Below are 72,089 nucleotides of genomic sequence, written 5' to 3'. Positions count from 1 at the left end.
AGACCCCAACGCCCCTTATGACTTCTCGGCTTTTAGGAGCCAATTAGATAGGATTGAGATGGGGCAAGGGAGAGTTGAGGGTTTGGTTAGGGATTTGTACACTAGAGTAGGGTCTCTAGATAGAAGGGTAGGGTATGTGGAGAGGAACCTAGGGAGGGGTTTATACCCCATGTATGATGACTACGCCCGTCGGGGGGCTATTCCCCCCGATTCACTTGTCCCCGATTGGTTCTAATATCCGCAAGGTGGATATACGAACCCAAGTGTCTTTGGTACCTATGTCGACCGATCATCGGTCCATGGTTATGGGACCGATGTACCTTTTGGTGGGCTTGGGGGGAATGTGGACCCTAACTACTTTGCAGATGGTTCGGGTTATGGAGGTGGTGGCTCTAGCCATGGAGGAGCCGGTTCTAGCCACGGAGGGGGCTATTCGAGGATGGATGAGGATGAGGAGTAGGCTCCACTCCCAAGTCAATGAGGGCATTGCTTGATTTGGCATGGGGGGTGTTCTTTCGCTTGGTAATTCTCTTCCTTTTCTCGTTTTATTTGCTTTCTAGTATAGTTTTATTGCTTTCCTAGTGTAGTTTTTATTGCTTTCTTATATATGAAAAATACAAAAAAAATTGAAAAATAAAAAAATTCAAAAATACGTTCCAATGAATTATGAATCATGCTTCCCTGTGCCCCATACTTGAGAAAATTTGTTTTGATTCTTGGTTATTGATAATGAGCATTGTGGATTTGTTGGTCATGATTTGAAGTTTAATTGCTTGGATTCCTAAACATGAGTCAATCTTGCCAACTATTTGTGAATATAGTGCTTGACTAGTTGATTTGGTTAGGAAATGTGTGATAGTTCCATAATTCCTGGTATGTCAATGAATTTGAGTATTGATTTGTAACTATGAGTAGTGTTTCATGACTTATTATTATGCACATGAGGAGGACGAAGGCGTTCATTCTTTTAGGTGGCCTTCAGAATATTAGATACATTTGTTCCCTTCTTGTTACCCATGTTGTTGCTTATGCCCTTTTATTGATTATTTAGCCACATTACAAGCCTATATGAGCCCCATTGGTTACTAGTCCCAAGCTTGGATTGGGGGAGCTATTAGTTGGTGAGGTGAGGGAGTTGTGGTGTGCATATTATTTGCACAATGTGGGAATAAAAGAAGAGTTATTGTTCTTTGATTTTTGATTAGAAAATATTGATATTGTGTTTCAAAGTTGAATTTTCCAATATGAGTTAAAAAGGAAAAAAGAGCAAAAGAAAAAAAATTTAATGCTCAAATGTTCTATTTGAAGGTTGTTCAAAGAAAAAAAAAGAAAAAAATTCAAGAAAAAAAAAAAGAATGAGTTCAAAGTTTGTTTTTCACTCAAAGTTCTACATTATCATATTTTTACGAGTGATATTGTAAGTGTTGGGATTGTTTATGATGATTAGAGTTGTATTTGGTGATTTTTGTTAGAGTTGGTTGTGTTGGAGATGTAGGATCATCATTTATTTTGATCATGGGTTTATTAGGATTTGGCTCCCTTAATTGCATGGCTTTTCTCTCACATAATCCCAAATTTATCCTACCCTTTACCCTAGCCTTACATTACAAGCTTTAAAAACCTTCCGACCTTGTGCATAGAAGTTATGTAAATGTGAAAGTGTTGTTTATCAATGCAAGTTATGACTTGGCATATTTCGAGTCGACTAGTAGATTGAGCGTTCATTGTTCTTATACACACGAGAGTGTGAGTTAGGAGGGCATTGTTCAAATTAAAGGGGTTGGTTGGAGAGCGATCAAGTACATCTTTTACTCGCCACATAAATGAGAGTTGAGTGTGTGACCACTAGTCTTGAATTCTATATGCTCTTGTGGTTTGCTCTACTTGACAATTGTTGGGGAGGAAGGGTGATTAGATGAATAAGATTGATTGATGTTGAAGCATGTTCATTAGATTTGCCTTGAATCGTTGGTGCTTGATTTGATTATTGGGGTGAAGTATGTTTTATATGTTCATTGATGAGCTCTTTGCTTAGGGACAAGCAAAGGTTTGGCTTGGGGGAGTTTGATATGTCCATTTTATATAGTGTTTTACCCCCGTCCCTTGGTCGTTATTAGTAGTGTTTTTTGGCTCTTTCGGGCCACTTTTATTACTAATTTGTGTTTTCTAGTGTTTTCGTAGTTTTAGTTGTATTTTACAGGAAATTGCACTCTTGGAGCATTTTCCCGGGCTTTATGGATCAACTACGGAAGCTAGAAGGACACGGCCACTTTTGAAGCCCAGGATCGGTGAGAGCCGATGATTAAGGGCTCGGTAATTGGGATCCCGAGGTATTTGGACCAAGTATTCAAGACCCGAAGAGAAAATCCGGATTGGGCCGAGGAATCAAGCCCAATCGAAGTCCGAGCCTCAAAGTGAAGCAAGGGCCCGATCGGGCAACCTCTAGCACGATCGGGCGCGGCAAGGCATTGGTGCTGTGCGTGCTATAGCGCGCCCGATCGTGCGAGCGTCTAGCACGATCGGGTGATGCTGCGGAGAAGGAATGCGAAGAAAAAGGCGGGCCCGATCGGGCGGCCCTTCGCCCGATCGGGCGCGCGTTTTTTATATGACCTGATTAGTTTAGTTTTAATTTTTGTTTTAGAAAACGTTTAAGTACGATTTTGTACGGAATTTAAGATTACCTTCTTTCTTAGACTTTCTCTCTCTACTTAGAATATTTCTCTCTCTTAAATTCTCTCTCAACTTTTGTCCTTAATTATTTCCATTAATTCCAGTTTTCTTTTGGTAACAATTTCTTCTCTTTTAATTTCAGCTATTTTACTTACTTCTTTGACTATGCTTTTAATTAGTTATTTGATTAGTTTAGTTAGGATGATGCGTGAGTAGTTTCATTCTAGGGTTTATGGGGATCCATAATTAATATGAAGGGATAATTTGTTATTATTGATTATTGATATTGCATGATAATTTCTTATTGAATTGTTTTAATTCTTTGCAATTAGATTATGAATCGAGCAGATGTAATTTGATTGTGAATGTTTAACAATATTGAATTGATGAATCGAGCAGATGTTAATTTAATATTAAAGGCTATTTTCAATAGGAACTTAGATCTAGTAAATTGCGAGAGCCTGTTAGATCTATGTTGATTAATAAATTGCGAGAGCCTGTTAATCATGTTATTTGTGCATTGTTAATTATTAATTACTTCGTTTTATCCCGGAATATTAATTATTGGTGAACCTGTGACCCTAGGCTTCCTTATTATTTTTTCTTTTCTCCCTAAACTTATTCTTCGTAGTATAGAATTTATTCCCAAAAATATTGGTTACTTAGATAATTTAGATTATAATAAATAATTAGGAGTAAAAAGACTTGTTTCCTTGTGGAGTTCGACCCTACTTCCCTATCTACATTAGTTAGAGGATTTAGGTATTACTTTTGATTAGGGGATACGACTTTACCCTGTCACTGGCTCCAAATGACAGCTTTGTCGCCAGGCGACAGAGTGCAGCGTGTGGAAACAAAGCAAAATCTTGGCGCCACCGACGTTGCAACGACGACATGGCTCTAAGCCACTCAGGATGGTTATATCGACCTCGTACAGCAATTTTAGGTTCCTTGGTACGCCAGTTAGCCCATATAAGCAATTTGACATGATTTAGTAATCGGCTTGATTACAATCACATTAAGTGATTGACCTGATGAATGATCGTCTCACTTGGCTTAAAGCGCCTAAACATTGGCTCACTACAAAAGCACCGACATAATGGTTCATAATACAAAGGCACCGACATAATGGTTCAATACAGCAAAGGCACCGACATATTGGTTCACAATTCGGAGGCACCGACATACTGGTTCAAAAGTTGCAAAGCGCCTTCACAGTGGCATAGCAAAAGCAAAGGATCGACAGGCGTTGGTCATCGGTAATACTCTTCAGGGTATTGTCGCAACAAATAAGGATAGTTTCAGGCGAAGCAATCTTCGATCGTGTTCCCTGGCTTGCGGAAGATGGTCACAAAGCGCTAGAAGGTCGTTTCAGGCGAAGCAATCTTCGATGGGGTTCTCTAGCTTGTAGAAGTCACGGCGGAATTGGAGGCAGTTACAGGTGTAGGAGTCTTCAGGCGGTATTCTCTAGCTTGCGGAAGATCGTCAAAACAAAGAGAATGATGGCGTTCCCTAGCTTGTGGAAGGTTGTCAACAACAGCAATGCAACAACAACAAATCGGTTAGCTTCAGAGATGTGTGCTCGACGGTGCAAGATTGCAGGTATCGGCGTTACAAGAATGATTTGGGATCGCAGAACGTTCTGAATCATTCTCCGTCCCTATCGATACTTTGACTTTTATTTTCGAAACTTGCGTTTCTCCAAACTCAGTCAAAGTGGGGGCTTCTGTAAACACCCATTTGTGTCTCCCCAAAACCAAACCCAGTGATGAGTACCTTTCACGTCAAATCATAATATAATGAAGTGAAAGTGTGGAAAGTCTAGTGTTGCGGTTAGTTTTTATTTCTTTCTCTTTGTTTTTGAAAACCTATTTTAAGAAAATAGCCAAACTAGTTTATTTTGGTCCATGGCAAGGGTCCAATAATGGTGTAATTGGTTCGGGTTCGAAAAGAGTTTTCCAGCAATATATTATAAGCCCAATTCCGATGAATAATGAGGAAGTTATGGCCAAATTACTAAACTGGGCCCGATTTGATCTTTATATGCGGCCCAATGATCTAGAGGAGGACCTATTATGATTTATCATTCCTAATGTGATTAGGATTGATTATAGTCTTCTAGAATCTTCTAGAAGATTCTTTTGAATCCTAATTTAATTAGCATTGATAAATTGACTTTAATTGACTTTTAAGAGTTTTATTTAGAATAAAAGAAGTGTTTTTAAGGAAAATACAATTTTGCCCTCTCGTACGCTTAAATTTTATCAAAATAAGAAAACGCGTGGAAAATTAATTGCAGCGCCATACGACAGCTCTGTCGCCTGGCGATAGACCTGGCGTCTGGCGACAGGATCTGTTGTTTGGCGACAGACGCGTGTTTCACGCTGCAGTCGTGTTTTATTCTTTTCAAAACTCTAATTTGTTTTTTATCGTATCCGGCTGATTTTCTCTATAAATAGCCTCCTAAAACCTCCGTTTTCAATCATCAATTCTCAATTCTTCCCTACCAACTCTCATCAAGAAATTCTTGATTACTCTCTCTCTCTCTCTCTTTTCTAAACTAGCTTTTCTCATACACCATACCGCATTCACAAGATCTAGACACACCTAGCCAAGTTTGAAGTTGCCTTCGCCCTAGACGTGAAAGGTTTTAATTTCTAAGGGTTTGGTCCAAAATCTCTATTTCAATTATTTAATTTAATTGTTTGTTTATATTTTCTTTGAAGTTACTAACGCGTGTATTTTGTTATTAGAAAGAGGTACGAGGCATCCAAGTAAGTGCTTTAATTGTTTACATTGTTATTATGATATAGAAATTATGTCTAGTGACAGGGTAAAGTCGTATCCTCTAATCAAAAGTAAATACCTAAATCCTCTAACTAAAGTAGATAGGGAAGTAGGGTCGAACTCCATAGGGAAACAGGTCTTTTTAAATCTAATTAATTATTATAATCTAAATTATCTAAGTAACCAATAATTTTAGGTATGAATTCTATACTACGAAGAATAAGTTTAGGGAGAAAAGAAACAATAATAAGGAAGCCTAGGGTCACAGGTTCACCAATAATTAATATTCCGGGATAGAACGAAGTAATTAATAATTAACAATGCACAGATAACATGATTAACAGGCTCTCGCAATTTATTAATCAACATAGATCTAACAGGCTCTCGCAATTTACTAGACCTAAGTTCCTATTAAAAATAGCCTTTAACATTAAATTAACATCTGCTCGATTCATCAATTCAATATTGCTAAACATTCACAATCAAATTACATCTGCTCGATTCATAATCTAATTGCAAAGAATTAAAACAATTCAATAGGAAATTATCATGCAATATCAAATATCAATAATAACAAACTATCCCTTCATATTAATTATGGATCCCCATAAACCCTAGAATGGAACTACTCACTAATCATCATAACTAAGCCAATCAAGTAAATAATTAAAAGCATAATCAAGAAAGCAATTAAAATAGCTGAAATTAAAAGGGAAGAAATTGTACCAAAAATAAATCTGGAATTAAAGGAAGTATTAAGAACAAAAGTTTAGAGAGAATTTAAGAGAGAGAAAATACTAAGTAGAGAGAGAAAGTCTTAGAAAGAAGGTAAGCTAATAATTCCGTACATAATCGTATTTAAACCTTTCCTAAAACAAGAATTAAAACTAAACTAATCAGCTACTAAGAAAACACGCGCCCGATCGGGCGAAGGGTCGCCCGATCGGACCCGCCTTTTTACTATGCCCTTGCTTGGTATGCTGCGCCCGATCGAGCCTACGCTCACCCGATCGGACGCGCTTCCTCCTGAGGCCTGCTTTTGCATGCACTCGCCCGATCGGGCCCGACTTCTTCTCTGAGGCTTGGATTTCGATTGGGCTCGATTCCTCGGCCCAATCTGGATTTCCTCATCGGGTCTTGATTAATTGATCCAATAGCCCCGGTATCACATACCGAGCCCTTAATCACCGGCTCTCACCGATCCTGGGCTTCAAGAGTGGTCGTGTCCTTCTAGCTTCCGTAGTCGATCCATAAAGCCCGGGAAAATGCTCCAAGAGTGCAATTTCCTGTAAAATACAACTAGAACTACGAAAACACTAGAACACACAAATTAGTAATAAAAGTGGCCCGAAAGAGCCAAAAACACTACTAATAACGACCAAGGGACGGGGATAAAACACTATATAAAATGGACATATCATCTAGGTTGCTATTATGAATCCTAGTCTCATGTTAGAGTGTTTTGATCTTCCTAATATCATGTTTAGGGTAAAGGTTATAATATCAAATAAATCAATTATGATTTCTATGATGCCTTTTATTTTCTTTCCTAATATTCTTGTTAGTGTCATGTTAGGGTTAAAGCTTTGATATTTATTGTGTAGTGACATGCTAGGGTTTGTTATTAATCTTGTTAGTATCATGCCTAGGATCTTGCTATTATTATGCTTTAACATGATTTTTATGGTTATTATCATGATTATAATGATTTTTGTTATAATTATTATTATGTTGCTTTATTATATTATTGTTATTGCTTGATCACGCCTTTTATGCATGTTTAAAGGAAATTGGTACTTGTAATCACGCTTAATAAGATAATTAATAATCTTGTTTAGGGTAATATGATTATAATTCAAGTGATCGCCAATAATAGATTTATTTGTGCATTAATATTCAACCAACATAATTAGGGTAAACCTATTGATTGCATATTAGTCAGAAAGCGCACATGAATACGAGAAGAATAAAGTAGAGGCCTATTATTAGGGCAGGTTCAATCTCTTTATTTTAGGTTGGATTTGTACCTTCATCCCCAAACTTCCAGTTTTGGTTACATACCTATTGGAGTTAACGATCTCCTGGATCGTTAAGGGGTGTAACCTTCGCCTTGTGAACGGTTTACAAGTTCTTAAAACTTGTTGGCGACTCTTTTGCTCTATCTTCCTTCCCTTTGGACGCCACCGTACTTTAGTGTATGATCACAGTAGGGTTCAAGTTTGGGGTAATGCTTGAAATATTCCCTACAATACTAAATCCTTTTCAATTCTCTCAATTCCTTTCTTCTCAAATGGAGGTCTTGAAAAAAATATATATATATTTGAAGCCAAATTGCTGAGTTCAGTATTGCAACTCGTCACTTTTTGCTTCTTGCTTTTGGTTTCTTACTTAATCATGTTGGTTGATTTACTTCCAATTCATTATATAAAAAAAAATTACCTTTGACTTTTGTGTTACAGAAGCTAAATGGTCATCTTCCATATTTTATCACTCAACTTATTATCAACTAGTGTTCTTGTGGGGTGATTAGATTATGGGTGGTAACATGTTGATCTTACGCTTCTTACGCCTAACTTCTCAATTAGTTGTATAATTATCTAACTTAGGCCATTTATTTGTTTATTTGTAGACGAAGGTCGTATAGGTGATTACTCGGGGAACTACTAACCTTTATTCACGCGTTCGAGAGGTAATTTTTAATGGCCATCATCTTTAGAATCCCGTTAGGAAATTGTTTTGAAATATTGTGTGCCAAATACGTGCTTATGTAATTATATGTGATGAGTGTGTTATCGTATGATATATTATGGAATCATATTATACACCGATTTCTATTTTGTGTACTAGTATATGTATTTTCGAAAAAAAAAATGATTCTTTGACATCGTATGAGTTTTTAAAATAAATAAATCTTTGGGAATTAGATGATTGATTATATGTGATTGATGATCTCATGTAGGATGATTATGGACTAATAATACTGAAATTGAAGTATTGTTACTTGGGAATAAATTTTGATTTGTGCAATACTTGTATACAGTGTAATCAGATGATTTTATCTAATAAAATGTACAGTGAAATTTAATCTAAGAAGGGAAATGAAACCCGAAAGGGTGAAGAACAGGTTACCCACTAGTACTTATGGTTGGTACTAGTTGGTTTAAATTATTGAATATTGATGTTAGTGTTCCTCCTAATCACTAGGTATTAGTGAGGGGTGTGCACACTAGGGACATTCTGTTTTATCTTATGGCCATTTGGGGTTACGCGCGACCCTCTGTAAAGTAGGTAGTGACAGGGACTAGTCCTGGCTTACTGGCGTTCTCTTTCCCTTTCTTAGCTAAAGTAATAAAGTGTTATGTGACAATTTGAATTTGGTTGAGTATTATAATGTCTATGAGACTATATTATGTGTAAAATGTTTTCGAACTAAAATTATTTATTTTCGGGATGGAGTTGGAATTACTTAGTTTATCTGATTTTGGGAGTTCTCTCTCTTTTCTTGTTTCTGATTTATTTTGCAGGTTGGTAAGAGGGTACTCGGTTACGTGTGAGGAGACGTTAGAATAATCACGTAGCTAAGACAATTTAGTTTATTTTCGAATTTAATTATTCCTTTTAACTATTGTTTTTTTTTAAATAATTTGCAATTTTGATGTAATGACTATTTCATTTTTGTCACCACTTAGACCACTTAGTTTATTAAATAGTATTTCGTTTTGTTTTGCATTTATTTTCTACGGACAATAAGTGTAGCAGTAACACTCCCAGGGTTCGATGGTTGGATTTTGAAAGTTAAAGGTTACTCTTATTGTTTCAAGGAAAATTTGATTTAAATAATCCAACATTTGACGTATTTATTTTTAATAATCCAACCTTTAAATTATTCAACAATAATCCAAGCTTTGGGGGTGTTTTATTTTATTAGGACAAAATGACCTTTTACCTGTTCTTCAGGTAACTTTTTTTTTTCTTTCAATTTTTTAACAAAAAAAAAGGATTAAAAAAAAAAATTCCCAAATCCCAACCACCAAGCTTCCTCCTCCTTTCCCTTAGCTTCACCTTCACCTTCACCTTCACCGTCCCCTTCCCCCACCACCCCCATCCCTTGCCGCCGATCTACCTCCCCTCACACCAATTCAAGTGCTCATGAATTACTTTCTTTAAAATCTGCCATTGATTGATTACTTCCATAAAAATTCCCAATATAACCCAAATTTCTTCTCTCCCACAATAACCAACCTTCAAATCAAAATTCCCAAGATCTAATTTTTCAGAAAACCAACAAAAATCATTCCTTGGTTTTGGCTAATCAAGATAACAACTTTGACTTTCCAATTGAAAATAAACAACCCCAATTACAAATTAGAAACATAAACACATCAATCCTGGCAGATTTCTGCAAATCCTTGTCTCAGAAGAACAAAAAACACCCAAAACCTAAATTATCATATACGCGTGGACAGGGTGGCCGGAATTTCGAGAAGGGATGGGAAAGAAAAGTAACGTAGTTTGGAGGTGTTCGGGGAAGGAATGAGGAACAGAGGAAGGGGAAGTGGTAAGGGGAGGTTGGCCGGGAAGGGGCGTCCGGAAAGGGAAGTAGGGGCGGGGAGGGGAGCTCGCCGGAAATGGGAGCAGGCCTGAATTCATGGAGGGGTAAGCGGAAGAAGAAGAAAGGGAAAAAGAGTTTTTTTTTAAAATTAATTTTTTTTGGACAAATGAAAATGCAACACATGGCAGGTGACCTGCTGTTTTAGGTTATGTGACCTATTTAGCCTAATAAAATAAAACACCCCCCAAAGCTTGGATTGTTGTAGAATAATTAAAAGGTTGGATTATTAAAAATAAATATGTCAAAGGTTAGATTATTTAAATCAAATTTTCCTTGTTTTAAAAAGACTCGAATTTTGGGGGTGTTACAGATATCCCTCATTTTTGGGACACATTCAATCATTTATTACACTAACCTACATTCTCTCACATCAGAGAAAACACCTGATCTCGGAATTCGAGAAGATCTCACTTTACTTTCCGCACCTTTTTACATTCTCCAACATGTTCTTACTTGATCGTCGGAGGCGGAGCTCCAACCACCCGGAGCCTTCGTTATTTTGCAGGTACAGGCGTAGTCAGACCAGTCTTCGAGCCGTAACTCTCCCGAGGGACAAAAACACCCAAAACAGGGGTGTTACATTTTCTTTCAAGAGCATTGGAACACCATCAAAGAAGAGGTGATTAAGGGTTTTTAACACTTCTTTGCTACTGGAAGAATGTTATCAAAGAGAAATATGACTTTCATTACCCTAATCCCGAAGAAGAAACAACCAAAAAGGGTAAAGGACTTTAGACCGACAAGTCTATGCAACTCCTTATATAAGATCATCTCGAAATGCATGGTGAATAGGCTAAAAATAAATCCATTCTTTCGGATTTGATTGGTGATTTTCAGAATGCCTTTGTCCCGGGGAGGCTTATGGTGGATAACAGCTTTTGTAGCGCATGAGATTCTTTCTAGAGTCAAAAGCAAAAAGAAGGGAGGTAGGTTTGAAGGTATCTTGAAGATTGACCTTAACAAGGCCTATGATAGAGTGAGTTGGGAACTAATCAGAAGAATCCTTGTTAAAATGGATTTCCCGGGAAAATGGATAAATTGGATTTTCTAGTGTATCTCCTCAATTTCGTATGCTATCCTGCTTAATAGAGAGCTAGGTAATATTTTCAAACCAAAAGCAGGCTTAAGACAAGGAGACCCATTATCACCATATCTTTTTATATTTGTGATGGAGGTATTGTCCAGAAAATTGGTAGCTTTACAAGAAGCAGGGCATTTGCAGGGAATAAAAGTAGCAATAAGTGCGCCTCAAATCAACCATCTATTCTTTGCAGACGACGCACTCCTTTGTTTTAAAGCCACTCCTTCATCTTGTAGATTGGTTAAGAAAGTCTTGGATGACTTCTACTTGATCTCAGGTGAGGTGGTAAATGCACACAAATCTTCTATTATCTTTAGCCCAAATACCCCATCCCGGTTTGTTCGTTTGCTTAGACAACCCCTCAAGGTTAAGAGCTGCAAGGAGTTAGGCACCTACCTTGGTTGTCCTATGGATGTGGATGGTAGATCAAGTACCAAATTCCAGCATCTAGTTGAAAAAATAAGGACAAAAATTTCTTCATGGAAATTTAGCCACCTATCTCAATCTGGCAAAGCAGTACTAATTAATGGAGTCTTGGTGATGTTAGCACATCATTTCCTGTCTCTATACTGGTGCCCATAGATTATCACTCAGAAGATTAATGCTGCGATTTTGAAATTCTGGTGGTTTTCTTCTTCAGAATTTAGACCGATCTACTGGAGAAGCAAAGAAGTGCTCTTTTCTCACAAAAACACAGGAGGTATGGGATTGAAAGACATCTTTACAATCAATAAAAGGCTACTGATGAAGCAAAGCCAGAGATTATATACTAAACCAAACCTCCTAGCCAGTAAAGTTTTTAGAGTAAGATATGGTAAGGACCCTATCTCTGTTGGATTGTAAGGAAAGAAGCTACAAAAAGGGTCATGGGTAGCACGAAGTTTGATTAGAGCGGTTCAAGAGCATAAGGAAGGAATTGGGAAGAGGATTGGAAATGGTCAGTTTACAATGATTGATTAAGATATTTGGGCTAACAGAAGGAAGGTGCAAAGAAAGAACTCAATCGAATTCCAAAACATCTAGAGAGTCTCTGAGTTAACTCCTAACAGGAAATGGAAAGTAGGACTTATTTGGAAGATGTTCGAAGAAGAAGCAGCAAAGGACATCCTAGCAACACATATCACAGCAAGGAACCATGAGGACGAATTTGTCTGGAACAGAGACAAGAAAGGGATGTACAACTTTAAAACAGGTTATTGGTTCATAGAGAACAAAGGATCAGTCCAAATGGAGTCACAAAGAGAGAAGAAATTTTAGAAAGAGTTATGGAGGAGTGATTTTCACCCAAAGGGGAAAATCTTTATCTGGAAATTAACACAAAATATAACTCATACTAAGGACAACTTAGAGAAAAGGGGCATCAAGTTAAGAAAACAATGCCCCTTATGTTCTTCTCAAGATGAAAGCACAAACCACCTATTCAAATTTTGCGACATCGATCTCAAGAAGGATATGGGCAGCCTCCCCTCTTGGCATCAACACCTCTAACAACTATTTTGTTTATTGCAGGGATTGGGTGATAGACTGGTTCATTTACCTTTAAAAAGAGAGAACATGAAGATCATTCTCTTCTGCCCTAGTTCAATTCATAGCCACCTTATGGGCTATTTGGTTACATAGAAATGAGATCACTTTTAAAGTATTAACCCCAACTCAATTTTGGAGTTAGCACAGTCACACGTCTGAAGATGGATAGCAAAAGTGAAAAACAGATCTTCACAAAAGTAACGACATATCATGATCACAAGCACCAAAGGAAGATTCTAATCTGGAAGTCAGGGTTACTCGCTATCTGTTTGTGTGGATGCAGCTTGGAAGGAAAAGTACAACAGTGCCAAGGGAGAGTTGAAGGCAACTACTGCTTGGGTAGCAGAAGGGAACCAAGGTGCCCAGATGCAGGGAGCGTCTAGAATCTTCGCTCTGACACCAACCCAAGCAGAAGGAATAACAGTTTTGCAAGCAATACGACAAATCCAAGCACAGATAAAGAATATATATAGTTATCAAATTAGACTCTTATAAATCCGGATCAAGTGGAGGAGGAGCTTAGGCAGATCATCATAGACATAAAGGAAGCTGCGGAGATAAGGGACTGTGTGTTATGTATCAAAGTACAATGTCAACTAGTCCATAGAGCCCATGTAAGTGCAACAGAATGCAGGAAACATGGGTGAAAGTTATTTTGCTTGATGTATTTACCCATTGTTAAAAAAAAAAAAAAAAAATAAACGAATATTTGATATAATGGCCTTGTTTGGCAATTGGTTGTTGGTTGTCGGCTGATTTGATTGGCTAGTTTGACTGGTTGTTTGTATAGCAATTTCTAGCATACTCCTGGAGTACCATGTACACGGTACTCCAGGTTTTATAAAACTCATGTTATTTGGATGTTAACTCTTTGTTACTTCAAATTATATATATGTTATTTTTAAGTACATGTATGTTATTTCGCCATTTTTCTCATTCATGTTCCTCCCGCACTCATGGCAGGGTAAAGTCGTATCCCCTTAATCAAAAGTAATTCCTAAATCCTCTAACTAATGTAGATAGGGAAGCAGGGTCGAATCCACAGAGAAATGAGTCTTTCTATTCCTAATTAATTAATATAATCTAGATTATAAAGTAACCAAAATATAATAATCAGAGGAAACTAAACTACGAAGATTAAGAATAAGGAGAAAACAATGAATAAAAGGCCTAGGGTATAGGTTCACCAATAAATAATATTCCAGGGTAAAACATAATAATTAATCATCAATGCACAAATTAATCATCATAAAGGGCTTTCACTACGTATTACAACCACACAATTAATTTACCGGCATTAAATCTCATCTCTCGAATCTCGACTTAACCATTTATAAATTAACCTGCCTATTGAAACTAGACCTAAACATCAATTCTCATATGTCGAATCTCGAATCAATATTGTTAAACTCATGCATAAAAGATCTGCGCAAATCTAGTCACAAAGCATTAAAGCAATCAATAGGAAATTAATCTAGCATTGATAATCAACAACAATAAATTACCCCTTCATATTATTTATGGATCCCCACAAACCCTAGAAATAAAACTACTCACACATAATTAAATCTAAACAAATCAAAGTAATAAAACAAAACATGATCAAAGGAATAAAATAAATAACTAAGATTAAGAGAAGAGAAATCGTTACCAAATAAATCTGGAATTAAGAATAAAGTTGAGAACAAAGTATCAGAGAGAGAAACTCATCTAAAAGCTAAGTAGAGAGAGAAAATCTAATAAAGAATTAAGAAAAAGTAAAAGAAGTTATCTAAACTCGCTTAACAGAAAAGTATTTATAATAAGCAAGAATCCTAAACTAAAACAAACTTAAACGTCGATAATTAACTCCTAACAATAACACGCGCCCGATCGGGCGAGGCACCGCCCGATCAAGCGCGCCTTTTTCCTCTCAAGTATGAATCTCGCGCCCGGCCGGGCGCGAGTTCGGGGGCCAGCCTTGCTTCTAGGGATGTCAGTGGGGCGGGTCAAGTAGGAGACCCGCCCCATCCCCGCCCCAGTGGGGCGGGGATGGGTCTTGGTTTGGTGGGTGGTGGGGCGGGGATGGGGATGAAAACGATACCCGCCATGGGTGATGGGGCGGGGGTGGATTTTAAGTTGTACCCGCCCCACCCGCCCCACTTCGTACCCGCCCCATCCCCACCTCATACCCACATATACTTTTATATTATTTTATAAAAATAATTACGTGAAATAAATATTAATTATAATATTTTGTACTACACTTATGTTATAAACAAAAATGTGTGTAATATTAAGAATATTTTTTTTAATATTATAATCCGTATTAATTATGTAGGATTGTGTATTTGAGACACGGAAATTTGGTGGGTCTTGGGTGGGGATTAGGCGGGTATTTGGTGGGGATTAGGCGGGGATGGATATCCAAGTGGGGGGTGGGGCGGGGATGGTTTTGGAGTTGTACCCGCCGGGGCGGGGATGGGGATGAATATTAGACCCGCCGCGGGGATGGGGATGGGGATGGGGATGAAAATGATAGGTGGGGATGGGGATGGGAAGGCCAACATCCGCCCCGCCCCGCCCCATTGACATCCCTACTTGCTTCCCTCACCCGGCCGGGCGCGCCTTCGGGCGTCAGCCTCTTTGGCCGGGTGGCTCTCTCGGGCCACTATTTGGACTTCGATTGGGCTTCAATTCTTCGGGCCAATCTGGATTTCCTCTTCGGGTCTTGAATACTTGGTCCAAATGCCCCGGTATCACATATACCGAGCCCTTAATCACCGGTTCGATGACTCAAACCGGCCCTGGGCTATAGAATCTGGTCGTGCTTCTCCAATGCTCGTAATTACTCCATAATATCTCGGGAAAATGCTCCAAAAGTGCAAATCCCTGCAAAAGTCAACCAAATCTACGAAAACACTAGAAAACACCAATTAGTAATAAAAGTGGCTCCAGAGAGCCAAAAACACTACTAATCATGACCAAGGGACGAGGGTAAAATACTATATAAATTGGACATATCAACTCACTCTCTCTTCCTCTCAGTTACTCCAACTCAAAATCATACACTTTCTCTCTCCTTTCTTCTTCCAATTTTTTAGGTTTTCTAGGAATCAACCTCACTCTCACTCTCTTCCTCGCACTACTCCAACTCTAAATCTAACGCACTTTCTCTCTCCCCTTTTCTTCTTCTAATTCTATGTGTTTCTTAGAAATCAATTGATTTGAAGGTAATTTAAGGGTGTAAATGTGTTTATGTCTAGAAATTTAGTATCTTCTAAAGTGTTTGATTCTCTTCAAGATGCCTTAAAACTCAACACTACTAATGTTATTTGGATGTGAATTTATTATTAATTCAATTTATATATATATATATATGTTATTTTTAAATAATTACATGTTATTTAATGTAAATTAAAAGTAGCATGAGTTGGGGTTGAAGTAATAAATAAGTAAATAACATATTGTTGTAACAAAATAACACAACATTTAAACAAAATAACATAAAGTGTACGCAAAGTAACTCAAATATATTGTGTAAGTAGTACCATGATCCATAGTACTCCAGGAGTATATAATACTATTTGGTTTGTATTGGCATTTTTGTTGGCTGTTTGACTTTTTATTAGTTTAAAAACATGTTTGGTAAAATTGGCTTTTGGATGTTATTACTTATTAGTAACTTAGGTAGCCAAAAGCCAAAAGCTACTCCAAGTAGCTTTTTCATTTTGGGTTAAAAGGCAGCTTTTCAGCTGGCTGAAAAAACCATTTATCAAACACAAATTTTGAGTGTTTGACCAAATGAAAAAGCCAAAAGCCAATCAAAAGCCAACGAAAAATCATTTACCAAAGAAGCCTAATATGTCCGTAATGGATAAATATTGTCACAAAAAAAAAAAAAAAAAAAAAAAAAAAAAAATTGAACGTAGCCCTACCTGTTTTCCTCCTCTCTCTCTCAATTTCCCATTCTAGAGCTCTGAACGTTCTCCATTGAAGCGCACTCCACGTTCTCCATTGAGCCGCCTTCTAACATTTCTATCCTCCATTGAAGCAGCTTCTGAGGTAAGTTGTTCTTTCCTTTTGTAATTATCATATCAATTTCACAATCTAGGGTTAGTCCTTGATCTAATTTAATTTAATTGTCAGTATAGTAAATTTAGGGTTCGAATTTTGAACTTATTGTTCTAATCACTAAGGTTATGAAAGATTATAACATGTTGCTACAGAAGAAAATTATGAGCCTGGTTTCACAATTGAATCAAATATGCCTTTTCTCCAAAAGATTATGTGATTTTCGAGTATGATTTGATGATTGAATTAAATTTGTTTGCTAATGTGTTGCAGAACCCTTTAATTTTAGGATCGAACTATGAAATTGGACCCTTCTCCCTAAACTTGAGTTTGATGATTATCAAGCTAAAATACAACCACTCCAACTATGCAGCCACTTTTGTTTATAACCCTTTTATCGTAGGAGTCTAGGATGAAAAATGGGACTTTACTCCATGGGCGCTGGGCAGTTGCGCCTTCGTACTGCCTCGGGTAGTCGGGAATGGGCTTAGTTGTATAAATGAGCTTGTTTTGTCTCTTTCTTGTACTTACTTTTGTATTGAATACTCCTGAATCAGCGACATGAGCTCTTTTTCAATTACTCGAAAGAAAACTCCTTTCCAAAAGCATAGAGAAGAAAAGGAAGCAAAAAAGAAGGTACAAGTGTTTATCTGGCTTGAATGTTGATCGGTCTGCGTGGGAAGATAAATATTTATGTTGATTGGTGTTATATTTGCAGAGAGCAGAAGATGAAACAGCTCGTCTGTATGAGGAATTTCTGGAGTCATTTCAAGGAGAGGATGCTCCAGGGTCGAAGGCTTTTGTACGAGGAGGTTTAATCAATCCCAATGACAAAGTAAAAGCTGATTCTGAAGGTTAGGATTATGAGTCTAAGAAATATATTTACAATATATTTGGTATGGTTTTGCGCATTAGCAGTTGCATACTCTTCTTGTTTCATTTGTGTTATGGAGATGCTTTACACTATACTTTGGGTACATTAATAAAAATATGGGCCTTTTATTATTCACAAATGGCAGGTGGAAATTCCAAAGATGGTGTATCAGGTTCAAAGAAGGGGAGTAGGTAATTGAATGCATTTAGATTATACATTGATTAGACAATGTGAGTTAAAAACTATAATGTTGTAGTGTTGTACTATGGCGACATCTCTTAAATAGAATTAGATGTTAGAATAATTAGGTAACAGTTTCCCAGCTCGTTCATTGCATCAATGTACTGTATTTTTAGGCATCTTTTGTATAGCTGTATGGTTTATGTCTTATCCCATGCACTTTTTGTTCGGCAAATATATGGTAGCTCTATTTGTTTGACATGGACGGTTTACTTGAAACCAGCATGCTATGGCCTTGTTCTTTCACCTTGTAGAAATATGTTTGATGAGAAGTTTGGACAACGGCTAGTGGCCAATACATTATGATATGCTGAATTAAGGGTGACTAAGTTCATATTAGCTCAGTAAGGGCAACTGAGTTAATTCTAGATAAGTTCATATTACAGCCAACAAGTTTAGATAATATCCAACATGCCAAGAAAAATTAGATAAGGCCCGGTAGAATATCATGTGATAGAATGAAGCATAATAAAACTAATGACATAGCAGCGAAAGTCTTAAGAAAGTATCATGCTTCTATTGTAGGATTGTAGTTGTTTATCCAAGTAAGAGTAACCGTTTTTCATACAAAATTAAAAATTGAGACTCTAGTGCTGTTATCTTGTTAGCTTTTGTGGTCATCCATGTCTATTGTATGGCTCCTGATGGATGAGATAGAGTAATTGATGATGGTGTGCCACCTTTTTTTCTTTTTCTTTTTCTTTTTTGTTAAATATAAGTATAACTTTTAATTCCACTAGTCACATTAAGTAAGCAAAATAATTCATTGTTAGCTGTCTAATTATGTAGTAAATGTTTGTCGTCATAAGCAATAATCTAACTTAATCTTTCTGATACAAGTGGAAATTATGCAATAAGAAAAGTTTTTGATGCAACTGCATGATTTTATTTAGTGAATTGTAGAAGGGTATAATGTCTACTAAACTAAAAAAAATCCTTATATAGCTCTTGTAAAATGGTTAATTACAACATGTATAGCCAAATTGGTAAGTAGTAATAAGTGGTGGTAAGAGTGATGAACTTGTATGTGTATTTTCCATAAAAGTCTAGGGTTAATGTTGATAATATTGCAACTCTATTCCCGAGTATCACTCAAGCATTTGTTATTCTCTATATATTCCCTTATTCCCCGAATTTGGAGTGTCCTACTTTCATCTAATTCACAGGCAAGCATTATGTAGTGTTGAATGTTGAATCAGTGAGTCTTACTCATTACCATTTCTAGCTGTCGTATAATTAAGAATGAATTTTGTTTACCTTGAGGTAAAGAAGCATCACCGTAGACATTGTCATGGAACTTCCCTTGCAAAATTACATAGAAAATCATAACCATTACCACCATATATCACATACTACCAACTGGGCCATTAATAGTTCTAAATTACATAGAAAGACAATGCAATAGTTCAAACTCTCTTTTTTGGCTTCTAAATTATAACCAACTTAATGGGATGGAAAAAGTTAAATGTTTACCTCAAGGTAAGACAATGCGATAGTTAAAAATTCAGCGCTTTTGAGGAAACTTTATGTATAGGGGCTAAGTATTTTTCTTTAGTATTTCCTCTCTGTTTCTAATTCTCTTTTATTCTTACTTCATCTCCATTGTTTGTTGCTAGAGCCATTCTTTTTTGTTAAATTTGTAGGATAGATAAATGTATAGGCTAGAAATGTTTTATATTATGATGTTGTAGGTTATTGAAGTAGGTAAAGCCAAAATGAAGTATGCAGTAGTAAAATAATTTTCACACCTTATATGCTATAGGTTGGAAGGAAATTTAATTTATAGTATAGTGCTAATATACCCTTAATATATTTTAATGGAAAGAGAAGTGTTTCTATTGATAGGTCATTGTGACAAAGGTGATTTAATGAAGATATTTCTGAACAGGGGTTTTCTCTGGTTGTATTTACCACTCTTTGTCCTTTTATAATGTGCTTTTGTAAACAAGAATGTGTTGATAGGAAGTACTGCGTTGTCACTGATGTTATGAACCAATACTTATTCCTAAACTAAAGCACTTATGAATGATTATTACATTAATTTATGACTTCATTGAATACATCGTACATGAGTTACTAAAGTGTCAATTAGCTGAGTTGTCATTTGTTTTTCAACAAAACCTCCTTATACGAAGAAAAAGCATCCCAACGTCTTTGGCGAGAAGTAGATTCTTAGTGTGATGTTTATTGGAAAATTGCACAACTTTATATTTCATGTTTTCTTAGTTAATAGATTACTTTGTTTTCCGAGACTACCTATTTTCTCTTATCTTCTTGAAAGTGTTGCTTTTCAACACTGTTGGTGCTTTGCCAAGTGAAATCGATCTTCGCAATTGGCAGATATGTTCCATCATTCTTACCACCACCAATGGCACCTAAAGGCAGAGAATATGAGAGGGAGGTAGGAACATATCATGTAAATTTTTTTTTTTCCTGGTTTCCAGTTGATTAGAGTTCTAATTCTTAGGCTTTCATTGAAATATACAGGAACCTAGAGAGAAGTCAAAAGAAAAAGAGAAAGGAAGAATGAGAAATATTGACAACTTTATGGAGGAGCTAAAGCATGAGCAAGAGATGAGAGAGAAGAGAAATCAAGATCGTGATAAATGGCGTGATGGGGAACTTCCTACAGTAAGTGGATCTAATTTTGATATAGAATACCCTGAGACAAACTTGCTCTATTTTACTATTTCCTCTTGCAACAAGTGCGACTTAAATGTTGGAATGTTTTTGTGTTTGCCCCAATGCTTTTGCTATCTTGAGACATTAACTTTTATTGCTTCGTAAAAAACAAATAATCTAAATAGGAGCTGCTGATTAAGAAAGGATTTTAACATCTCTATTATTTATTAACATTAAAAATGTGGTGCTGATGCAGAAAGGATTATAATACCTTAATTATATGGTGCAAGATGATTCCACATATTGAGGTTGGAATGAGATCGGCTGGTTTATTTACTTTTGTAGAGACTCAGATACAGAGAGGAGGGAAAGGAAAAGTGAGAGATGGTAGGATAGCTTGTAATACTGTGCATGACTAATTGCTTTTTTGCGGTCTTCACCTTCCATCAATATGAAGGGAGCTAAAAAAAGGGACATAGATTAATTGCATCACAAAAGATAATATTAACTATTTGTTGCTGATGAGTTCTTGCTGATTCATCAATAATCATTCCTGACTTGGTTTGAATAAGAGGGGGGGGGGGTGACTGGAATTGGTCAATGTTGAGACATGTTTGTTTGGTAGAGCCATTCTTATGAAAATATCTGGTCGATACTTATTCTGTCTAGCACTTTTGGTTTCTTCTGTTGTTTTACTCTGACTTTTATTGTTTACCCTTTGTAAGCCTATTACCCGATTCGATGAGCTGCCTGATGAATTTGATGCTGGGAGGGGTTCTTTTGATGATGGTGATCCACAAACAACAAATCTCTATGTAGGAAATTTATCACCAAAGGTTAGTCTGAAATTGCTGTTAAAACCTTGTCCTCTGAACAATATTTCCATGCTTTTTCATTACAGAAAAAACTATATGAACAATCTTAAAGTTTCTAGATTTTGAACATTGCTGTTCTCCAAATATCATTGTATGAGATATTGATGAGACTGTCATTGCTTTACATGATTTAGGTTGACGAGAGTTTCCTTTTGCGAACCTTTGGGAGATTTGGACCTATTGCTAGCGTAAAAATTATGTGGCCTAGGACAGAAGAGGAACGAAGGCGCCAAAGGAATTGTGGGTTTGTTGCTTTTATGAATAGGAGTGAAGCACAGGCTGCTAAGGATGAAATGCAAGGTTTGTTACTTCATTATTTTCTCTCATGCAATATGAGGTTAAGTAACTCCTTGGTTGTTTATTACCATTCTAGTCCCCCCTCCTCCTCCCCTCTTGCCCTCTTTAGGTAATTCCAGGGTATGGAAGTGTGTACTATGATTTTGAAGCTTGACTGTCTCACTCTTGTGTAGTCAGTTTTAGATGTGCCTTCCCTTAGTGGTCCGACTCCTCTTCCTGAGTGGTGAGGAGGATAGAGCCAATTAATGCAAATCTAAGCATGGAATGTCTTCTGCAAAGGCTTGACTGAGGTGAGAAGGGAAACAGTGAGTCTTTGTATGGAAATCTATGGATGAGGTTGATAATGACCGGTTACCATATTTTGCCTTATCATCCAATTTTAAACCTGTTGGTTAAGCACAAGCTTATCTTTCACTTGTCATTGTTACATGACTTAAAGTCTTAAATCCATCGTACCTTTCTAAATACAAATACTTCAGCTGCATTATTCCTCTATCCTAAAAGCTGGTAATTTCATTTTAGTCTGAGCAACTCTTAATTGAAAATCTAAATAATGAGTCTGATATTGTTAAATCTGGCTGTGTTTGAATCTTAATACCAAGTATTTGTATTTTAAAATTTATTTATTCATCGTATTAAATTGAATAAATCGTCAATCTGGGCATAATCAAATGTGAGTGGTGATATTTACATCATTGGTTGCTTCATGTTTATTAGTCATAGTAGCTTTGGGAATCAAAAGGAGAGAGATTTTATGGAGGGAAGGAAAACTTAAAAAGAGAAGGCTCTTGAAGGGTTTATACGAAAAGTGGTTTTTCTAAAAGCTAAGCTGCATGCAAACATCCAATAACGAATGTCGTCATTCATGAAATATTCTAGAAACTGTATTATGTATGAAATGTCTGATATCTAATTTGGTGGGAGGCTTAACATCTTGGATTGAAACTCGAATAAAAACTCCAATGAAAAAAAGGTTATCACCAAATGTTTCCAATCTGGTGCTTCCGCTGAAATCTGTAGGTCTATTAGTGGAGCACTGATAGTTATATGGGGCTATGTGGTGGTGGCATTTTCTAGGAATTATTAGTTGTTTTATGCTATTACAATAGTTAGGGTAAGAGGATTAGAGTGGGATACTCTAGGAATCTTTCACCATAACATTAAATAGGAAGTAACTTTTGATTGAAACACATGATATAACGTCCAATGCGGGGTGATTCGGGGTCAGAACATATGATTTGGACTAGATGGCAGGTTTATGGAACACCCCTTTGTTGTTACAGATTATTTCAGTTCTGTAAATTGAATATCCTGTACGATACGGCCCAACCTAAGTGATGCGGCCTTGTTTTTGCACCATATTCCCCTCCCTTTGAGATTGGTGGTTATGTAATGTTTTGTTTAGGGGTTTGTTATTTTGCTTCCCTTAACTTATTCCATGCCTATTCCTGAAATTCATGCTTTGCAGTACCTACACCCCTCCCTATCACTGAAACCTTTCCTCTTAATACTGCATCAGATGTCTTCCCTTACAATAATTGATGTACGGGTTTTTAATTGACATGAAGCAAGCCCATGCTGAGAAGGCATTCGTAATTAGTGATCTTTCTACCATAAAATTAAGTTTTGGTTAGAGCTTTGCTGTTGTACAGTTTATACAGGGTTGATGGTGGGAATAATGAGCTTAATTGAATCCAATTGCCAGTTCTTTTTTCATTGTATGTGCTTTACTAATAGCACTATAGTGAAGCCGTGAAGGAAATGGATTCAGTGCTTATGAGTCAACTAAAATTAAACAGGTGGCCCTTTTTGGCTGTCTCTCAATCTGGGTAAAGTAAGAAACAATAAATAAAGGATTTGGTTTGACTAAACATGTACTTGATCGTGTAACATTAGTTCTTAGAATTGATATAACTGTACACACTTGGTGTGTAGAAAATGGAAGCTATCCATGAGATTTAAGTGTTTTTTGTGCCATATACATGTATTCATTTAGTTACCCTTGTGATTGTTATCTTTTGTTTCACTCTGTCTTTCTTAAACGTTATTTGAAGCTTTTGTAAATGTAAATAGAAGCTGAAATCTGTCTTATGCCAAATTTGTGTCTCAGGGGTGGTGGTTTATGAATATGAATTGAAGATTGGATGGGGTAAATCAGTTGCTCTCCCATCACAGGCATTACCTGCACCTCCGCCTGGCCATATGGCAATCAGAAGTAAAGAGGTTGATTAGCTTTTATGCTAATGTCTCAAGCAAAATGTTTATTCCACCTCCCCTCCCCCTCACCATAAGCTGTTAGAATTGTTTTTCTCAGAGGTTTCTTTTATTTGAATTATAGGGTGGCACCGTAATCTTGTCTGGTTCAGGCACCCCTGTGGCTCCTGTTTCAAATCAAAACTCTGAGCTGGTATGTTCTATTTTCGAGTTCTTGCTTAACTAATTGTTAATGTGAGAGAGAGGGTATGAAAAGGTGTGTGGGTGTAAGAAAAAAACAGATGATTTCTTTTAGATGAATTTGCTTTGAAGGCGATAATTTGTTGTAGTATTTCTTTTGAGAAACTGGAGCCTTAAGCTGGGTGTAGGAAAAATTTGGATAAAGTGAGAGAGGGTATGAAAAGGTGTGTGGGTTTTAAAAAAAAAGACGAATGATTTCTTTTAGATGAATTTGCTTTGAAGGCGATTATTTTGTTTTAGTATTTCTTTTGAGAAATTGGAGCTTTAAGTGTTCTTAATGCCTTTTCTTTTCTTTTCCTTTATTTTTTAATTATTACTACCTCTGTTTTTTATTAGTTGACACGTTTTGAATTTAGCACTATTCACACACCTTTCTTTGACCATGTTTTGTGATTTGTATGTGAAGAAAAATATAGTCAAGTGGGACCATGTTAGATTCGACACAATGTATAGTTTCAAAATATCAACTTTTTATAATTTTTGCTTATCAAGATATTAATAATTGAAATTGTGCATTGACAAACGTGACTAAAGAAACATGTCAACTAAAAAGAAACGGAGGAAGTACATTTTATTTCTTGTAAAAAACTTATAAGGAGAAAATCTTGTTTATATACAACTTCGGGTTTTGATCTTTTTTCAATCTTCAAAAATGGGTTTATTCCACACAGTTGGTAAATTTATTATTGTGATTATGATATACAATCTACTTTTTGCTACTTTCTTTGAAGAATTCAACTTAAAGGGGGCTTGAAAATGCTGTAATTGTTCTATTATTGTCTGACCCTTTGCTGCTTCCATCTTTAGGTCCTTACTCCTAATGTTCCAGATATAACAGTTGTGCCTCCTGAGGATAGGCATCTTCGCCATGTCATTGATACCATGGCTTTATATGTTTTAGATGGAGGGTGTGCTTTTGAGCAAGCAATAATGGAGCGTGGACGAGGGAATCCTCTTTTTAGTTTCTTGTTTGACCTTGGCTCAAAGGAACATATGTACTATGTTTGGAGGCTTTATTCATTTGCTCAGGTATGTTTTCTCATGTAATTCCATGAATTGGTTTGGTTGTAGGTATGCTTGTTTTGACTGTTTTATTTTCCGTATATTTCATGTAATGTTCTTTTGTAATATCAAAAGCTTCTGATCATATAAGCATGTCTATGCAATATCATTTTTAAGATGAGGAGACATCCATAGACTTTCGTGTCACCCTTTCTATTTACTGGCTCATGCATCCACTAGCTCACCCTTATGTTCTGCATTGTGGAAGAATCGACCAATCATTTATTAGGCTATTATGCTCTCATTCTGACAAATAGGGTGTTTGTTAATATTACCTCAGTTTCACATTTTTTGCAACTTTGAAGGGTGCGCGGACTTCTAGGCAAAATTTGTTTGCGAGTGTAAGATAGAGAGAGAAAAATTGGAATGCATGTGATGAGAAGAGAGATAGAGAGAAATAACAAACTAAAAAGGAAAGAAAACATTAGTTGCAAATAATATGTAGCATCCATTTTTTGGAAAAGTTGCAAAATATGTGAAACGGAGGTAGTATAAGAGATTGACATCATACCACACCTCTTACTATACTTCCTGTCACATGTTTCTACCTGTGTAAGATAAAGAGGAGGGTGTGCAGCTACATTGTTGGAAGACTTGAAACTGTTTAGGGGATATTTTTGCCTAATCCTTCTGCTCAGCAACATAAACTGGCTTCATGCTTTGAACAATAAAAAAAAAAAAAAACACATATAATAAAAATAAGGGAAATTCTACATGGTGGCCTCAAGGATTCAGTTATTCTACGTGGAAGACGAAGTTTTTTCCAACTCTCTTAAGTGGCCCCAAGGTTTTGAAGAATTATGCATAGTGCCCAATTTTTGATTTTTTGGCTAACTTTTTAAATTTTTGGTTAACCATATTGAATAAATTTAAAAAAAAAAAAAAAAAAAAAAAAAAAAAACCACCTGCCAAAGTGCCCAAACTCCACTGCCACCACCACCTCGCCAGCCGAATCCCTAACCCTACAACCAACCGTCGACAACTCCTTCTCCCTTCATCGGCCAGCCACACCCTTTCCTTTTCCCCTCTCCCGATTTGACCCCATCCCTCACCGGAACTGCAGAACGAACACCCAAACCCCCAACCCCAATCCAAACCTCAACGAATTTGGGGTAGTTTAGGCTATGGGGATCTGGGTTTGGGTTAAGGGTTTTAGTTTTGGGGTCGCTGGCTCGCGGTGGAGGAAGAGGAGGTCGAATCGGGAGAGGGTCGCCAGCTCGCGGTGGAGGAAGGGGATGTCGACTCGGGAGAGGGGCTTGAATCGGAGGAGGGGCTTGAATCGGGGGAGGGGCTCACGGTTGTGTGGTTGGCCGGGGAAGGGAAACGGAGTGGTTGGGGTTGGGCTGGTTAGTCGGTCGGCGAGAGGGGCGGCTGGGCCGTGGGGTTAGGGTTCCGGTGAGGTGGTGGTGGTTGGGTTGGTAATTGGGTTTTTTTTTTGGTTTTTAAAAATTTTATTGTTTATAAAATTATTTTTTAATAAAAAAAATCAAAGGCTAACCATTTTAATTGTAAAGGTTAGCCAAAAATAAAAAATTGGGCACTATGCATAATTCTTCAAAACCTTGGGGCCACTTAAGAGAGTTGGAAAAAACTTCGTCTTCCACGTAGAAAAACTGAATCCTTGAGGCCACCATGTAGAATTTCCCTAAAAATAACTTTAGTATATCTTACCCCAATGATTAACCAACCGTGAATTATGTTGGGGAAAAAAGAGGACATATAATCACAATAACTTTAGTATTTTACTAGTGGCATTATAACTGAATACTACCAGAGTTTTGTTTTATTCTTCACTTAGAATACTATGTTCAATTTTCAATTCTCTGCTCTTTAAACCTGCTTCGTTTTAGTGCGCTTTGTAGTTTTCAAAGTATTGGGTAAATGAATTTATATAATGTCAATTTAGGTAAACCTATTCTCTGATGGTCTTTTACTTGTTTCAGGGTGACACTCTCCAGAGATGGAGAACAGAGCCTTTCATCATGATAACTGGTAGTGGGAGGTAAAGTAGTCCCCTTTATTCATTGTTGTTGCATTAGCAGTTCTATATTTCCCTAGAACCTCTGGAAATTTCCTAATTTGCATATTGATATATGTATGTTTACACCATGTCTGGTTTCAGGTGGGTGCCACCTCCTCTTCCCACAGCAAAAAGCCCAGTTCCCGAGAAGGATTCTAGTGCAACATATGCAGCAGGAAGAAGCAGGGTACTTTTTAAAATGCTCTTGCTTCTGCTTTTGGATCATACACAATTACCCATACTTTTGCATTTTTAGGATTTTGCTCTACGTAAAAATCTATTAGCATCATCACTATGCCTTTAAGAAGGCTTTCTTCTTTGATGATAGATGTATGCATTCTTACTCACATATATTTGACCTCTCTTCTAATTTAGGGAACTTCTGCCTTTTATGTGCAGCGTATTGATCCTGAAAGGACACTTACAGACTCACAAAGGGATGAGTTTGAGGATATGCTGCGTGCTTTGACCCTAGAGAGAAGTCAAATCAAAGATGCTATGGGATTTTCCTTGGATAATGCTGATGCTGCTGGTGAGGTATGCTTTTTGTGTCGGTTTGATTATGTGGGTGAAGGTTAAAAAAATATTATGGATGTGGCTTTTAGGATTGTGGCCCTGTAAAGTAAAGTTCTAACCAAGTTTAAAGAGTGAATGAAGAGCATGGCTTGTGCTGAAATAATCTACTACCACCATCTCAAAAGTTCCAATTTTGATTGTTCCATCACTCCATGATATAGATAAGTTGCATTGAATTGTAGATATAGGTATATGTTAGGGGTGAATACTAGTAAATTATAATAAAAGAGTGCAGTATTTACTGGAAAAGAGTGCAGTATTTGCTGCTGGTGAGGTATGCATTTTGTGTCGGTTTGATTATGTGGGTGAAGGTTAAAAAAATATTATGTTAGTGGCTTTTAGGATGGTGGCCTTGTAAAGTAAAGTTCTAACCAAGTTTAAGGAGTGAATGAATAGCATGGCTTGTGCTGAAATATTCTGCTACCACCATCTCAAAAACTCCAAATTTGATTGTTCCATGATATAGATAAGTTGCATTGAATTGTAGATAAGGTGTATGTGGGGTGAATAACTAGTAAATTATAGTAAAAGAGTTTAGTATTTACTGGAAATGGGTGCATGCTTATGTACAGTAACACATATGTATTATACAGTATTAGTATTAATTTTTATGCACATGATGTGTGCTTACAATTTTATATAAGCATTTATAATCCTATAAAAAGTTATGTGGTCTTAAAATTGTTATCATTTACTCTATATATATATATATATATATACTCACTTTTCGTCTCAGTCTGGTCTTTTTTGTTCTACTCACTTTGTTTTATATTTTTTTTGGCTTACCCCTTTTACAATCTTACCCCTGTGATGTACCTGGTTGAGTCGATGTAATTAACAGTTAATTAAGACGAATTAAGAGGAATGCTTGAGTGCTTTGATTAATTTAGAAGGAAGGTTACAACTATAGGGAATAAATTAATGACTTGAGGTCATTAGTCTCTAATGTAGCTTGAGGCTACTACTCTCCAATGTTTTCTTACTTAATTTCTGGATACCCTTCCTAAGCATAATGCTACTAACTTATACTCAAGCTAAATTAACAAGACAAAGTTCCTACATGTGAACATTCATGTAAATAGCAAACAATAATAAAGCAAAGAAGAAACTTGCTGCTAGTTTTCCTTAAGCTCTTCTTAATCAGCTTTGTCCTCATCTTCTTTGTTGTGGTTGACCTCTCTTGTTGTCGCTATCATTCATGACCGTTGCTCCTCTTTTGTGATTTGGACCTTCTTGCATAGACTTTAATAGGCCGACCCGTACCCATACCCTCAAGTGGATGATCCATGACAATACTCGCCGCCTCAAGGAAGTCGAGAAACCTTTGCACAATGGTGCCGGCCTCCTCCCAAGTCGCTTCAAATTCCGGTAATCCCACCCATTTGACTAGCACTTCAACCAAGTATCCATCCCCATGCATCCTCCGTCGGGCGTCTAGTATCGCCTCGGGCTCGACCACAAGCTCTAATTCAGGAGTTAGCTATGGTGGGACCGTAGGATTAACCGGTGCTGACCCTATAGCCCGCTTTAATTGGGAAATATGGATGAATTCGACCATCCGATGGTAGGTCCAGCTTGTACGCAACTCGTCTTTAAAGCACCTTATACGACCCATAAAATCGAGCCCCCAATTTCTCATTTGGCTGCTTAGCTAACGACCGCTAACAATAAGGTTGCAGGAGAAACACCTCTTCCCTTTACTCAAAGTGTTCATCCCTTCTCTTCCTGTCGGCATATTCCTTCATCAATTGCTGGGCCTTGACCAAATTGACCCTTAATTCATCCAGCACGAAATCCCTCTCTTCAACCACTCTTCAAGCGTGTCTACAGGGGTATGACCTCGCCCGATTCGCCAAGTTTTGGGGGATCTCGACCATAGACCACCTTGAAAGGGGTGACCTTGGTGGATGTGTGAGGAGATGTGTTATAGGTGTATTCCGCCCATGGTAACCACCTAGCCCACGTCTTGGGCTGATGCGCGATGTAGCACCGGAGATAAGTCTTGACCCTTTGTTCACGATCTCGGTTTGCTCGTCCGATTGAGGGTGATAGGCCGTACTCCGCTTCAAATGGGACCCTTGCAAGGGAAACAACTCTCGTAAAAAATTACTCATGATTGTTGCGGTCGGAGACAATGGTGGATGGGAACCCATGGAGCCTAACTATCTCTCGAACAAAGCAATTCGTCACTTTGAGGGCGGTAAACGGGTGTTTTAAACCAATAAAATGGCTGTACTTGTAGAGCCTATCCACCACCACAAGCACGGTGTCAATCCCCTTCGAATTCGGCAGCCCCTCCATGAAATCCATGGAGATATCCTCCCAGACCGCTACCGGAATCGGTAGTGGTTGTAATAAGCCGAGAGGGCTCCGTTGCTTCGCCTTGTTCTGTTGACAAACCATACAACGCCGCACTTATTCAATTTCACGACGCATCCCCGCCCAAAACCAGTCTGCCGCCACCCGGAGGTAGGTTTTGACCTCTCTGTCATGTCCTTCGGTCAGACTGCCATGGTATTCTCAAAGCAGTGCTGGGATGAACTTGGAAGCCATAGGCAGTACTATTCTGTTCTTATACATCACCTTCTGACCTTCCAAGTAAAATTCGTGCAGGCCTTCCTTTCCTTCCTCAAGGCCCAATTTAATTTGGCCCAACCATTTGTCTTGGTTAATCTCCTTTTCCAGATCTTCCCGGTCCACCTTTTGTGAGTGGATCATTGCTTCAAATTGCACACTAGACTGATCCATCTGAGACAAAGCATCCGCCACCTGATTCGACGCCCCAGGTCGATATTGAATTTCAAAATCAAACCCAACTAACTTATGAAGCCACTTTTGGTACTCCCCTCCTACCTCCCTTTGTTGAGTGATAAATCGGAGGTTTTGTTGGTCGATTCTCACCACGAATCTTCGCCCCAACAAATAATGCTTCCACCTCACAATGGCTAGACATATAGCCATTAACTCTTTTTCATATATGTACTTGTCACGGGCCCTTAGTCCAAGCAACTTGCTATAGAACGCTATGGGTCGACCCTCTTGCATCATCACCGCCCCTACTCCAAACCCGGAAGCATCGGTTTCTACTACAAACTCCTTCCTAAAATCGGGCATAGCTAGAACGGGAGTCGTGGTCATGGCTCTCTTGAGAGCCTCAAAAGCCTTGGTTGCCTCTTCCGACCAACCGTAGCTATCCTTCTTGAGTTGTGAAGTGAGTGGCGCGGCTATTTGGGCATACCTAGTCATAAATTTCCTATAGTACCCCGTTAATCCAAGAAACCCTCTTAAGTTCCCTTAAATTTTTGGGCACCTCCCACCTTAAGATTGTTGTCACCTTATCACCATCCATGGCTACCCGTCCTCTTGAAATCACGTGGCCTAGATAAGCAACCTTTAATTTCCCGAATTCACACTTCTTTAAGTTGGCATACAACTCATGCTCGACCAACTTTTTTAGGACCATCTCCACATGTTGCTCGTGCTCTTCCTCACTCTTGCTATAGATGAGGATGTCATCAAAGAACACTAGCACAAACTTCCTCAAGTAGGGTTGGAAAACATCATTCATGAGCAATTGAAAAGTTGCCGGAGCATTAGTCAACCCAAAAGGCATTTTTAAGAACTCGTAATGTCCTTCATGGGTCCTTAATGCGGTTTTGTGAACATCTTCGAGTTTGACCTGAATTTGGTGATAACCCGATTTTAAATCGAGTTTAGAGAACACCATTGCTCTATGAAGCTCATCCAATAATTCATCAATTACCGGTATTGGATATTTATCCGGCACCGTTTCCTTGTTTAGGGCCCAATAATCGACGCTAAAACGCCATGACCCATCCTTCTTCACTAGTAACACAGGGCTACTAAAAGGACTCTTAGATGGTTAATAATCCCGGCCTCCATCATTTCTTTGATGAGCCTCTCGATTTCATCTTTTTAGGCTTGGGGATAGCGATAGGGCCTAATGCTTATGGGGTTGCTGCCTTGCTTGAGAACAATTCCATGCTCATAGCCTTGGTTTGGAGGAAGCCCATTACGCATGTTGAACACAGGCCCATACTTGCTAAGAAGCCCCAGGGAGTTCATTAGCTTCATCTTTCTCACTGAATTTGTCCATCTTGTTCACCTCCACCAAAACTCCACCTCTACTTTTACTGAGGGTCCTTATCATGGCTTTCAACGAAATTCGGCTACTTTCCAATGATGGATCTCCGACATGCGTAACCGGAACACCGGCAAGGTTGAATTTCATAATATGGGACTTCCAATTCGTGGTCACCGCTCTTAACTTCTCTAGCCATTGCACCCCGAGTATCACATCCGCGTTGCCTAACTCTAATGGTAAGAAGTCCTCGACTATGGTCACGCCACGGGTGAGCTTCAGTCGAACGCCGCGACATACCCCTTTTCCCCGTACTGTTTCTCCATTCCCCAAAGCCACATCAAACACGCCCCTTGCCTCCTTAATCACCTCGGTTTCTCGGTGGGATATAAAATTATGCGTGGCCCCTGGGTCCACCATCACCACCACCACCACCACCATCCTTTCCCGGATTTCCCCCTTGAGCTTCATGGTCTTAGGATTTGAGATTCCCACGACGAAACAAAGGGAAACCCCAATCGGGTCCTCTAATTCTTCTTCTTCCCCGCCGTCCTCTATCTCCACCGCCGTCTCCATATCTTCGGCCACTTGCAACGGTGGCCGATGCCCCACCTCTCGTCGCAGCGAAAGTCCTTTGGCTCGCCTCTCTTGATATTCAGCTTCAGGCAATCTTGTTTCTGATCTAGCCTTAGAAGTTTGGCTAGAATTGGGCCGGCCCAAATTGACGGACCCTTGTGATTGAGGGGGTTTGGGCCATGTTCTCACTGGACCCGCATTGCTAGGGAGTCCATAAGTTTGGATTAATCCCCTACTTTTGCTGCTTGCCCCACCCGAATTGGAAACGCCACTATTCGACCGGAATTTCCATGACCAGACTACCTTTTTTCCCCATTGATTCGGTTTCGTTCCTCTATCCGACCCGCCAACTATATGGCGTAATCTAGGGTGGCCGGATCCAGCAGTCGTGAGGCCATTTATAAATTGCCCCTTCATTAAGCTCTTAGGTACATCATCCAATGGGAAGGCAAGCTCAATACACTTCCTTCGGTACTCCTCCACCGCCAGCTCGTGCAATGTGCCGGCGTGAGTGGGTCGAAACTCCTTCAGCAACCTGCACCTCAGATTCGTCAGTGTGCGAAGGGGTGTCGTCTTTGCTCCCAATGGTACCATTGGAGTGCAGGGCCGTCCATGGCCACCACGGAGGCCGTCAACTTGTCCTCTTCGGCCACCTTGTAAAAATCGAAATACATCTTCGCGCGCATGACCCAATTATTTGGGTCCTTGCCTTCAAAAATCGGTATGTCAATTTTTTTGTGTTTCCATTTTACTCCGCCGCCTTCCTCCGGCCAACCACGTGGGTCTCTCCTCCTCCACTCCGGCATACCATACCCTCCTATCGGAGTTTACATCTCATTCTCGTTCTGATTTTGGATAGCTTCTACGGGCACTGGCTAAAACGGCGGAGGTGGTGCTCGTTTGGGTTGGACCGCCGCGGCGCGCATCTCCTCTTGGAACTTCTCTCGTTCCCTCGCTGCCACCGTCGCCTATAAATCCTGGTCGGTACGGAAACGGTCCAACCGACCTTCAATCCGCACCCTCCGCACCCTGTTCTCCTCATGTCTCTCTTCGAAGAGGGTCGTGAAGTTGTCGGTGATCGACTTCTGGGTGTCGGCTATTGCTTGGTTCACTGCCTCCGTGACTGCACGACCAATGGAGTTGCCTTGGTCAGTCAGTTTCTCCTCGATTGACTTCAACCGAGACTCATCTACCTGGACTCATCTACCTGCTTCTCATCTGCCGCATTGGACGTTGGGTTAGTGATTGTCCCCCCGCCATGACCGACCGCTCTGATACTAAGTTGTGATGTACCGGGTTGAGTCGATGTAATTAACAGTTAATTAAGAGGAATGCTTGAGTGCTTCGATTAATTTAGAAGGAAGGTTACAACTATTGGGAATAAATTAACGACTTGAGGTCATTAGTCTCTAAGGTAGCTTGAGGCTACTACTCTCCAATGTATTCTTACTTAATTTCTGGATACCCTTCCTAAGCATAATGCTACTAACTTATACTCAAGCTAAATTAACAAGACAAAGTTCCTATATGTGAACATTTATGAAAATAGCAAAACAATAATAAAGCAAAGAAGAAACTTGCTGCTAGTTTTCCTTAAGCTCTTCTTAATCAGCTTTGTCCTCATCTTCTTTGTTGTGGTTGACCTCTCTCTTGTTGTCCCTATTATTGATTCCTCTTGTTAACTTTCTCCTTGTTGACCGTTGCTCCTCTTTTGTGATTTGGACCTTCTTGCATAGACTTTAATGGGCCGACCCGTACTCGTACCCTCAAGTGGATGATCCATGACAACCCCCTTCGGCCTCATAATAATTGCAATCTTTTCCACTCTTACTTTAGTCACCTTTTTATTTACAAACCTACCTTTTTTCATTCTCTTTAACGCTATCCTACTTTTTCAGCTTTCTTATACCCACCTACCTTAGTCAATATTCTCTTAATTTGCGTATCTATTGTATCTAAGTAGAACATAAAAGAACTAAGGGAGTGTATAATATAATGAGGAAAGTTGTATACAGTGTGTGTGTGTGTTTTTTTTTTTTTTTTTTTTTTTTTTTTTTTTTTTTTTTTTTTTTTTTGAAAATAAAAACAACTAAAAGAAACTATGGGATGTATAATCAAATTTTTAATTATAGATTTTTTTTGAAGGTTTGATAATATTATACTTTTTTGTTTGTGAAAAATGTTATTCTAATTAAAATCTTTGAATCTTTAAGATTTTGCCAAGGCTTGTCAATTATTGATTTAATTTTTTTTAGTTTTTAATTTATATGTGGCTGTCCACACGGTGTGACCGGGGTTACTTAGTCTGGGTCTACTCGGTCGATCATGGGTTATTCGGTCGGTTAGGGGTTACCCGGTCAATGTTTTGGCGTGTGTTAGCTTGCCACATGGTGTAGCCGGCCACACCAATAAAGCGCATATTATTCTCTAACAAATAAATGAAGTGAAGGGGGAATTTGGGCCTTACACAATTTGGACACCTATATTCTACTCCATCTCCCTTCACTTATATAATAGAGATTTAGGTAAGTTTGCCAATTACGACCTTGTGTATTTGCCTTAAAATTTTCTATATTTTCTTATTTAATTTTGGCTGTATCTGTACAGCACCCGAATATTTGAATTTTGATTTTTTCATTTTCCTAATTTATGACCTGTTCCTGTACCTATACCTGTTCCCTTTTCTGTACCTATACCTGTTCCCGTTTCTGACCCTATATTCGTAGGAATGCTACATAGTTTAGAATTCTGAAGTTGTAAAGTCCAAACTTTGTTTAGAATTAGAATGAAAAAATTTGGCTTGTGCCTAGGTTTTTCCTATATTCCAAAAAGGATTAACTGGAACTTTAGAGTTAGTGCAAATTTGCCTAATTTATGACCAACCATCTGATTGGTGCTGAAGAAAGACTATGCTAGAAAAAAGTAATTTAGAAAAAAAAACTGATCCAGTTCTAGCCAATCCTAGGATATGTAACACTAGTTTCAATTGTATAAATGGTATTCAATGTTGTTGAGTGTGAATGTTAGTTGTAGTTACTATATTCTCAGCTCAAGGAAATTTTGTTGAATGTGCTATGTCGACTGCAATTGCAGATCTTTTTCATTATACTTTTTTGCCATTCTTAAGAAGAAAGGCGATATCTTCAGTTCTTTTCAAATCAATATAAATACTTAATCCTTGAATATTCAAGGCTAGTTTTATGCCCTTCCAATTTCTCATTTCTTTGATACAAGGTTGGGCTTATGTTGTTTACATTATCTATTTGATTTGATAACCAATGCTTTTGTCTCTGTTACTGGCCTAGCCTGTTTTAGTGATTATTTTTTCATGCCTCATTTTGCGAATACTTGACTTTTATGCTGAGATTGACTAATGAAGGTGATGCTGTTAGCAGAGTTGTATGCTGTCCAATATAAATTGACGGACATCAATGTCTTCATGGTTCAGGTTTAACTTATGTTGCTTCTTGTATTGCATAGCAGATAGTTGAAGTTTTAACGGAGTCTCTGACTCTGAAGGAAACACCTATACCCACAAAAGTTGCAAGATTGATGCTTGTGTCTGACATTCTTCATAATAGCAGTGCTCCAGTGAAGAATGCATCTGCTTACCGTACGAAATTTGAGGTGACGTTGCCTGACATAATGGAAAGCTTTAATGACTTGTATCGTAGCATAAGTGGAAGAATCACTGCTGAAGCTCTTAAGGTTAGATCTTGATTTTGTAATTGTCAATTTCTTTCTTATTAAATTTCTATTGCATGTTTTAGTTGTCTGATTCTAATCTTGGCCAAACAATTGTAATTGTAGGAGAGGGTGTTGAAAGTGCTTCAAGTTTGGTCAGACTGGTTTCTTTTTTCAGATGCGTATTGTAATGGATTGCGAGCTACCTTTCTTCGACCCAGTGCTTCTGGGGTTATACCTTTCCATTCCATCTGTGGTGATGTACTAGAAATGGAAGAAAAAGTTGGCTGCCCTGAACATTCAACTGATGGAAGCAAGACTAATCAGGATGTAGCCTTGGCTATGGGTAAGGGAGCTGCCATGTTAGAGTTGCGAAGCCTCCCTCTTCCTGAGCTGGAGAGGCGCTGTAGGCACAATGGACTTTCACTTGTTGGAGGTCGAGAAATGATGGTTGCACGATTGCTTTATCTCGGAGAAGCTGAGAAGCAACGTGGATCTGAGCTAGAAGATGATTTGAAATATGTACAGGCCCAACCAAGCTCAGCTAAATTTGCTAATGTGCAGAGTGATGTGCATGTTGAGATGGAGGTTGCACAACTGACAACATGGAACTATTATGGTGATGATGTGGAAGCACGAGAATCTAACTCTCTGCCACAAGAATTTTCCCTTCCGCAGTCTGAAGTGAAATCATTCTTGAAAAAAGAGAAAGCGGAGACCGTTTTGCCTGCCTCAAAGTGGGCTAGAGAAGAAGAAGATGATGATGAGCCTAAGCAAAGCTCTAGTGGTCTGGGGCTGGGTTACTCATCTTCTGAGAATGACGCTGCAGATGATCTGTCTAATGCCGAGGATAGTGAGTATGCAGCTCAGACTAGTGCTGCAACACAGCCAGAAATAACTATAAATGAAGAGCAAAGGTTTGTCTCATCATCATTATGCTTACGTCCTTACTTGAGAATAATCTCTCTCACTCACTCTCACTCTGTTATATCATTCTCTTTTACCCATGGGATGGAAGCAGGGAATTTTGGCCATTGTATTAACTATTGCATGTTAGAACGTGGTTGTAATTTAAGTCATATGTGTTAGTGTTAGTGGAATTGAGTGGCTTTGGAGCATCAGAATTGCATCCTCTCTTCAGTTTTTCTGTTTAAGCGAGTGATTAGAGCAAGGAAGGCTTTTATACTACTATATTGGAGAAACTTGTGAATGGAGTTATGCTATACTTTATGGAGCAAATAATTCTAATCCATTTCCTATTTTTTTAATTAAAAAAAATTGTATAAAATTAAAACAAAAAAACCTTCTTCTGTTCTTAATTAGTTGACTTGTTTCCTTTATCATATTTGCCAATGCATAACCTCAATTGTAATTATCTCAATAATCAATAAGTAAAAAATTTATAAAAAGTTTTATATTTTGAAATTACACATTAAATGGAATCTAACAAGATCCCACATGGCTATGTTTGTTCTTATCTATAAATCACAAAAGCTAGTCAAAGTAGAGTTTGTAAATAGTGTTAAAAGTCTGATTGTATCAACAAATTTGGAATATAGGAAGTAATTACTAAGGTGTTTTAGCTTTCATTAATACACCATTATTTACTAATGTTGGATTCCTTAGCCCTTGTATGTTGTTTTACAATGGAATCTTATACGTGTTTTGATGTTTGGCTACACTTGTTCAGACAAAAATTGAGACGTCTAGAAGTTTCATTGATGGAATATCGGGAGTCTCTCGAGGAACGAGGTATCAAAAGTTCGGCGGAAATTGAGAAGAAGGTTGCAATATATAGGAAACGTCTAGAATCAGACTATGGGTTGTCGGATTCAAGTGAAAATCTTCCCAGGATTAGTAAGTTTTTTCCTCAAAAATTTAAATTTTAATACAGACTTTTTCCAGAAGTTGAAGCTAATATTCTTTTATCCAAAGAGGAGATCCCAAAGATATGTTACTATATACTTCGTATGTCCTAGGAAAGAAAGAATTTCCTTCTTCATATATTGCATAAATCCACTTTCTTTTTTCACAACTTTAATACAAATATAATGAAAATGTCCTATTTCTTTTTTTAACTACTTAATATATATTGTATGTTCAGCCCCCCTTTCGTGTTCTTATATCTTGTACTATAATGAATTTACTTATCCTTTAGTTTTAGTTTGTATGACCAATAAGTACTTGGTTTGGTGTTAAGCTTTTGTATCATAACCTTGAAATTTAGGGGCACTTAGGGGTGGGGATTCCATTTCTCTTTCCCCCACTTCCAAGAGGCCTTGTCTGCTAAATTGGGTCAGGTTGACCTATGATGGAATCTGGTATGGTAGTGCACTTCCTCTTTCCCACAATGTATTTTTTTTTTTTTTTTTTGATGAAAAAAACTTTTTACTCTTCTGATTTCACGCTTGCCAACTCATTACTTCAAGTGCTTATAATTTTAATTATCAATGTGTAAAAATTATAAAAAAAATGATGATATGAATGTGTAAATCGAGCTTAATGTATCAAGATCCCGTATTACTACATTTTCCCTTAACTATAAATCTATAAAACTCGCCAAAGTGGAGTATTTGAATAGTGTAGAAGTAAAAGTGTTGTAAGTACCACAACAACAAAGCCTTAGTCCCAAAATGATTTGGGGTAGTAAAAGTGTTGTAAATAATATATAAAAACGCCTAAGGAAGTTTATAAATAGGAAAGGATGTGATAATTAGAAGGAAAAATGGGAGGAGATCACTTGACACTTGTCGTTTTTTAGTTGGTCTTTATTTTACAAATTTTTTAAAAAAAAAAAAAACAGCCTCCATGCTTTAACTCCATCTTCCCTTCACTCTCCTCCCACCGGAGCTTATCTCCCACATGGATCCCCCCATTCTCCATCAGAGCCAACCACCCAACCTCACCAAATTCAACAGTATGCATATGTTGATTCCATAAAACCTGTTAAATCACAAGCCAAGTTCCATTGACATTTTCTCTCTCCTAATTTCTTCAATTTTCTACAGTTCAGATTCACCTTCAATTTCATTTTTCTGGAAAAAAATTTGAATTTTGAGCTTAAATTATTGGATTAATTGAAGTTAGAGCTTAATTAGTTGAATTAATAGAAGTTTGAACTTAAGTGTCGGAGCTGGAAAATGTTGGCTAGTTCTGACATTGCCGTGTAAACGCTGGTGGTGATGTCAATGTCAGCGATACAAGTTAAAGCTCAAGCCAAGGCTGTTCAGGTCGGGGGAAGGGGATATTTACAGGTGGGTTTTTCAGGGAGAGGGGGGTTTTCCGGGTGGGCTCAAGCAGTCAAGCCACTGCCGTTCGTGGGGGCTGGGTTTGCAAGGGGTTGTGGGTGGGTTCTGGGGAAAAGAAAGAAGAGATAAGAATGGGGACTGCCGGCGTAGAAGGGGAAAGCATGGGTGGGCGCGAGAAGGTGTACGTTGTCGTGGTAAGGGTGGTGGTTAGTGTGGTGTGAGGGTTGTGATGTGGTAGGGGCTATGGATGGGGGTGAAAATGGAGGTCTAAGAAAATTCGTTAGAAGAAGTAAAGAGTTTAGGAAGGAAATTAGAAAGGTTAACCTATTTAACTGGTAACCTGTAAAATAGCCTATTAAAAGAAGATTAATGACCAAAGTGGGTTTGCCTCGTAATAATCAAAAGGTGGGATTGTTATTGTCAGACCGGGTAAAGGTGAGATTATTTATTTTCATTTTCCCTAATTACAATGGATGTGACGTGTTTTGAAAATGCCGAATCTTAATTTTTTTCAGGGGAAACTAAAGGATATCTTGCCTTTTCACTTGTCAATTGTGATTATTTTATTGCAACTAAATCACGTGATTTTGATAGATTGGTTATTTCTAATGGAAATTTATTCATTATTTCCTAATTATATTATTGATCCTTATTGTCTTAGGGGTTAGCTTTTCTTTCGCCCGCCTTTTGTTTTGAAGCCAATTCTTGTAAAATTTGATGATGACTGACATTGCCACCTCCCTGCCAGTCACTCGGCTTTGTTAAAAACATTTTATATTGTTGCCTTGGTCGCATTATTTAAACTTCAAGTACCGAAAATGCTTTACATTTAACTAACATTTTTTTGTGATTCTTTCTTTGTTTTGCATTTATCATTCAGCCCAAGTCTAACCAATAACCTTGTCAGTATTTCCAGGAGCAGTCTCCCAACACTTAGGTTTTCTTAATTATATTCAGTTGGCTTCTAGGTGAAAATTTCCTACTATGCTAAAGAACTTTTGCAATAGGAGATAGTTTATAACTAGTTTGACGAAGTGATTTATGTACATAGTTTTGGAGCATTGGTGATGATGCAATTAATCACGGAACACATACTATAATTCTCGAGTTTGTATGTGCTTGAGGACTACTTTTTATTTTTTTAAATTTTTATTTCAGGAAACACTATAGAACAACCTTATATCATTTTTTGACCATTTTTGTGACTAAAAAAGAAATTACTTTTAGGTAGTGTTTGGATGCAAGTATTTGATTTCAAATTCAAATTTCAAATCTGGTATTTTAAATACAGACATTGAATTCCAAATTCTTTGTTTGGATAAACTTAGAAATTTCAAATTAATCTTTTTGAATTCACTATGTATTTTGAAACCATGATTAAGTCACTTTGTATTTTGAGGCCATGGAATTTCAAATTTGCATGCCTCTGTTTTTCTCTCTCTAAAAATTATGCTCTAACTAAGAAATTAAATCAATCATATAAACCAGAAATTAAAATAAGAGGGAGTACTTTATTGAAAAGCCTTAGTATTGAAACCCATTTTTAGAAGGTGAAGGCAATAGTGAAGGATTACAGTGTCAAGAAGTTGCAAGCGGGCGTGTCGGCAGTGGCTACGGTGGTGAAGGCAATAGTGGATATGAAATGACGTGTATTTGTATAATAGAATCAATTTAACTGATATATTCAAAGACTAGATTTGGGTGAAATCCAAATGCAAATACTTATAATTCCCAAACAAGCAATTTGAGACAATTCCATCATTTGAAATGAAATGATGGTTTCCAAACAGACCATTAAGTAATTTGTTTTTGAAAACTTAATTCTCTTCCCCTATTTACGTTTCCTATGCTCTTCGCCCTGTCACTGATTAAACTCAAGTGCCTTTATCCTCTCCAGTAAGCACCACCTCTTATTCATACCACTAGTCAATATATATCTCCTTCCAAGAACTTGTTTTGTACACCCGGGTATGCCTTCCTCTAGGTGCACCCAGGGGCATTTTCGTAATTTTCCACTTAGTTTGTCCTGCTGTACTTTCTCCCTCTTTCCTCCTCTTTCACGATTTAATTCATAAATCTCTTCAAATTATAGAAATTGAAAACAAAAATTGTTCAACAAATTTGTAGAGCATAATTGATGATGAATTTATCAAATACATATAAATCAAAATAATTCCTAAATTTAAAATTAAATCAAACAAAGATCGTAACGTTGAAGGTCACACTGGAGTTCAGCAACGCGAAGGTGGTGCAACTCCTCAAGCTACTTCCCGACATCATCGCCGGAATTTTCGCCGGCGACGTTGAAGGTGAAGCAGCGTTTAAAGTCTCAGAAATCCGCTGACAGATGAGAGGAGTGAAGTGAGAGAATGAGTTGCGTTTCTAGAGAAAGAAAATTTTGTGTTGATTGGAGAGAGCATGCCTTGCTGCTGCTGTCGAAACAGGTTGAAAACAGTAGATTTATTACTTATGAGTAGGGGAGTAAAGACATGAGAGCCTAGGTGCGAGGCGCAAAGCGGAGGCTCGCGCCTCTTGGATACGAGGCGCACCTTAAGTGCCCAAAACCTTATAATTTACTTCTAGACCAAGATATAAGCCTTAAATAATCAAAATAACATATTATAAATGCATAAATTAACAAAGGAACTACAAGATACCCTTAAAAGGCGCTAATGGCATGAAACTCTCTAACTAAAAAGCAAATCACACATTCAACATAAAAAGTAAATCAAGTAGAAAGAAAAGCAAACATAGTAGGTCTTCAAGCTTGTTATATGGCATACTAAGACACTAGTAATCCATCTCCTCATCCGATGAATCATCATACACATCCTCCTCTTCTTGATAAGCCTCATCTCCACTTACATCCTCTTCCATCTCATCATCATTATTCTCATTATCATCATCATCATCTATCACAATTGTATGACGTGGTTTAGAAGTGGAGCCACTAGCAATTCCCTTTCCTTTATCAACTTTTGATGCTCCTCTAGTAGCATAGAAAGGTTCATTAGCTCCGGAGGCTTTACTAACTGTACTCCGTCAAGTCCTCCCCTTCAAATATAAAATCATTCTCCTCCTCCTCTTCTTCCATTCTTCCAAGTAGCCACTCATTGCTTTCATCAATTTCATTTAAGACGATGGGATCAATGGTGTCTTTCCTCTTGTATCGCCGTTGCAATGCTCGATTATACTTGACATAAACCATGTCATTTAATCGACTTTGTGCCAATCGATTCCTCTTTTTAGAATGAAGCTGTAAAAATAGAATAATATAAGCTATTTAATGTAATAAAATAAAATCATATTACATAAATCAATAAAAGTGAAGGTACAAACCTGTTGAAAAACACCCCAATTTCTTTCACAACCTGTAGCACTACAAGTGAGGCTAAGAATTTTGATGGCAAACATTTGGAGATTAGGAGTTGTTGCACCATAAGCTGACCACCAATCTGCCGGAGATTTGGTCTTCCTTCCCCTAATTGCCATTGTACGACCAAAGAGACCGGTAGCATTCTTAAATTCATCCAACTCTGCAAGTATTTTATCTTGAGTTTCCACAACCGGAACTAGCCTTTCAATACAATCATACAAACCTTTCAAAACTTCCTCACAATTTACATTTACGGAATGATCATAATGAAGTTCCGGATTTAGATAAAAACCCGCCGCATGCAAAGGATGATGAAGTTGACTATCCCACCTTTTATCAATGATCTCAAATACCTTAATGTAGTTCTCTTCTCTTAATTCAAAAGTCTTCGCTATAGTCTCTTAAGCTCTATCCATGGCTTCATAAATGTATCCCATCGAAGGCTTTTTCTCACCATCAACAAGTCTAAGCACCTTAACAAGGGGACTTGTTAGCTTAAGAGCATACACCACATTCTTCCAAAAGCTTGCTTGCAAAATATAAGTTGCAATTCTCTTTCCTCCTGCTTCCTTCTGCCACTTGGAAGCACTCCATTCTTGAGAGGTTATCATCTTTCTCAAGTTGCCCTTTTGCTTATGAAATTGAGCTAGTGTAATGAAAGATGTTGCAAACCTAGTAATTGATGGCCTATGTAAATTTCTTTGTTGTGTGAACTTCCTCATCAAGTTCACCAGAGAGGTATGATTATAAATATAGCCATTGATGAACATGCACTTCTTTAGTGCATTCAAAACTCTTGGTAGTTTGCCAATGTCTTCTAACATCAAATCAATACAATGAGCAGCACAAGGAGTCCAATAAAGATGAGGTCTCTTAGATTCAAGTTTGTTTCCTACAATTCACAAAAAGGAAAAAAAAAGTATTAAATAAAAACTTACAAAGCAAAATAATTAGTAAAATTTAATTGAACATATCACAAGAGTGACAAGACTATTTACTAATTCATACCGGCTTTGACATAATTGGATGCATTGTCCGTCACCACTTGAACAACATTTTCCTCTCCAATATCATCCACCATCTTATCTAGAAGTTTATACAATAACTCCGCATCTTTCACAACATCCGAAACATCCAATGATCTTATGAACACAGAACCCTTAGGAGAATTGACAAGGAAGTTTATAATATCCTTTTGGACAACCGAATCACGCCATCCATCGGATAAAATTGAACAACCTTTACTTGCCCACTCTTTCTTGTTCTCCTCTACTTGCATCTCAACATCTTTCACTTCTTTGTTCAAGATAGGAACTCTAAGCTCATACATACTTGGTGGTTTTAATCCGGGACCATATTGACCAATAGCTTCAATCATTGCTCCAAAGCTAGCATAGGTAGCCGCATTGAATGGAATTCCCGCATCATAAAACCACTTACCAATTGTCCTACAAGTTTTCTCCCTTAACTCCTTATCACAAGCACCAAAAATTCCTTTCCTTTCCTTCCTAGCTTGCATTACTTCTTTAGGAGTTGAAGTGATAAACATATCCAAAGGACCTTTGTGCCTAGGCTTCTTAACAACTTTTTCACGTTGTGTGACAACATCTTCCTCTTCTTCATCAACATCATCCGTTTCAAGTTGGGACATGCTTGGCATCATTTGACTATCCACTTTTGCTTGAGCTTTGTTTATCTAAAAGTCTTAACCTCCTCCCTCACATGTTCTGGACATTTAGGACATTTAGTGACATTTCTAAAGTCACCAACTAAGTGTTGTTTTAAACGATGTGCCCCTCCCTTAGTCACTTTACCACAAAAACTACAAAGCCAATTAACTCTATTATTAGGTTCCGGTTTTCCATATTTTCTAGCCGAGTCGGGATCGGATGATCCGGTGGAAGGAAGAGACTCTTCATCCATGCCTATAACAGAAAACAGTAACAATTTTCGTCAAAAAAAAAAAAAACAAAACAGTAACAAAATAAATATATATACAGAGAAAAACAAAAAAAATTGGAACCAAAAAACTAAAATAAATAAACTGGAAAGCCAAAAAAAAAAAAAAAAAAAAAAAAGAATATAAAATCAGAACACAGAAGATAAAAAAACAAATTTTAAAAACACGGTAAAAAGATAAAAAAAAAAAAAAAAAAAAAAAAAAAAAAAGAGAACGAAGAAGGTATACAATTCCTCAAAAAAAAAAAAAAGCAGTACAAAAAACGAAAAAAAAAAAAAAAACAGCAAGCTAACCTGGTTTTCGGCGAGATCCACCACAGCTTGGGTCGTTTCCGGCGAGAATCGGCAGGTTTCCGGCGAGAATCAGCAAGTTCCGGCGAGATTTGGCAGGTTTCCGGCGAGAATTGGTTGAGACCCAACGAGTTTCTGGAAGCTAGGGTTTTAATTTTCAAATAGATATGTTTTCTCTCTCTTCTATTTCTTTAATTAAAGCCTGGGTTTTTTTTTTTTTTAATAAATTGTAGTTGCACGTGTCTTAAACGCGCTTACATCTAAAAGGCGTCGCCTCACAGCGCCTCACACCTCAAGGCAAAAGCGCTTGAGGCGCGCGCCTCCTTGACTTCACCACGCTTTTACACAGTGAGGCGCTTTGCAGACCGCCTCGCTTCGCCTCGCGCCTCAAGTGTGCTTAGGCGCGCTTTTTAAAACTAAGAATATTGTTTTGCTCATTTAATAATAAATGAGCAAATTATTTGTTCATTTATTAAATGAGCAAATTATTTGTTCATTTATTAAATGAGCAAATGAACCCGGGTTGTACGGTACACCCGGGTGTATAATAACAAATTCTATCTCCTTCCACATATCACTATGTTCTGATTACACAACAATGCAATAGAAAGGGAAGGGTGAAGATGTTGAGCAGCAACAACCAGTTGGGTGTTAAGCTAGTGAACTGTGGCAGATCAGGGGCCAGAAACATCAGTGGTTGTTACAGAGCATAAGCTTCCCCTATATACTTTTCCTCTGCTCCCCCCCCCCCCCATTCGTCACTGCTCAACCCGAAGTGCCACCAACTGAACAGCCCTCTTAACTACTTTAACTACCATTCCATCTCCACAGGCCTGCACCACCAGTCGATGCATCACTTTCCCCATATGGGCAATATCACAATGTTTCTGATAACACAGATCATTATAAAGGAGGGGTGTCAATTAGCAACAGCCATTAGGGTTTTCAGTTGGTTAATAGAGTCATGTCTGGGGCAGAAGCTTTTGTGGTTGTCATAGAGTATAAACTGGTGACTGCAGCAAGTCAGAGGTCATAGGGTTGGTGTTGTGGTAGCTATATGTGGTTGCTGAGATGGGGGTTCAAAGGGAGGATGGGAGGGGGGGCTTTTTAATTTTTTATGCAGTGGTCCTGACTAATGGTGTGGGAAGGCGCTGGTGGCTGGTCAGATGCTGTCATTTTTTTGAGATTGTACATGGTGGAGGACTGGATGGTATAGAGGAGATACCAAGATAAGGGATTTTCATATTATTTTATTTCATATAATATTTCTTTTAGTGAAAATTAAATGTAAGATTATAATATTTGTTATATGTGGATGGTATTGTAAAATTCGTAAAATGAATCACATGACATTTAATGAAGGGGAAAAAAAGGAAGAAAAAGCACCATGTTTCCTAACATTATGTTTGTGCATTTTTCTTTTATAGCATGTGAGATAATCTATCTCTCTGTGGCTGATTCTGAAATTTTCAAAATTGATGTTTATGTTTTTATGTTATGTTCGTTGTTCATTCCCTCATTAGCTTGGGTAATAAAGCTATCGAGTATGCAAAAACTTAAGCTTAATTGATTGCTTTACTAAATCATGCTGATGTGCTGTTTCAACAATGTTGCAGAAAGAACAGTGGAGAGAAGAGACAAAAAAGATGATTTGCGAGAATCATCTCGAAAACGGCACCGCAGTACGAGTCGTAGTGGGAGCCCACCACTCAGAGGATCGAATAGAGAGACGGAAGATGCTGACAAGGATTACCGTGCTAAGGACAGATCTAAATCTCAAGATTCAGACAGTGAAAGGATCAAAAATAGAAAAGACCTTGAGAAGAGTGGTTATGAGAGGGATGATCATCAGAGAGATAGGGGGCAAGATAGAGACAAAGATAGAAGACGAAGAGTAAAGTAATTGATGAATTTGGCCTTTTCTTCTGTACTGGCTTGAGTCTTGAAAATGGCTCTAACTGAAAGTTTGCGAGTTACAAATGGATGGCTTTGTGCTTGAATGAAAGTATTCATTTAGATGTATAAAATTTGCAGTTTTTCACCTTTGTTAGATTTGTCTAAAGTTTAGCTGTGTTGAGTAATTGTTTTATATGAAAGAAAAGTCCTCATTCATGTGTTATCGGTGCTTGGTCAAGTGGCTGTTTTCGGTGCTTGGTCAAGTCCTGCAGCTGCTTCTCACTTAGATAAATAGAAAGGCCATAGAAGAATTATAGTTGTGTCTGGGTAAGGCAAAAATAAAAGTTCCAAATTGGAGGTTTAACATCAATTTGCCCCTCTTCTGGTCCTCCAAATACTGGGACGGTTAAGCTTGGTTTTTTGCTCAGCTTTGGGCTATTTGGTTGGCTATCTTTTTCTTCTCCGGATATGATATTTTGGATAGCTGCAGATTTAGTCGCTAGAAATTCACAGGCCTTTTAGTTCAAACGCCAAATTTATTTATGCGTACCTATTAATAACTCTTCCTCTCCAGATTCTATTTGTGCGTACCTATTATCTCACATGTCTATTGGAAATATATTCTGATTCGGTGGATGTGTGTTTAATTTTCGACGGCGCGTGGTCGTCATTGGACAATTGTACTGGTATGGGTTGGATTCTTCGGTCGTTTGACTCTTCGCAAGTACTTGGAGGTGGTGCCAGGGCTTGTCACTCAGCTTCAGATTTGCAGGCAGAATTCCAAGCATGTCTGTGGGCACTATAAATGGGTATTCGGAAAGGCTATAGTCGGATTCTCATGTACACCGATTGTTCTACCTTATTGTCCGTGCTATCTGATTCGGGTTTAGTTCCCATTTCTTCGACGTGGTTATTTCATGAGTCTTTATGTATGCAGGCTTACAAAGTTTCCTCGTTTTTGGGTTAACTCGGCTCATTGGTTGGCCACGAAACCCCGACGTCAGCTTTTGTATTTTATTTTGACTTGTTTGTTTATTAGCTCTTCTAAAAAAAAAAAAAAACAATCGCAAAGTTGTCTAACTTCTACTTTGACAAGTTTATCCCTAGCAAAGATATGCTTATGTAGTCATGTTGGACTTTTCCATGGCAAATCATTCACCTCATAATTTTTCGTTAAAATTTTATTTCTGATAAAATTCTTTAGGGCCTTAAGCTTGCTAATGGCTTTATACAATAGAAGTACAGACTTTTCTATCATTGCATATCAATAGAAGAAATTTGTTTATCATTGCATATTATTATGGCGAACCTAATCTTGCTAATGGCTTTATACAATTAATTTCAAAAGAAGAAATTTGTACAAAAAAAAAAGAAATTTGTCTATCATTGCATATTTGTACAAAAGAAGCTTGCTTAGGTTAGGCCATATTAATTGCATATTAGGCCATATTAATATGCAATGTTTGGTTAAGCCACGAATGCCTAACCTAAGCTTGCTAATGGCTTTATACAATTAATTTCAAATTTCTTCGTTTGGTTGAGGAAAAACTTAGTTCAAACTAGTGTACTACTAAATTTTTTAATTAACTTTAAAATATATTGGGAAATTATTTAATATGACCTTTGATTATTTCAAGTTACATTTAGAAAATATTTATTCCGCCCTGTTTTAAAATATGTGGCCCATTGTTTTTGTATAATAGAATCAATTTGTTTTTGTTGGTATTTAATAGAGAAAATCAAGTTTATAAGTATGATGTACAAAATGTTGTTAATCAATACGGTTATTTTAGTAAATTAATGAGGAGTAGTTTGATTAACTGGAGGCTCCTCTTACCTAATATATATCTATCTATATCTATACTAACTATTTTAAAACACAAACCATCATCCCCCATCAAACCACATGTAAATTTTTATTTTTCACCAATGCACATGTCACCTTCATTCATTAATTAATCCCCTTTTTTATATTACAAAAAAATAGCTTTAATTCAATACATGTATGATTGTTATTTCTTATTTCATTCATTTTCTCCTAACTTAATATCTTCTACAACTACATTCAATTTTCACCTTTCTTCTCTTTTATAAACTATTTATTTTCCAATTAAAACATATTATATATATATACGGAGTATAAAATAATAATTATGCTATACACCTTTAAATATTCCGTGCATTGCACGTGCCAGAAGACTAGTTTAAATATAAGTTTTAATCTTATATCAAAATCACTAATTTACCCCTAGTTAGCACAACATTACTAGTTTAAATATAAGTTTTAATCTTATATCAAAATCACTAATTTACCCCTAGTTAGCACAACATTACTACGTAAATCTACCATTAAATCCACCGGAACCACCCCATCATTAATCTCACCATTGCTTAGCCACCACCACTGCTACAGCTAGAACAATCACCACCTAACCTTAGGCCCCAACACCACCCACCCTTAGGCCCCAACAACAATTTTGCCATGAAATAAACTTGGATTATTTTTTATCGACATCAACTTGGATTTTCTCCTTGTATAAATAAGAGGAATTTCCCAAAAATATATACTGTATATTTTTTCTTTTACTACCTATAAAAAAGCTACTATTACATTTAACCGCCTTAAACAAATTTTACTTTGTTTTACTACTTTTAAAAGCAAAAAGTTTTGATTTTGTTACAACTACTCCCTCTGTTTCTCAAAAGTTGACACACTTGAGAAGTATTTATCTCAATGTATATTATTGACAACTACACTAACGTGCATTAACGCCTTACAAAACCAGACATGAATAAAAAAAGAGAATTTGACTCCCATAATTTGAACCCTGAGAATACATTCCAACAATCTGACAGAAGATGTGACGCTGGTTCAATCAACAAGAGATGGAAATAAAATGTAGGCTCAAACCATTAAAAGTTACAAGGTATTTTAGATGCAGTAATCTTATCTCACTCCTAAGACGGAAGCCACAATTAAAACTCTACTTGTTACGTTTAGACGCACGCCTTCCTTGTCCCTTCTTTGGAGGTCCTTTTCCACGACGCTTCAACATTTGATTCTTACTCAAGCGCCTGGATGCATAGCAGATAAGTCAGCCAAGATATATAAAAATCAAACCTAACGATGAAATATAGAAGTATGTACATCAATACATAACTATGGGCCACAAATCAACATTGATATATGCATATATGGCACAATTCAACTATATTTTGTTACTGTCTGGTTAGTAAAAGTACAACTCAGTTTAGTACTAGTATTCGAATGCTTTCATTTACTTCTGCATGAACTATCACTGAACCATTGCTAAATTAAATTAAAATTGTTTTAAAATGATAAATTAAAATAGAAATAAAAAAGAAGATTAAAATGACTGAATAAAGAATAACAAGCTATGGATAACAGCCAAAAGAAAACCTTTGAGTAAACTTAAGACCAGTTCATTCACAAACAAAGGCCTTAAGAGAAAAACAGTGACTTTTTTACTTGAGCTTGTCACACTTAGGTCATACACATTGCTCTTAGCAGCAAGTCATGGCAATTCGACAGGATGGCAAGATAAACAACTACACACTGTAAACTGGGTTCATTCAATTCTTTCTTATCCAAGAAATTTGTTTTTGAAAGTAAATGGATTTGATGAAGCAACAAAGAGATGGCTTTAAATAGATAATTTCAACCCATACATAAAACCTCATTCTGTACCTTGTGCTGATTCAAGATTGATGTACTATCCTGCATACCTTAATTGTTACCGAAAGTTACAAAGCTACTCTGGAAAATTTTCAGTGTTTTCCAGATCTTTTCAAACTTTTATATCACACCAAGATAACTGAGACCATGAGGTTGTTATACTTGATATATAACTATACAGAATGATGATGGAGATATGGCAGAGGTATTGCACATTGATATGCCACCTTGTCATTTGATGATATGTAAGCTTGCATAAATATTCAAAAGGCAAGACCTCAAGAAAGATTTTTGAGAAATCACTTAGGAATTCATGCCATTTCTTCCTAGGTAGACCATATCAAGAACATGCACAAAATAAATTAGTGACCTAGGCAAGACAAAATTCGAACTTGCATTTTGCATATTTTGCCACCCAAGTAAAGGTAGTAAGTATGCTCTTGAATGCTAGAGATTTTGACAAGGTAATGCTAGAAAAAAGGATGGCTTATGTACAAGAAATGTGAGAAGTTGCTCAGACATAATTTTTGATATGGATTTATGCCTCACTCTATTCAAACATTGACATGAAGATAATTTCTTTAGTAAGGCTTTACTCTAATCACCTTGTGTAGGTGTTCAAATATGAATCTTTTATGCTGTGATGTGGCAAGTAAGGTTTGGTCTAATTCTCATGCCTAAATCTTTATATTTTTGCAGCGTCTTAATTTTGTCTTTGAAAGTCATATCTTTATGGTTCTCTCTGAATTTTCTTGTTTTGGTCTAGCTGGTGTGAATTTTTCTAATCTAATTTGACAAAATGAGTAAAAAGAATAAAGTGATGAAAGCAAAGACCAACTCCTAGAAGTTGCCTAATGGATTTCTTACCAAATTAACAAGATTAACTTAATTCAATGGGTGGCCTTGCCAATTAAATCTATCTATTGATGCAAACAAGAACACCTCTATTCCATTGACAAGTTGAAGAATTCACCAAACAAGAGTTTGTTTAAGACTTAACCCTGTGTTGAACTTGATATACTTATGGGTGCATAACAATGTATAAAATGTGTTTGGTGCAATTGATGAAGTGTCTAAGTGCACAATAATTAAGAAAATTAAAAGGATTTATATAAGTAGTATCAGGTGGCTTTGGATTACTTTGTGTTTGTACAAGTGCAACCTTCTAAATTTTGACAGAAGATGAGATTTTTCCAATTGGCCCAAAAAGATAGGAAAAATTGAGTGAAAGCTTATTGTTTACCAATATGTTGCTTGAATATATTTTACAAGCAACTATATGGCGAAAGGGAATCTGGCAATTTATTAACATAGATTATCAGATTTGTGATTCTAGATTCTCACTATGTCACTTTTAAATTTCCAAGTGAGTTGCACTGTCTTAACTTTTATCCATCTTCATTGACCTTTTACTTCCTTATTTATCCCCACTACTTATCTCGTCACAAGTTGCTAGAATTTGCATAATTTTGAAGTTTCAATTAGTCAATAAACATAATGTTATTAGTATTAATAATCTTCATATATCATCAACCTTCATCAATTTCATGATTTACTTTATAATAGTAACTCGAAAATTTGAACAGTAATAGTTACTTATTTGTTGCTACTTTTTACCGGCCATTCCTACATAGCTATTTCAAAATACTACAAAACTCCACTGTCCGTGTAATGGGTTACTGATTGCATGTTTTACATGTTCATTAAAAAAAAAGTAAGTTTTGGGATGCAGCCCAAGCCAATCATGTTCCGTGCCTTCTAAACCATCCTTTAGTGCCTCAGAGTAGGAAATTAACTAGTGTCATTGATCTAAGTATCCATAAAATGCATTGTCTTAGTATAAAATTTGAGTTGCTGAATTTATATTTGAATGGGTAGTGTCTACTTCTAAAGCACCACCTACATGCTACAGTAAAAGAGAAAACATATACCCAAATAACGCCAAGGATTGTGACCATATAACAAACTCCCAAATACCATGTGCAGTCTAAGACAATGTTTCATTTTGATAAACACTCTGCTTTAAGGATATCACTTAAAAAGCCCCTGCTGATATACCTACAAACACGGCCACTATAGACCCTGAGAGATAAACATAAAAGCCAACTTGTAGACAACATTATTGAGAACCTAAATTTGCATAAAGTACCCAAATGTTATATAGTAATTACTGATTACTTCAACTTGCGACTCTCTCGAAAAACAAAGAAATTGAAGACTAAGCATACTTCAATCCAATCAATAGCCACTCTTATTCAAATTTAAAATACAAATATTCTATTAGTATGTTTGGATACTAATGGTGGTGGGAAGCCACTTTTCTCCAATATAATTATGAATTTCTTCCCTTCCCCTCCCTTTCACTAATGTATTCTTACAATACACGACATTGTTGTGTTTGAAAAGAATAAATGAGCTTGCATTTCCCCCTCTAACCCTTTTCCTAATACGGAATAATTTGATTAATTAAAAAGTACGGAATTCAATCCCTACATTTCCTTTATGTTCCACTCCATTCCCTCCCTCAACCCATATCAAAACAGAAACTAAATCCATCACTTTCCCTCCCCGTCTCTTACCTTTCGATTCGTCCCATTTAAACCTACCATATTTCTACTCATTGTTACTCAATTACTTAACAGATAAACACCGCAAACAAAACTCAATGAACAACAACACAGACAAAAGCATTGGCAAACATTCGAACAGATGGTAGACATGTATAACCAAGTAACATAATGCCAAAAGACGAACAAAGAAAATGAATCAAGAAATGAAAAAGTAGTAGTTATACTCTTGTTGTTGGCGATCCATGATAAGAGGGTCATCATGCTTAACATCGTAAGGGTACCACTCAGCAACTTTGTCACCAATAAGTTTCTTCCTAAGTACCTTATGAGCGGATCGTTGGGCAGTAAGGTTAAGGACATGCCCAAATATGTGTGCCCTTGCTTCAGCCACTCCTTTCACCACTGCCGATGCCACCACATTCTTTAGCGCTGCCGCCGAACTCATCAATGGCAGAATTCTTAGACCTAAAATTTATAATCAGAATCAATTAACCACATTTTATAAAGTTAGGGAAATCGTTCAATAACTCATCAACATTCGTAGAAAAGATCTCTTACCGCAGAAGTTGCTTCAATGTAGGAGTGAAAACTCACAAGATGCTGTAAGGAGGATTTCAATGGAGGCGAGGCAGCTTAAAACTGAAAATATTTCAAATGGGCAAAAATAATTTTACTTTTGAAGCTAACACTGTTTTGTCTTACACAGGAGATGGGCTTGCGGTGGTTGACCCAATTCAACCACCTCTAGCGCGATGATCGGCCTTATTTGGAATTGTCGGGGGATTAAAAGCTCAACTACCCTGATTATTCCCATTTTGGAAAGACTTGTTGGGTCTTTTGACCCGGATTTCATTTTTCTTTCGAAAACTAAAAGTAATTCGGATGTAGTCTTTAATCGTCTTAGAAGCTTAGTTTTAATTTTTATAAAGGTGTCAATCCTAGGGATCTTGGTGGTGGTTTGTGGCTAGGATGGAAAAACAAAACTTTGTTTGATGTTGTTTTTGTTTATGTCAACTTCATTGTTGTAGATGTCAACGATATTATTAATGGAAAATGGAGGTTGATTTTGGTGTACGGGGAACCTAGTACTTCACAAAGGGGGGAAGTTTGGGATTGTCTCAATGAATGGACTAATCCAAACATTAATTTACCAACCACTTTAGTCGGCAATTTCAACCAAGTAGATACACAATTAGATAAATCCGGGGAGAAAATGTCTTCCACAAGAGGTGCAAATTTGTTTAATGAATGGAAAGCCTTAAATCATTTACATGATATCGTTTATGAGGGGCCTAAGTTTACTTAGTCTAATGGGAGAGAGGGGAACGAGCTAGTTTTAGAACGATTAGACAAGGGTTACGCTAATCCTTGTTGGCTAAATAAATTCCCACACGATCACATCATACACAAGCCCATTCAAATCTCGGATCATGCTCCAATTATTTTTAACAATCAACACTCTAAAAAGAAAAAAAGGAGCAACTACAAATTGGAACATTGGAGCCTTAATTACAGTGAATGCATAGAAGTAGCACAAAGGGGATGGCAGGTAAATCAGAATGGATCCCCTATGTACAAACTAATGCGAAGAACTCAGCAAGCGAAAAAGGAAATTAAGAGGTGGACTCTTGATAAAATGGAGGAGTGGAATGGGACTTGGGATAAATTTGAAAAAGACTTATTAGAGGCCCAATTAATCATGGAAGACGAAGGTAATGACGAGGAGTTTAAGGAAATAAACAAAAAATTGGAGGAATACTCTTCGAATCTCGTTGTTTATTGGAGACAAAGAGCGAAAATAAATTGGAATTATGCAGGGGAGAGGATGGAGAATGGATTACTGAAGAACATGAAATTGCGGGGATAGCAGCAAACTACTTCAAGAACATATATGGGGAAAGTGACCCTCCTATTAATGGCACCAGGAGGGGTGAAATTGAACAAGGAGTTAGAGGAATCACAAGAAATCTCACTGAGGATCAGAGAGATATGCTCTCCAAACCGTACTCAAGAAAGGAGATAAAAAATGCTCTTTTTGCTATGAAACCGTGGAAAGCACAGGGGCCGGACGGGATTCCAGCAGGTTTTTATCAAAAAAATTGGAACTGGATTCAAAATGATGTAATAGATGCAGTGCAATCGGCCCTCAAATCAGGTAACATTTTAAGAGAATTAAATTGCACAAACATAGCTTTGATTCCAAAATGTGATAACCCTGAAGCCATGGATAAACTTAGGCCAATTGGATTGTGTAATGTCATTTACAAAATCATCTCAAAATGCATTACAAACAGAGTAAGAAAGGTGATGAATGATCTAGTAGGCCAATTTCAAAACGCTTTCATTCCTAGTAGAGCTATTACTGACAATATCCTGATTGCCCATGAGTTGTTAGAAAATATTAGAAAAACAAAAAAAGGTGTTAGAGGAAAGCTTGCCATTAAAACGGATATGAGTAAAGCTTATGACCGAATTAAATGGGATTTTCTAGAAAAGGTGCTTTACAAGTTTGGTCTGCCTAATCTGATGATCAAGACCATTATGAACCGTGTTAGCTCGACTTCCCTCTCTGTAATCATAAATGGTTCTATAGGGGAAAGATTTTCTCCTAGATGTGGTTTGTGGCAAGGGGATCCCCTTTCCCCTTATTTATTCATTCTGTGTATGGAAGGTTTGTCGGGGTTAATTGGTATAGAAGAAAATCTTGGCAACATTGTAGGGGTCAGTGTGGCTCAGAGAGCTCCAAAAATTAGTCATCTTTTCTTTGCAGATGACTCGGTTTTCTTTGTTCAAAGCAAGGAAAAGTGTGTGCAGAATTTGAGTAAGGTACTTGATATCTACTGCAGAGCCTCAGGTCAGATTATAAACCAAGAAAAATCAGTGCTTCTCTCCGGTCCAAATTTGGATGATAATATTATCACCAAATTCAGTGATCTCCTTGGTATAAAAAAAGCAACAATTTTGGGATTTATTTAGGCATCCCTGCTGACTTTGGGAATTCGAAGCAACAGATTTTTGGTACCCTTATTGACAGAGTTAAAGACAGATTAACTGCTTGGAATGCTCTCTTTCTTTCTTATGCTGGGAGGTTAACATTAATCAAATCGGTTCTCTCCAGCTTGGGAACCTATGTTCTTTCAGCTTTCAAATGCCCTGTAAAAATATTGAAGAAAATTAACAGCATTGTGGCCAAGTTTTGGTGGTTGGGAAACAAAGCTGGCAAAGGAGTCTATTGGAGGAAATGGTCTCTTCTAACTCAAGAAAAGGAGAAAGGAGGGCTAGGAATTTTGGATGCTCGTTTTTTCAACCAAGCACTACTTGCAAAGCAAGGATGGCGTATTATAAATGATCATGAGTCTCTAATCAGTAGAGTGTTTGGATCAAAATATGGTGTTAACAAGGGAACCTTGTTTGAAGATTCTTGGGATAAAAGAAAAGTTGGTTCTTGGGGCTGGAATGGCATTAAGTGGGGTTTACAGGTTCTAAAAAATGGGTGTGTGTGGTATTTAGGTGATGGGTGCTGTGCAAAAATTCACCATCCCTGGGTAAATGCTACTACACCAGAATGGAAGAACCAAGGAACTCACACAACTGAGACTATTCCTAGCTTGAAAAAAGATGATGGGAGGTGGGATCTGACCAAGTGATGCACCTGGTTTTCTGAGGACACTGTCAGAAATATTGAAAAAATTGTTCTAATGGAAACAGGCATTGATGATCAGGTTTTTTGGACAACAAACAAAAATGGCATGTATACAATCAAGACTGGTTATAGATTCCTTTTTGATGCAAATTACAGCAGGGATACTGCCTCAGCTTCAAGGAGCTCAAACACCTACAAATGGAAGAGATTTTGGAAGCTTGCTGGGACTTTGAAACAAAAAACTTTTATTTGGAAGATTTTGAATAGAGCTCTTCCAGTTGGCAGTGAAAGAAAAAAAGGGTTTGGGTGATAAAAACCATTGCGTTCTCTGCTGGGATGAGACAAATCAACAAAATGTCCACCTCGAGACACTTAAACATTTCTTTAGGGACTGCAATTTTGCTTGCCACGTGTGGAAAGGATGCAATCTAGGTTTCAATGTGGCCTCCCAAAGCAATATTCCAATTTCAGAATGGATTGAAAACTGGCAACGAGCTCTTAGTGGTGCAGATAAAGGTTTGGAAGGAAGTTATCATCTTTTTATTGCAGGTTTGGAGTGCATCTGGGAAGCCAGAAATGCTGTAATTTTCAAAAGCTCAAGTACTAATCCGTGGGGAGAAATAAAAAAAATGGAGCATAAAGTCACTCTAGCACTTAGGAAGTCATGCTTGAAGGATGTGAATGTTGATAAAGATCAACATCAGGGTCAACACCGGGAACAGGATCATGATCACCCTCCGAGGTTTGGTACCAGTTGCAATGTAGGTGTGCAGGATCAACATAATCACTCCTTGATCACTGGTGCAGGTGTCTGCAATACCTCAAGGCTGGTGATGCAGAAATTAAAACTCAAAGGTGGTCAGAAGGGCTGGGCCTGGAGCTTGAAGGGTGCTGATCAAAACCTTGTGCAGAGCCATGATTTCATCCCTCAGGATGACAATTCTATGAGCATGCTATGTGCTATTTATAATGGAATGCAAGCTGCTCTTAATAACCACATCTGGCATCTGCAGGTTTGCTGTCAAGACACAAGAGTTGCACGCTGGCTGCAGGGAAGAAATTCAGAATTGCAGGAAGGAAGGATGTGGATTCACAAGATTAACAGCTTATTGCCTTTATTTCATTGTTTATCTAGTGTTTCTAATATTGGGGATTGACTCCCTTTGTTTCAGCTGTCAAAAAACAAAACAAAAAAAAAAAAAAAAAAAAAAAAGAAAAAGAAAAAAAAAGAGTATTTTCACAACTCCTACGGTATTTTATTATTTAATCCATTTTTTTTATGTGTGGAGTTTTTGGACAAATAGTAAAAATGATCTTGCTAACGAGCGTCCCGGGACATTAGATAAGAAGTAATTATATTGGTTGAAATGGTATTAAGTTAGGAATGCATGAAAAAAAATCACGCGTCGTTTGGTGTAATTAATGTTAATTTTACTCTAATATTTCCACTTTCATTCTCTTTGTGATAAGAGACGCCCCGGGCGCTCATTAGCTTTTGCCTAGTAAAAAATAGCAAAATTGTTATGAAAATATTGTGTGGATACCATTATGCTTATATCATTCCGGAAAATTCTAGATCTAGGGTTTATTGCTATCTAATCAAACTAAGGTTAGGGTTTATTTTTATCTAATCAAACCCTAGTTATTGTATTCTATAAATGTATACCACTAATATATGGAATAATATACACAGATCAATTCTCTCTCAATTATTATATTTTCCATTATTTTCACAACACGTTATCAGCACCAATTATTGATATTGTCAGAAGTCCTACTTGAGGTAAATTAATTATAAGGTGTTAGATTTGTTTTATTTGATCATTTAACATGTTCGGGGAATATTTATATATATATTGTTTAGGGTATTTATACCCTAGACACGTGGACCAATGAGAGGACGCCACGTGTCAAGGTCGGGATGGCCCATGTGGCTCAACATCCTCTTGACACTTGGCGCCCTCAGATATGCCTCTGAAATGGCGGCCTTCAAGGGCCCAAATCCCTAGGAGCGCCGTAAAACGGCGCAGCCCACTAAAATCTAGGTCAAGTGACCTAGGTAGGGGCACATTCTCCAACGACCCTATAAATAAGGAGATATTTCCCCATTTTGGGGACACATTGAATCATTTATTACACCTGTATTCTCTTACATCAGAGAAAGACCTGAGCTTGGAATTCGAACAGATACCCACCTAAATTTCCGTTCTCTTTATTCCGTTTCAAATTACTAACTTGACCATCGGAGGCGGAGCTCCAACCACCCTGAGTCTCCGTTATTTTGCAGGTACAACTCAGCCGGATCGGACTTCGTGACGTAACTCTCCCAAGGGACAAAAACACCCAAAACATTTGGCGCCGTATGTGGGGAGAGTACCTCGAAGATGGTTCAAGAGTCTGTACCACCCCCTAACCGTCTGGGCGAAGACCCAGAAGTCTTTATAGACCATGAGGATGAAGATCCTCAGGTCGAAACCTTTACAGCCGAAGACGGCTCTCTCAAAATCAAGCGCATCCGTCCTAGAGACACTCTGGAACGGGGTGCCTCCCAGCGGGTACGAGCCGACCCTCTGGGCAGCCGGAAGGGGAAACCCAAACGGTCGCTGGATCAGCCCCTGTCACCCGAGACGAACTCATGAGATTCATGACAAGTTTCAAGGGTGAAATTAAAGAGCTGATCACCCAAAGCCGGGCTGGCCCAAGTAAAGGTCAGTCGGCGAAGAAGACTCCTCCAGAGAAGGGGAAGTCAGTCAAAGATCGGCAGCCCACTCCTCATCCAAAGGAGAAGGTAGCCGGGACCGTTGATTGGTCGAAAATTCTTATCCCTAAGAGGAATACCAACAACACCCGCCGGACTCAGCAGCCGGTGGGAAGCAAAAAATCAACTCTTGATGCCCGGGAGATCATCTACCGGAAGAGAAACCAATCGCTGTCTGAGTCGGCTTCAACATCGAACTTTCCAGACAACTTCAATAACATTTCTACAGGGAGTGCACCCTCCTTGCATGAGAGCCAGACAGGCGGTAATACCGTCCATTCTGGCCATCACATGATTGGAGCTGTACCGTATGTGCCTACTCAGGTTTACGGCCAGTATCCTCACTTCATGCAGCCGGCTCTCTTTGGAGGTCAGGCGGCATATCCAAATGTCCAGCCATTGGACTGGCAGCTTCGTCTGCTGCGCCTGGGTGAACAACCTTCTGCGTTCACCCGGGAGATAACCGAGGCGGCCCAGCCGGCAAAGGTTAAGAATGTATTGGTTGGTACCTATGATGGTACCACCAATCCGGAAGACCACCTAATGGCTTACACCAACCTCATGTATCTGCAAGGGTTGGATGATGTCACTTGGTGTCGGTGCTTCCCGGCTACATTGAAGGGCATTGCCCAACAATGGTTTGGTAATATGCCAGCCGGGTCCATCAACAGTTTCAGGAAGCTCGCCTTCCTGTTTGCTTCCAACTTCTCAATGAACATCCCTGCTAAGAAAACAAGCCTTGATTTGAGCACTGTTAAGCATGGAGAGAGATAAGGGCTGCGCTCATATGTCAGGCGGTTCAATCTGATCAGAATTCAGATTCAGGGACTGTCTGATGAGGTAGCTTTTACATACTTTTTCAAGGGTCTGAGAGACGGGTCGACCTTTAAGTTCGACCTAGTCAGAAAAGGGGCTTTCACCCTACAGGCGGCCCTGAGGGAGGCGGAAAGCTACATTCAAGCTACCGACCTCTGCTCGCCTGACAGCCAGTCGGACTCTAAGAAGTCCGACAAGCAGAAAGACAACCGGCCTGCTCAGCCGGCTAAAAAGAAAGAAGAGAGCAAGAAGAGAAAAGAAATCTGGGCGGTAAGTGATTCTGACCAGCCGTCCCAGAAGAAGAAGAAAGAATTTAAACCGTACGTCCTAAAGTACGAGTTTAACAAGGACTGCAACTCCATCCTCATGGAGATTAAGGGCCGGCTGTCCCTAGAGAAGCCGAATCCAATGAAAAGTTCCATTCAATCAAGGAACAAAAATAAATTTTGCCAATACCATGAGGAAGTTGGCCATGACACCAACGACTGCTTCAGCCTTCAACGGACGTTGCACCGTCTGGCTGACAAGGGAATGCTGAAGTCCTATATTTCTAAGTCCCCAGCCGGGGCTAAGAAGAAGAATAAGGGTCAGTCCTCTAAGACTACCCCCTAGCCTGCTAGTAGCTCGGATACCGACAAGGAGCCGGTCTACACAATAGCAGGCGGGTTCTCATGCGGTGGCCCTACCATCCGGGGCACCAAGAGCCATCTTCGAAAGATGGACAAAGATGATGATGGGCAGGCATCTGCAAGCTCCTCCTTCCCGGATGTTCTGATCACTGAGAAGGATAGGGGCAGTGTTCGCCGCCCACATGATGACCCGGTCGTCATTGAATGTAAGGTTGCTAACCAACTGGTTGGGCGGATCCTTATTGATACCGGCAGCTCATCAGACATCATCAACCTCCGGTGCTTGCAGAAGCTGAAATATAATGACAGCAGCTTGCATCCGGTTACCCACCCCTTAGTTGGCTTTGGGGGGGGGGATGGTTTACCCAGTCGGAAGAGTCGATCTACCCATCCGGCTGGGTAAGAAAGGAAAAAGGGCGACATCTGGTCGTCAAGTTTTTGGTCGTTGAGGAGCTGACCGCCTACAACATTTTCTTGGGCCGGCCAACCCTCAACGAATCCAAGGCTGTAATCATCCCTTCCCTCATGCTCATCAAGTATGAGAGGGATGATGGCTCTGTTGGCTCCTTGAATGGGGATCAGAAGACGGCCCGGGAGTGCTATCTCTCAGCCGTCAAAGATACCGTGGCCCCAGGCGGCCAGGAGCCAATAGACCTTGACAATGTCAAGGAGGCCAATCCATCACCAGCCCCACCAGCAGCCGGAATGAAAAGAAAGGCACCTATGTTGGTGGAGGTGAAGAAGGAGAAAAAAGAGCAATCACTTTCCGGTGAACGGTCAGATGAGCTCCGTCCCCAACCAGCTGGTGAACATATTGACATACCTCTGGATGACAGCCGTCCGGAGCGTACCGTGAAGGTTGGGACGGTTGCCTTTGCTAAGTTAGGTGCAGACTTGCACCTTCTACTGAAAGAATTCATAGACATTTTTGCCTTTGAAGTGGAAGAGATGCCAGGCGTCAGCCCGGATCTTGCTGTCCACAAACTCGCCGTGGACCCTAAAAAGAAGCCCATCTGGCAAAAGAAAAGAAATCACGGCGAGGAAAGAAGTCAGGCGGCAGCTGCCGAAGTAAAAAATCTGTTGGATGCCGGGTTCATTCGGCCATGTAATTTCCCCGACTGGGTGGCGAATGTTGTGCTTGTAAAGAAGCCGAATGGTACCTGGCGAATGTGTGTTGATTACACAGATCTCAACAAGGCATGTCCCAAGGACAGTTATCCGCTTCCTAAGATCGACAGTCTGGTCGATTCAACAGCTGGGCATGCCTTGATGAGTTTTATGGATGCCTACTCCGGCTTCCATCAGATACCCCTGTGGAAGAAAGATTAAGAAAAGACGGCCTTCGTCACTGATCAGGGGCTATTCTATTACACGGTGATGCCGTTTGGTTTGAAAAATGCGTCGGCTACATTCCAACGGATGATTAATACGGTCTTTATTAATCAAATTGGGAGGAATGTAGAGGCATACATTGATGACATGATAGTCAAATCCAAACAGCAGGCGGATCACCTTGTTGATCTCCGAGAAACCTTCACCACACTCAGGCGGCATAAGGTTATGTTAAATCCTAAGAAGTGCGTCTTTGGTGTATAGTCTGGGAAGTTTCTCAGGTTCCTGATTGATCAAAGGGGGATAGAGGCTAACCCTGAGAAGATACAGGCGGTGATTGACATGAAGTCACCCCGCACTGTCAAGGAAGCACAGAGACTAACCGATTGCCTGGCAGCCTTGGGGAGATTCCTCAGCCGGTCAGGTGACAAATTCCTTTACTTCTTCCAAGCAATCAGGAAGAAGACCAGATTTGAATGGGGGGATGAGACTGAGGCGGCCTTTCAACGGCTGAAAGAACACCTCCACTCCTTGCCAAGACTTGTTAGTCCACTGCCTAGGGAGGTGTTATACATGTACTTAGCCGTCTCAGATCATGCCCTCAGTGTCGTTCTCCTTGCTGAGAGAGACGGTGTTCAGCTTCCGGTCTATTTCATTAGCCATGTCTTAAAAAATGCTAAGCTTCGGTACCCCATGGTAGAAAAATTTGGCCTTGCCCTGTATATGGCTTTCAAGAAATTGAAACCGTATTTCCTGGCTCATCCGGTGGTAATCTACATCGACCAACCCCTTAAGCGGCCAATGTCTACTTTGGAGTCATCCGGCAGAATGTTTAAATGAGCTATTGAGATGCAAAGTCTTGAAATCACTTTTGAACCTAGAAAGGCAGTGAAAGGTCAGACGTTTGCCGACTTCATTGTTGAAATGACACGACTGGTGCAACCAGATAATATTGACCAGGTTTGGAAAGTGTATGTAGACGGAAGCTCAACGAAGAACGGCTGCGGTGCAGGAATTATATATGAGTCTCCTGAGGGGGACAAATTTGAATATGCACTGCGGTTTAAGTTTCAAGCCTCAAATAATGAGGCGGAATATGAAGCCCTGCTAGCCGGAATCCGCATGTGTAAGGCAGCAGGGGCAACTAAAATTGATGCATATTCTGATTCACAGTTGGTCGTCAGCCAGTATGAGGGAGCATATGAGGCAACCCATCTGGCTATGATCAAATACCTTCAGGCAGTCAAAGAAGAGACTGGGGCACTTGAGGAATTCCGTCTGAATCAAGTGCCTAGGTCAGATAACAACCAGGCGGATGCGTTGTCCAAATTGGCTTCATCCGCCTGCTGTGACACTCCTCGGTCGGTCTTTTGGGAAGTTCTTGAAAAGAGAAGCATACATGAAGAGCCCATTGGAATCTTAGAACGAAGCTCTACCTGGATGGATGACATCCGGGCATATTTAGCAGACGGCAAGCTTCCTGATTCATCACAGGAGGCAGCCGTCTTGAAAAAGCGAGCAGTTAACTTCGAGTTGAGAAATGGAGAACTCTTCAAGGCGGGTTTCCTCGAACCTTTATTGAAGTGTGTTACCCCAGAGAAGGGGAAAAAAATTCTCGAAGAATTGCATGCTGGATACTACGCCTCTCATATAGGCGGTAGGTCCTTAGCCGTCAGAGCCAGGCGACACTACTTTTGGCCTACTCTTGAAGCAGACGCCAAAGAGTTAGTCAAAAGATGCGACAAGTGCCAAAGGTTTGGCCCACTAATTCGCCGCCCGGCTACTGATCTGACGGCAATCCACAACCCAGTCCCATTTGCCAAATGGGGCATGGATATTTTGGGTCCTTATACGCCTGCTCTAGGCGGAAAGCGCTACATTTTGGTGGCTGTAGATTATTTCACCAAATGGGTAGAAGCTGAGCCGGTTAAAAACATCAAGACAAAGGATGTCATCTCCTTCATCTAGAAGAACATCATCACCCGGTTTGGGGTACCTATGTCTATGGTGTTTGATAATGGCCCTCAGTTTGAGACCCCTCAGCTCAAGACTTGGTTGGGAGATCAGGGTATCTCACATTGTTTTGCATCAGTCGGCCGACCCCAAGCAAACGGCCAAGTTGAAGCCTTCAACAAACTCATCTCAGACGGCATAAAGAAGAAAATTGAAAGAGCCGGCGGTTTATGGGCAGAAGAATTAATTCATGTCCCGTGGGCCATCCAGACTACTGCTAAAGGGGAAACCGGAGAAACCCCATTTCTTATGGTATACGGTGCTGAAGCTGTCTTGCCCATTGAGCACTATGAGCCGACTCTCAGAGTTATGCTCTATGATGAAGAGGCAAATTGGGAGGCCATGCGGCTGGCATTAGACTCCCTCCCGGAACGCAGGGGCAACGCTGCCCTGCACCATGAGATATACCGTCTGAGAATGACCAGAGCTTATAACAAGAAAGTGCACAAGTGTCCTCTGAAAGTGGATGACTTCGTGTTTCGAAAAATGGAGGCAACCGGTAGGGCCAATGAGGTTGGGAAGCTAACTGTAGACACCTAAAAATGTCTCCCCAAAACCAAACCCGATGATAAATAACTTTTCACCGCCACTATTGGTCGGGTTTAGTATTTAATCCCGAGAGTGCTTAAAAAATCGTATTTTATTAAATTCATACTTTTGAAAGGTCCATGGATTAGTCTTGATGTTTGGTAAAAGCATAGTTTTAATTTCAGCCCAAACTTATTAATTAATTTTAAGCCCAAGCCTTTTTTATTTTTATTTATTTATTTATTTTTGGCCCAAAATCTTTATTTATTTTTATTTAATTATTTTCTTATTTTAGCCCGAATAATAAAAGTCAGAAAAAGCCCGAAATTATCAATCGGCACTTAAAAAGCCGAAAGAAATTAGGGTTAAAAATGAATTTAGACGGAAAAATGGACTGGAAGTTCCCGTTCCACGGCAGACTGCCACCGTGTCACGGGAACCCTTCCCGTCTGACGGTGGGACTCCCCGTGACACGGGACGTTCCGTGTCCTTTCCGCGTAAACCCTTAACGCGTTTTTCATTCCGTTTTCTGAAAATTTCCCGTGTCACTCCAAAACTGTACCGTGTCACGGGGAAGTGTACCGTCTGACGGTACAGTCTGACCGTGTCACGGTACAGTTTGACCGTGTCACGGTACAGTCTGACCGTGTCACGAGATACGTTTTTAGGGTTTTTATCATTTTAGGGTTTCGTGTGCTCCCTCAGCACATTTTCCCTATAAATACCCCCTCATTTCTGATGAACGAGATTTTTATTATTATTACTTTCTCTCTTCTATGCTATTAACCTAAACACTAGCCTACCCCTTTTTACTTCAAAATTCCTTCTTCAAGCACTCAAAGGAGTCCATATTTTACTCGAGGTTCTGTCCTTAAGCCAAGGCGTGAAAGGTAGAATCGTTTGAGGGTTTTTCCCCAAAATTAACCTTATTTTATTTAATTTAATTTAGTTATTGTTTTATTATTTCCTTGAAGTTACTAACTCGTTTATTATTTTGTAGTTGCAAATAAACAGATTCAAAGTAAGGATCATGCTCTTTTTATTAATATTATTTTTCTAACGATTTTTATGTTGTTGGAATTGTGATTAAATTGGTTTTAATATTAATGTTTATTTTATTCTATTATTTTTTATTGATCACCATATTGCATGTTTAAAGGGAATATGTAATTGAAAATCACGCTTAATAAGATAATTTGGACAACCGGATTAGGATCCCTGTTAATCTTATTATTAATTGAAGTGATCACCAAATTTTTAGAATTATGTGTGCATTAACTTTGAACCAATTTAGCTTAATAATAGTTTGGAGCGAATTGAATTATTGTTTGTATGCCTTTGAGATCACAGGAATGCTTTTCACTATAAGAATCGAGTAGAGGCCAATACGGGTGAATGTGACTCCATGACTCACTTCGTACCATCATCCCCGATCCTCCTTTCGTGGTTCCGAACCATATGGAGTTAGTAATCTCATGGATTATGAATGGGGTGTAACCTTCACGGGTCAATTGTTGTTGCCTTCGTTGTCCCTTTATCGTGGTTGCCTTTTATGATCCGTGAACGGTTTACAAGTTCCTTAAAAACTTGTTGGTGGCTCCCTACTTTCCTTGTCCCTAATCGTATATGTCAATTCCCACTTCTTATGAGTGCCAAGCATATTCACAACATGCTTTTAACGTAGGCGCACTTCGAGCGACGCCTACACTAACCCCTAATTGGGAAGGCCCCTACCGGATTTATGAAGAAGTCAGGAACGACACCTACCGTCTGGAAACCCCGAACGGCCGTCGCCTGCCTAGAACTTGGAATGTAGACAATCTAAAAAAGTACTACTTCTGAGAAAGTATAATTTTTGTAAACAGTAAGTCAATTAATGAAAATTCAGACTTTGTTTGCAGGCTTATTTTGCCATTTTTATTGTTCGTCCGCCTGGGTAATACCCAGACGGACTCTGTGTTTATCTTACTAAGTTTGATACTTAGTTTGGTTGAATATTATAACTGCTCGTCCGCCTGGGTAAAACCCAGGCGAACTCTTTATTAATTATGTTTGATAGTGTAATCTAATAATTGCTTGACCGCCTTGGTAATACTCAGACGGACTATTCGGTCAACCAACTAAATTCGATAGTTAGTGTAAATCCAATGTTCTAATAACGCTCAGCCAATGATCCGATTAAAAACTAAACACAAAAACGCTTAGTAGCTATACAATTGGTCTCAAACAAGACCAAAGGCCAATATGGCCGGATGGTTACTTATTTTATAAAACCGCCTGTCCCAACATGGACAAAGGCGTCCGGCGACACCCCTCCGGGTGCAATCGTCGTAGAGAACGGACTTTTCGTCGGTTCTATGTAAAAATGCAGATGGCGAAATTTGAACGACCAAATTGGTCAATTCATAGCCGTCTGACCAGAATAATCTATGAAGAACGATTAAGTTACCGAGTACCGGATGCCCTGAGGCATCAGTCGGTCATCGGCTGAAATTCTTACTTAGGTTATTTATTCCAAAGTTGCACTCACTTCCCCCATTGGGGCAAAATATTATGTGTAATGGCTACGTGTTAACCCCAGACGGAATATAACCGACTGGGTAAGAAGCTCAAAGCACCCGCTCTTATGGCCGGCTGTGCACTTGGTTTGGGGCAATCACCATTGTTTAGGGTATTTTTACCCTGCCACGTGGCCCAATCAGAGGGTGACACGTGTCAGCCTCGGATTGGTCCAAAATGGACCAATCCCTGCTTGACACGTGTCATTCCAGAAATAAAGGGGAAAAGGCGGCCTTCAGGCCCAAATCCCGAGAACGCCGGAAAACGACGCAGCCCACCAATGATTAGGGTTCAGTGACCTAATCAGGGGCAATTCCCAAAGACCCTATAAATAGGGAGATGTCTCTCATTTTGAGGGCACGTTTTACCATTTAATATACCTACATTCTCTTACATCAGAGAAACACCTGAGCTTGGAATCCGAGCAGATACCCACCTAAATTTCCGTACTCTTTATTCCTTTTCAAGTTACTAACTTGACCGTCGGAGGCGGAGCTCCAACCACCCGGAGTCTCCGTTATTGTGCAGGTGCAGCTCAAGCCGGATCAGTCTTCGTGACGTAACTCTCCCGAGGGACAAAAACACCCAAAACATTTGGCGCCGTCTGTGGGGAGAGTACCTCAAAGATGGTTCAAGAGTCTGTACCCCCTAACCGTCTGGCGAAGACCCCGAAGTCTTTACAGACCATGAGGAGGATGAGGATCCTCAGGTCGAAACCTCCACAGCCGAAGACGGCTCTCTCAGAATCAAGCGCATCCGGCCCAGAGAGACTCTGGAGCGGGGCGCCTCCCAGGCGGGTCCGAGCAGACCCACTGGGCAGCCGAAAGGGGAAACCCAAACGCTAGCTGGATCAGCCCCTGTCACCCGAGACGAACTCATGAGGTTCATGACTAGTTTCAAGGGCGAAATTAAAGAGCTGATCACCAAAAGCCGGGCTGGCCCAAGTAAAGGTCAGTCGGCGAAGAAGACTCCTCCAAAGAGGGGGAAGTCAGTCAGAAACCGGCAGCCCACTCCCCATCCAAAGGAGAAGGCAGCCGGGACCATTGATTGGTAAAAAATTCTCCTTCCTGGGAGGAACACCAATAACACTCGCCGGACCCAGCAGCCGGTGAGTAGTAAAAAATCAACGCTTGATGCCCGGGAAATCATAAACCGGAGGAGAAACCAATCGCTGTCTGAGTCGGCTTCAACGTCGAACTTTCCAGACAGCTTCAACAACATTTCCGCAGGGAGTGCACCCTCCTTGCATGAGAGCCAGCTAGGCGGTAATACCGTCCACTCAAGCCCTCACAAGATTGGAGCTGTACCGTATGTGCCTACTCAGGCTTACGGACAATATCCCCCTCACTTCATGCAGCCGGCCTTCTTTGGGGGTCAGGCGGCATACCCAAATGTCCAGCAACTGGACTGGCAGCTTCGTCTGCTGGGCCTGGGTGAACAACCTTCTGCGTTCACTCGGGAGATAACCGAGGTGGCTCAGCCGGCCAAGGTTAAGAACGTGTTGGTTGGTACCTATGATGGTACCACCAATCCGGAAGACCACCTCATGGCATACACCAACCTCATGTATCTGCAGGGGTTGGACGATGCCACTTGGTGTCGATGCTTCCCGGCTACATTGAAGGGCATTTCCCAACAATGGTTTGAAAACCTGCCAGCCGGGTCCATCGATAGCTTCAGGAAGCTCGCCTTCCTGTTTGCTTCCAACTTCTCAATGAACATCCCTGCTAAGAAAACAAGCCTTGATTTGAGCACTGTTAAGCAGGGAGAGAGAGAAGGGCTGCGCTCATATGTCAGGCGGTTCAATCTGATAAGAATTCAGATTCAAGGACTGTCTGACGAGGTAGCCTTTACAGACTTTTTCAAGGGTCTGAGAGACGGGTCGACTTTTAAGTTCGACCTCGTCAGAAAAGGGGCTTTCACCTTACAGCCGGCCCTGAGGGAGGCGGAAAGCTACATTCAAGCTACCGACCTCTACTCGCCTGGTAGCCAGTCGGAATCCAAGAAGTCCGACAAACAGAAAGACAGCCGGTCAGCTCAGCCGGCCAAAAACAAAGAAGAGAGCAAGAAAAGAAAAGAAGTCTGGGCGGTTACTGACTCTGACCAGCCGTCCCAGAAGAAAAAGAAAGAATTTAAACCGTACGTCCCCAAGTACGAGTTTAATAAAGACTGCAACTCCATCCTCATGGAGGTAAAGGACCGGCTGTCCATTGAGAAGCCGAATCCTATGAAGAGTTCTGTCCAGTCACGGAACAAGAATAAATTCTGTCAGTTCCATGAGGAGGTCGGCCATGACACCAACGACTGCTTCAGTCTTCAGCGTGCGTTGGACCGTCTGGCTGACAAAGGGCTGTTGAAGTCCTACATTTCTAAGTCCCCAGCCGGGGCAAAAAAGAAAAACAAGGGTCAGTCCTCCAAGACTACCCCCCAGCCTGCTAGTAGTTCGGATACCGACAAGGAGCCGGTCTACACTATAGCAGGCGGGTTCTGATGTGGTGGCCCTACCATCCGGGGTACCAAGAGCCATCTTCGAAAGATGGACAAAGATGATGATGAGCAGGCGTCTGCCAGCTCCTCCTTCCCAGACGTCTTGATCACTGAGAAGGATAGGGGCAGCGTCCGCCGCCCGCATGATGACACCTTATAGACACCGGTAGCTCATCAGACATCATCAGCCTCCGGTGCCTGCAAAAGCTGAAATACAATGTCAGCAGCATGCACCCGGTCACCCACCCCTTGGTTGGTTTTGGGGGTGGGATGGTCTACCCAGCCGGTAGAATTGACTTACCCATCCGGCTGGGGGAGAAAGGCCAGGGACGACATATTGTCGTCAGATTCTTGGTCGTTGAGGAGTTGACCGCCTACAACATCATTCTTGGCAGGCCCACCCTCAACGTAGCCAAGGCAGTAATCATCCCGTCCCTCTTGCTCATCAAGTATGAGAGGGATGACGGCTCTGTTGGTTCCTTGAATGGGGATCAGAAAACGGCCCGAGAGTGCTATCTCTCAGCCGTCTGAGATACCGTGGCCCCAGGCGGTCAGGAACCAATAGACCTTGACAATGTCAAGGATGCCGACCCAGCTCCTGCCTCACCAGCAGCCGGAAAGAAAAGAAAGGCACCTCTGCTGGTGGAGGTGAAGAAAGAGAAAAAATAGCAATCACTGACCGGTAAACGGTCAGATGAGCTCCGTCTCCAACCGGCTGGCGAAAGCATTGATCTCGTTCTGGATGACAGCCGTCCAGAACGTACTGTTAAGGTTGGGACGGTTGCTCATGCTACCTTGGGTGCAAGCTTGCACCTTCTACTGAAGGAATTCAAAGACATTTTTGCCTTTGAAGTGGAGGAGATGCCAGGCGTCAGCCCGGATCTTTCTGTCCACAAACTCGTCGTGGACCCCAAAAATAAGCCCATCCGGCAAAAGAAAAGAAACCACGGCGAGGAAAGAAGTCAGGCGGCAGCTGCCGAAGTCAAAAAGCTGCTAGACGCCAGGTTCATTCGGCCTTGTAATTTCCCCGACTGGGTGGCCAATGTGGTCCTTGTTAAGAAACTGAATGGGACCTGGCGCATGTGTGTTGATTACACAGACCTCAACAAAGGCGTGTCCAAAGGATAGTTACCCGCTTCCAAAGATCGACAGTCTGGTCGATTCTACAGCCGGTCACGCCTTGATGAGCTTTATGGATGCCTACTCCGGCTTCCATCAGATACCCCTGTGGAACAAAGATCAACAGAAGACGGCCTTCGTCACTGATCAGGGGCTATTCTGTTATACTGTGATGCCGTTTGGCTTGAAAAATGCGCCTGCCACTTTCCAACGGATGATTAATACGGTCTTCATTAATCAGATTGGGAGGAATGTGGAGGCGTACATTGATGACATGATAGTCAAATCCAAGCAGCAGGCGGATCACCTTGTTGATCTCCGAGAAACCTTTACCACACTCAGGCGGCTTAAGGTTATGTTAAATCCTAAGAAATGCGTTTTTGGTGTTGAGTCTGGGAAGTTTCTCGGATTCCTGATTGATCAAAGGGGGATAGAGGCTAACCCCGAAAAGATACAGGCGGTGATTGACATGAAGTTACCCCGTTCTGTCAAGGAGGTTCCTCAGCCGGTCAGGCGACAAATGCCTCTACTTCTTCCAAGCAATCAGGAAGAAGACCAGATTTGAATGGGGGGATGATGTTGAGGCGGCGTTCCAGAGATTGAAAGAGCATTTACATTCTCTGCCTAGGCTGGTCAGTCCTTTAACTAGGGAGACGTTGTACATGTATTTAGCCGTCTCAAACCATGCCCTCAGTGCCGTTCTCCTTGCTGAGCAAGACGGCGTGCAGCTCCTGGTTTACTTCATTAGCCATGTTCTTAAAAATGCTGAACTCCGGTACCCCATGGTTGAAAAATTTGGCCTTGCTTTGTATATGGCATTCAAAAAATTGAAGCCTTACTTTTTGGCACATCCGGTGGTGATCTACACGGACCAGCCACTCAAGCGGCAATGTCTACCTTGGACTCATCCGGGAGAATGTTGAAATGGGCTATTGAAATGCAGAGCCTTGAAATCACTTACGAACCAAGAAAGGCAGTGAAAGGTCAGGCGTTTGCCGACTTCATTGTTGAAATGACTCGTCCGGTGGCTCCGGATAATCTTGATCAGGTTTGGAA

General features: G+C 39.3%; 1 protein-coding gene, 1 long non-coding RNA gene and 1 pseudogene across 3 annotated transcripts; 1 reads left to right on the top strand and 2 right to left on the bottom strand.

The window, feature by feature from the left end:
* Positions 1–16,553: 16,553 nt before the first annotated feature.
* On the top strand, positions 16,554–47,105 carry LOC145623942 (protein RRC1-like). The gene is made up of 18 exons (XM_081676860.1): positions 16,554–16,721; positions 17,288–17,366; positions 17,449–17,584; positions 17,750–17,795; positions 20,185–20,245; positions 20,332–20,475; positions 21,192–21,302; positions 21,476–21,641; positions 23,749–23,861; positions 23,977–24,045; positions 24,900–25,121; positions 27,098–27,156; positions 27,277–27,361; positions 27,574–27,711; positions 35,912–36,136; positions 36,239–37,029; positions 37,803–37,969; positions 46,603–47,105. Exons 2-18 carry the CDS (start codon positions 17,292–17,294, stop codon positions 46,887–46,889), a joined length of 2,895 nt encoding a protein of 964 aa, XP_081532986.1. The 5' UTR covers positions 16,554–16,721; positions 17,288–17,291; the 3' UTR covers positions 46,890–47,105.
* Positions 42,151–43,616, bottom strand: LOC145621413 (uncharacterized; annotated as a pseudogene). The gene is made up of 2 exons (XR_014108413.1): positions 42,700–43,616; positions 42,151–42,616 (listed from the first exon to the last, which is right to left on the bottom strand). The product of XR_014108413.1 is annotated as an uncharacterized LOC145621413 (transcript).
* Positions 47,106–49,675: 2,570 nt separating the features above from the next.
* On the bottom strand, positions 49,676–53,610 carry LOC145613254 (uncharacterized). The gene is made up of 2 exons (XR_014106902.1): positions 53,472–53,610; positions 49,676–49,957 (listed from the first exon to the last, which is right to left on the bottom strand). It is a non-coding gene; the product is annotated as an uncharacterized LOC145613254 (long non-coding RNA).
* Positions 53,611–72,089: the final 18,479 nt, after the last annotated feature.

This window comes from Chenopodium album, chromosome 3 (assembly GCF_948465745.1).
Source record: "Chenopodium album chromosome 3, dcCheAlbu1.1, whole genome shotgun sequence".
Taxonomy (NCBI): domain Eukaryota; kingdom Viridiplantae; phylum Streptophyta; class Magnoliopsida; order Caryophyllales; family Amaranthaceae; genus Chenopodium; species Chenopodium album.
Note: the sequence above shows the minus strand (reverse complement) of the source record. Positions and strands in the feature narration are given on the sequence as shown.

What these genes read in the sequence shown, in the direction of transcription:
- LOC145623942 (XM_081676860.1), top strand. Translation starts at nt 17,292, where the DNA reads ATGAGCTCTTTTTCAATTACTCGAAAGAAAACTCCTTTCCAAAAGCAT. An exon ending in TAGGAAATTTATCACCAAAG is followed by an intron (nt 21,303 to 21,475) that starts GTTAGTCTGAAA and finishes TACATGATTTAG; the next exon opens with GTTGACGAGAGTTTCCTTTT. An exon ending in ACTATAAATGAAGAGCAAAG is followed by an intron (nt 37,030 to 37,802) that starts GTTTGTCTCATC and finishes ACACTTGTTCAG; the next exon opens with ACAAAAATTGAGACGTCTAG.